Source organism: Cynocephalus volans, chromosome 12, assembly GCF_027409185.1.
Source record: "Cynocephalus volans isolate mCynVol1 chromosome 12, mCynVol1.pri, whole genome shotgun sequence".
NCBI lineage: Eukaryota > Metazoa > Chordata > Mammalia > Dermoptera > Cynocephalidae > Cynocephalus > Cynocephalus volans.
Genome location: NC_084471.1, coordinates 106,816,350 through 106,880,970, shown reverse-complemented (window position 1 = coordinate 106,880,970; position 64,621 = coordinate 106,816,350). Strand labels below are relative to the sequence as shown.

General features: G+C 41.1%; 1 protein-coding gene across 2 annotated transcripts; it reads right to left on the bottom strand.

Annotated features, from left to right (window-relative positions):
* Window positions 1–35,830: 35,830 nt before the first annotated feature.
* On the bottom strand, window positions 35,831–50,876 carry NECAP1 (NECAP endocytosis associated 1). Of its 2 annotated transcripts, XM_063075505.1 has the most exons (9): window positions 50,781–50,869; window positions 46,727–46,899; window positions 42,455–42,555; window positions 42,192–42,296; window positions 41,424–41,505; window positions 40,329–40,437; window positions 40,047–40,230; window positions 38,387–38,489; window positions 35,831–37,492 (listed from the first exon to the last, which is right to left on the bottom strand). In XM_063075505.1, exons 2-9 carry the CDS (start codon window positions 46,744–46,746, stop codon window positions 37,444–37,446), a joined length of 753 nt encoding a protein of 250 aa, XP_062931575.1. In that variant the 5' UTR covers window positions 46,747–46,899; window positions 50,781–50,869; the 3' UTR covers window positions 35,831–37,443. The 2 variants fall into 2 exon arrangements, with proteins under 2 accessions (XP_062931575.1, XP_062931574.1); XM_063075504.1 differs by lacking the exon at window positions 46,727–46,899 and having other exon boundaries at window positions 50,781–50,876.
* Window positions 50,877–64,621: the final 13,745 nt, after the last annotated feature.

Here is a 64,621-nt window from a genome sequence, read left to right as displayed (position 1 = left end):
GGTCCCCTAGCCACCGCTGAGACTCCCTTAGTCTATAACATGCCACACAAAGTTCCTGCTGTGGGTGGAAGCTCCCCTCACCCTGTAGGGCTCTGCCACCCCACACTGGGATATTCCACCACATGGACAGCTCACTTATCCCTCTTGGTCTTTGAAACCTACCCCAGGTCTACCCTCTGCAAGGATGCTCTCCTCACCATGCTTAGTCTCAGAGTCCCAACCCACACTGGGCTAACACCATGCACAGGCAACTATGGGTGCCTTCCTCACCTCTGCCAGATGCTGACATCCCACACCAGGCCCTCCACAAGGACTCTCTCCTCACCCACTTGGGGCTCTGACTCCCCATAGAAGGTGACCTGTGCATGGATTCCCTCATTGGCCTGCTTGTGCTCTGACTCCCTGCACCAGACCACCCCACCACCTTGGAATTTCCCAAGTAGTAGGAGTGTGTTTGTTATTCATGGTGAGCCTTGATATTTTACGCTAATGAGGACTGTCATGAGGGGCTCCCAGAAACTTTATGCTAACAGGATGATTCAAGATGGGGGCTGGCTGTGCCAGAAAAACCGACATATGATTAGACTGTTGGAACTATGAGCCATGAGATACCTGCTCAGGCAAGGAAGGGATGCTGGATATTGAGTTCAACTTCATGACCAATGATTCAATCAGTCATGCCTATGTAATGAGCCCCAATAAAAACTCTGAATATTGAAGCTCGGGTGAGTTTCCTGATTTGCAAAACTCTGTCTATTGTCACACATTAAGGTGCTGGGAAGGTGACACATCCACGGGGTCAATGCAAGTTTTACATTTGGGACCCTCCCCCCATGTGTCTCCCCCTTTGGCTGGCTCTGACTTTTATTCTCTTGCTGTTATAAAACTGTTATCATAAGTCACAAATTATAAAACCTGAGATAGTCACAGGAGCCCCCAAATTTGTGAGCAGTTGATTAGAAGTGAGAGGAGCCCTGGGAACCACTGAACTTGTGGCTGGTATCTGAAATAAGGGCAGTCTTGTGGAGGGTGTGCCCTTAACCAGTGAGATTTGACCTAACTCTGTTGGGTGGTGTCACAGCTCATTGTGATACCCCAACGTGGTTAATTTCATAAAAGCAAAATATCTGTTAGTTATTTATGATATTTTATAAAAAGATGGCAAGAGACCATTTTGTTCACTTTGGCAAATTACTTAAAAGACTTGGGAACCATTGGATATTATGCTTGTTTAAAAAAAAAGTGCTGCGGGCCGAGCCCGTGGCGCACTCGGTAGCGTGCTGCGCTGGCAGCGCGGTGACGCTCCCGCCGCGGGTTCGGATCCTATATAGGAATGGCCGGTGCACTCACTGGCTGAGTGCCGGTCACGAAAAAGACAAAAAAATAAATAAATAAATAAAAAAATAAATAAATAAAAAAAATAAATAAAAAAATAAAAAATAAATAAAAATAAAAATTAAAAAAAAGTGCTGCAATTTTGCTTACTTTTTTAGTGCTGTGAAATGTCTTCCAGTGGTACGCAAATGAGCAGATGGTAAAGTACATGAGCGCACACAAACACGCACATGCACACACACGTGCACACACACATACACACACGTGCGTGCGCACACGCACACACATGCATGCGCACGCACACGCACACGCATGCACGCGTGCACACGCGCGCACACACATACACACACGTGCGCACACGCGTGCACACACACATTTGCGCGCGCGCGCACACGTGCACACACACATACACGCGCACGCGCGCACACACATGCTCACGCACACGCACACGCACACACGTGCGCGCGCACACACATACACACACGTGCGCACACACACGCACACACGCGCGCGCATGCACACACACACAAAAAAACTAACCTGTGCTTTCAACGTAAAGATGATGTTTTAACAATAAATGAGAAGACGACTACATTATAAAAGAACTTGTACTATGGAGACAGCATTTGAAAAACTGTCCTTAGAAAGAAACGTTTTATCATGTTGTGATATTTTTTCATGTGGGAAAAATAATGAAGGGATGTGGCTTATCCACCTTTGAAATCTTCCAAATGTGGGATGTCAGTGGATTTTGAACTCATTTATGAATAAGTTTAAAGTGTAACACCCTCACAGTTTATAAGAACTGGATCAATATTAGGATGAAAGTATGTGCTAGTGACTTCAACAAAAAGAAATACGGAAATAACTGAAAAATGAGAGTCACAGCTTGTTAAGCACAGCTCATAACATTCTTCCTATTCTGAGCTGTGTAACGTTGTGAGGTAGGTTTTACAACCGACTGCAATTAAAAGAAACAAACCAAACTCAGAACTAGACAAATGTTTTATCGACTAATAAGTGACATTAAATTTGAAACTGTTTTAAAATGTTATTTACCAAAATAAATAAATTAATTAAATAAGATTTACACTGTCTTTACCACATTCTTTTTATTTCCCTTTGTGTGTCAAATCTCTGCTTTGCATCACATCATGGAGTCTTTCACTGGCCAAAGCCCAGAACCAGTGTGGAAGAGTGTGGTTCCAGGATGGTGTGGACACACGAGGGTTACTGCCGCAGTCAGTCCCTCTCACAGGATTAAGAGTAAATGCGGAGCACAGGTGAGGTACCCATTCTCACTGGGATTTCTCCCGGCTTGATACTCACAGATGTGTCCCGTGCTGAGATGGCAGTAGTGACAGGGAACACTGAGGTACCAAAAGCTAAACTTTCTGTTCCAGGAGAGCAAAGGAAGAGACTTAGAAATACTCCTTGACACATGGTACTGAGGACACCGAGATGGCCAAAGAGAGATGTCAGTGCACTGTGAGAGCCTCCTCAGTAAAAAAGAAATATGCAAAAAAAAAAGGGTGAGCTGCAATCACTGGACAGAGCCTACAGAGCACCGTCCGAGGGCCGTGACTTGCAGCAGGGACAAGGACAGCACGCACTACATCTACTAAGCACTCTTAAGAAGTAGAAGCTCACACACTATGACAGGCAAACAGGTGACATGGTATCAACAGCTTTCCCTATGACCAGCAACTGATGGAGAGGCCCTCGGACTGACACTTTAATTACTAGACTGCACAATCAACTGTTGCATAGGACTGGTGTTTATTGAAAGAAACTGAGAAAACATTGACCACCAAATTTTTTTTTCTTCTGACACCATGTTTCAAAAGAGAAATAAGTTGCTATCAGTTATTGGAAAAATAAAACCGTTCTATGTTTTTCTGTTGCTGGACTATGATGCTTCCATCACACTTACAGACAGAATAATAATCAGGACTCCTGAGGTTTCAGAACACAATCCATGTTGTACGATAATCACCTCACAGCAGTCCCTTGGCATCGCCTGTGAAGAACTTCCTAGCGCCGGTCGTCCCACAGGCCATCTTCACGCTACCCTTCCGAGTGCGGCGAGTCAGTCATCCTCCTTTATCGTACGACTCAGGGCGGCGAGTCCGTCATCCTCCTTTATCGTACGGCTCAGGGCGGCGAGTCAGTCATCCTCCTTTATCGTACGACTCAGGGCGGCGAGTCCGTCATCCTCCTTTATCGTACGGCTCAGGGCGGCGAGTCAGTCATCCTCCTTTATTGTATGACTCAGTTTGGGTTTCCTCCTCTTAAAAACAAATAACCTTGCTGTTAGAGCTATCAGCAGTGAAAAGGACTGAAACAATGGCTAACACGTCTGTGCCTGCTATGCCCTGGACGCTGTAATGAGTTTGTCGCTTTCATAATCTCACTTAACATTCAGAATAATCGTAAAAAGCATGCATTGCTAGTCTCCCTTTGACCAAGGAGGAAACTGAGAGTCTGAGAAGTTAACTAGTTGGCCAAGGTCACATATCCAGTAAAAATAGACTTGTAATTTTGACTCGGGTCTGCCTAATTTCAAAACCCAAATTGGTCTGTATTCCAAAAGGTTGACTTCCAAAGAGTGAGCTTCCCAAGCAGATTTTGGATACATGTCTTTCAAGGAGGTTATTGAAAAGAGTGTTTTCCTCAAATTTGTCATTAAATCTCTTTCAAATACAAGATTTTGTGATTACGTACAATCCATAAGAATATTTAAAATTTTGATCAAGAAAGGGATGGAGTTTATGTAGTGGCTGGTGACAAATGGAGAGGTGAGGGTCCCCAGTCCTATTGCTGAATGTTATTTTTACACAAATGTAATGAAATGCAGGTTGTGACAACCCAACCAAAGTTGAGACACTTTTCCTGCCCAGAAGATATCTCAGAAGCAGCCTCTTACAATCTCCCCTATGGATAATTCTAGATTGACTTTCAAACAAGTGTGAAGGGCATCCCTAGCAAAAAGTCAAACTAAGCTGGCTGTAGCTTCCATTTTGTAGATGGAAGTTACAATTGAACGCGTGTTTTCCATAAATTTAAAGACAAATGTTTAAAGAAATAGCATTAACTAATTGTGTCACCTTGAATTAATCGTCCTCACTAGTTCTTTCTCTTACTGGGTAAATGTCCCTCTCTTTTTTGGAACAAATACGTTTCAAAAAAAAAATGTTCTTGTCACATTTTTCTTTTTAAAGTAATAGTTGAGACTTTGGGTGAGGTGAAGATTTCTTATATACAACTCCATAAGCACAATCCACAAAAGGAAAAAGAAATGATAAATTGGACTTTATCAAAATTCAAAACTTTGCACTTCAAAAGACATAACTGACAAAATGAAAAAACATGGAATAGACTGGAAATAAATACTTGTAAATCAATATCTGATAAATGGCTTGTATTCAGTGCACATAAAAAACCTTAAAACTCAGAAATAAAAAGACACACAATTCAATTTTTAAATGGGCAAAATATGTGAGTAGACATTTCACCCAAGACGACATACAAATGACTAATAAGCACATGAAAAGATTCTCAACATAATTACTCATTTGGGGAATGCAAAGTAAAACCACAATGAAATATCACTTTATACTGGAATAACTAATAAAAAAGACAAACATAACAAATGTCGATGAGGATGGGAGAAGGGAATTCATCACACATTGTGGGGGGAAATGTGAAGCGGTTCAGCCACTTTGGAAAATAATTTGGTGGTTTCTTTAAAAAATTTAAACATGAATTTACCGTACAATCCAACAATTCCACTCCTACGTAGCTATTCAAGAGCAATGAAAATATATGTCCATACAAACACTCACAAATGTTTCATAGCAGCATTGTTTATAACCAAAAGTGAAAACAATCCAGATGTCTATGAACTGGTGAGTAGATAAACTAAATGTAGCACGTCCGTACAATGGGATATTAATCAGTCTTAAGAAGGAACAAAGCACTGATCCATGCTAAAGCACATAGGAACCTCCTATACCTAATGCTAAATGAAAGAAAAGCACTAAAGACCCCATATGTATGATTCCTTTTATATGAAATGTCCAGAAAAGAAAAAAGTATAGAGACAGAAAGTAGATTAGTGGTTACTTGAAGTTGGTGTGGAAAAAACAGATTAACAATAAGTGGTCATGAGGGACCTTAATGAAGGGATAGAAATGTTCTATAACTGAATTACGGTGATGGTTTTATGAATTAGTCCATTTTCTGTTGCTTACAACAACAGAATGTCTGAAACTGGGTAATTTACAAAGAAATAAAATCTATTTCTTACATTTTTGGAGGGTAGGAAGTCGAAGGTCTAGGGGGCACATCTGGTTAGGGCTTTCTTCTGGTGGGAGCTCTCTACAGCGTCCTGTGGTGACGCAGCAATCACATGGTGAGCATGGCTGGAGAGCTTTCATGTGCTCTGCTTATAAAGCCACCACTCCACATCCATGGTAACCCACTGTGATGGCTAATTTTAGATGTCAACTTCACTAGATTAAGGAATACCTAGAAACCTGGTAAAGCATTATTTTGGGCCATGTCTGTGAGGGTGTTTCCAGAGGAGACTAGCATGTGAGCCTGAGTGGACTAGGTGGGGAAGATCCACTCTCAATCTGCTGGGGGCTCAGAGAGAACAAAAGCAGAGAAAAAGGCAAATGTATCTCTCTATGTGCTGGAGCGGGGATACACTCTGTTCTCCTGTCTGAGGACATCAGAACTCCAGGATCTTTGGCCTTTAGGTTCCAGGATTTACACCAGTAGCACCCCGGGCCCTCAGGCCTTTGGCCTCAGGCTGAAAATTACACCACCACCTTCCCTGGTTCTGAGGATTTGGGACTCGGACTGAGCCATGCTGCCAGCATCCCAGGGTCTCCAGCTTGCAGACAGTCTTTTGTGGGATTTCTCAGCCTTCATAATTGCATGAGCCAATTCCCCTAATAAATTTCCTCTTATATATGTATATACATAGCCTATTGTTTCTGTCCCTCTGGAGAACCTTAATACACCCACTAAACCCATCAATTCATGAGTGAATTGATCCATTCATGAGGACAGATTGCTCGTGATCCAATCACCTCTCAAACGCCCCACCTTTCAAATACCAAAATCAGATTTCCCACCCTTTTAGTACTGTGACAATGGGAATTAAGTTTCCAACATACGAACTTTTGGGGGGACACATTTAACCCATAGCATTATACAACTTGGTAAATTTACTAAAAATTGTTGAATTATACATTTAAACAGGTAAATTTTATGATATATAAATTATGCTCCAATAAAGTTGTATTGGAAACCTTTTGTACAGCTATATAAATATGGTTAATGATATTGTATTGTATATTTGAAATGCGCTAAGAGGGTAGATGCTAAGTGTTCTTACCACACACACACACAGACGAACACACACACACACACACAGACGAACACACACACACACATTCACACACACGCACACACACACACACACACTGACGCGCACACACGCATGCACGCATGCACACAAACTCACACGCACGCACGTGCACACACGCATGCACACACGCGCGCACATGCACACTCACACACGGGCACACAGGTGCGCAAGCACACACTCGCACACACACGCACACTCACACACACACGTCACACACATGCACACTCACACACGTGCACAACCACACACAAAAACGCACACCCACACACACACACATGCACGCTCACACACACGCCCGCACGCACGCGCACACATGCACACTCACACACGCACATGCACACTCACACACACGCACACTCACACACGCACACACACATGAACATTTACGCACGCGCACACACATGCCCGCACATACACATATGCACACACACGCACACACATACACGCACACACACTCACACGTGCACATGCACACACTCACACACTCAGACACGCACGCACGCACTCACACATACTCATGCGCGCACACATGCACACGCATGCACACACTAACAAACTCAGACAAACGCGTGCACACGCACACACACTCACATACATGCACGCAAACGCATGCACAGACACGCACGCACACATTCACGCACACACACACACGCACACACGCACACACACTAACACTCAGAGACACACGCACACACACGCATGCGCGCACACACATGCACACGCGCACACACTAAAACACTCAGACACACACGCGCGCACACTCACGCTCACACACACGCACATGCACACACGTATGCGCACACACACAGACGTGCGTGCAGACGCGCACACACACAGGTGCACACGCACACGTGCACACGTGCACACACGTGTGCATGCATGCTCGTACACGCACGCATACACACAGAGACACATACACGTACACACTCACACGCGTGCACGCACGCACACCCACATACACTCGCACACCCATGCGCACGCACACACGCACGCACACATGCACACACAGATGCACACATACACACACGTGCGTACATGCACGCACACTCACAGACACACGTACACACTCACGCACGCGCACACACACGCACACACTCACATACAGACACATGCACACACTCGCTCACACACGCAAGCACTCACACACACATACAGACACACGCACACACTCACGCACACACACGTGCACGTGTGCACGCGTGCACACACACGTACGTGCATGCACCCGCACGCACACGCGTGTGTGCACGCAGACACGCACACACACTCCCACACATATGCACACACACATGCGTGCACACACAAACGCACACTCACACACGCACACACTCCCACACACGTGCACACACGAACCCACACTCCCACACACATGCACACACACGTACGCGTGCACGAGCGCCCGAGAGATAAAGCAAATGAGTAAAAGCAACAAAAAGACTAAGGCGTCTTCTCACTCTGCTCAGAATTCAATAAGCCCAACCACAGCTTATTTCTCTCACTAATTACAACTAAAAACTGGATAAAAAGGAACTACCTCAGAACTATGAAAAGTAAATAAAAGCAGGCATATTGTGAAAGTGAGTCAAAACTTGGAGAAATGTCTCATATGAGGATAAATTTCCCATTTTCTTGTCCTATTTTCTCTCCAAAGCTTGACCTAAGGGCAGGCCCAAGTCGTGGAAGTGCATGGCTGCATCATGGAAAACTAAATATACCCCATCTTTACAGGCAGAGGAACCAGGAAAAGGGAGCCCTGTGGACAGGGAAGATGTGGGAAACCTTAAGAAAGAGAAAGCTCCCTAATTCTATGGAGAAACCTCCACAAATCCGGGATATCCCCTGAATTATGTATGTATAAGACACACTCAAAGCAACACAGCAAAGGCTTTGAGAACTAAACTAATACTTAAACCCTGCCCAAATCTCAGACTAACCCACATGTGTGGGACAGACCCAAAGCACTGAAACCATCACCAAAGAAGGTGAGACAACATTTGTGGCCTCTGTGTAACTAAGTTGACCACTGCTTTTAAAAAAAGAAAAATAGCATTAACATTTCCTACAGGATTTTAATGTGACCCAAGCCTATAGAGTATAATATTAAAGTGTCCAGAATACAATCCAAAATTATTCAACATACACATCAAAATTCCAAAGACATTTTTCTCAGAAATGGAAAAAACTATCCAGACATTTATATGGAATAATAAAAGACCACGCATAGCCAAAGCAATGCTGAGCAAAAAAAATAAAGCTGGAGGCATAACACTACCTGACTTTAAGCTATAATACAAAGCTATAATAACCAAAACAGCATGGTACTGGCATAAAAACAGACACACTGACCAATGGAATAGAATAAAGAATCCAGAAATCAACCCACACACTTACTTCCATCTGATCTTTGACAAAAGCACCAAGCCTATTCACTGGGGAAGGGACTGCCTCTTCAGCAAATGGTGCTGGGATAACTGGATATCCATATGCAGGAGAATGAAACTAGATCCATACCTCTCACCGTATACTAAAATCAACTCAAAATGGATTAAGGATTTAAATATACACCCTGAAACAATAAAAATTCTTAAAGAAAACATAGGAGAAACACTTCAGGAAATAGGACTGGGCACAGACTTCATGAATATGACCCCAAAAGCACGGGCAACCAAAGGAAAAATAAACAAATGGGATTATATCAAACTAAAAAGCTTCTGCACAGCAAAAGAAACAATTAACAGAGTTAAAAGACAACCAACAGAGTGGGAGAAAATATTTGTAAAATATACTGCTGACAAAGGATTAATATCCAGAATATATAAGGAACTCAAACAACTTTACAAGAAGAAAACAAGCAACCCAATTAAAAAATGGGCAAAAGAGCTAAGAAGGCATTTCTCTAAGGAAGATATACAAATGGCCAACAGACATATGAAAAAATGCTCAACATCACTCAGCATCCGCGAAATGCAAATCAAAACCACACTGAGATACCATCTCACCCCAGTTAGGATGGCTAAAATCCAAAAGACCCTGAACGATAAATGCTGGCGAGGTTGCGGAGAAAAAGAAACTCTCATACATTGTTGGTGGGACTGCAAAATGGTGCAGCCTCTATGGAAAATGGTATGGAGGTTCCTCAAACAATTGCAGATAGATCTACCATACGACCCAGCTATCCCACTGTTGGGAATATACCCAGAGGAATGGAAATCATCAAGTCGAAGGTATACCTGTTCCCCAATGTTCATCGCAGCACTCTTTACAATAGCCAAGAGTTGGAACCAGCCCAAATGTCCATCATCAGATGAGTGGATACGGAAAATGTGGTACATCTACACAATGGAATACTACTCAGCTATAAAAACGAATGAAATACTGCCATTTGCAACAACATGGATGGACCTTGAGAGAATTATATTAAGTGAAACAAGAAAAGCACAGAAAGAGAAATACCACATGTTCTCACTTATTGGTGGGAGCTAAAAATAAATAAATAAATTCACACACAAAAAAAAAAACGTGGGGGGGGGGAAGAAGACATACCAACTACAATTCCTTGAAGCTGATATGACAAGTGAACAGAAAGGACATTGTTGGGTGGGAGGGGGGAGGGGGAGGAGGGAGAGAGGTTTCAGTAATGGGCCACAGTAATCAACCACATTGTATATCGACAAAATAAAATTAAAAATAAATCCAGATGATTTAAAAAAAATATGTTTTTCCTAGCTTGTGTGAAAAAAAAAAAAATACTCTGAAGACGATTGCTAGGTATTTCTTTCCTTTGGTGTATTTTTTCAGCCAAAGTATAAGACATTACTTAGATGACTAGCAATTAAGGAATTTAAAAATAAATAAATAAATAAATAAAAATAACTGCTCCGTGAAGCAAAGGAACACACTGGAAATAAATAGAAAGGGAACCGTTCTGAGAAAAGAAAAAGAACCTATATATATATATAAAATAAAATAAACACAAATTTTAGATCTGAAAAACCCTCTGAAGTTTTTTAAATTTATGAAATGGTCTTAGTAGCAGAATACAGATGACAATAAAGAGGACTCAATGAAATTAAAGGTGAAACACAATTAGGGCCGGGTCCATGACTGTGAAGAAGTCTAAACCTCCAGAAGAGTGCAAAGAGAGTGAAAAAAGTATAACCTTCTACTTAGAAAGCGTGAAGTATGGACGGCGGGGAGGTGGTTGGAGATGGCTGACTAGAGGCACCCAGCTCTCGCCTGTGACACAAAGAAAGCCCCAAACGACAAACAGATCATCACACGCTGAACAGTGTCTAGGAGAAAACTCGGGAATTCAGCCAGATAGTGAAGACGACCCCCTGAGGCTCAGAACCCGAGATGGCAGCATAGAAAGGCAGCACAGAGAGACAAGTGACGCACTCACCTAACGTGGGCTTGGAGCCAGGAGGGACGCCTTGCTGTGGGAAAAGATCAGCAAAAAGAGGCCCTGACAGCCCGCGCTCCTGGCCCGGCGACGTCTGCAGTGCAAGCTACGAGACAGCCGTGCAGCCTTTGCCATGGCCGGTCTGGGACTGCAGCCAGCAGCAGTGCTTTTCGCTCTGGGGCCCAACAGCTCCAGCATCTCCACAGCCCCGAGGCCCCCTCATCACACTGTGACTGTGGCACCAGAGTCCATCCGTGCCCTGAACCCCTGGGAACAGATGGTCCAGCAGAGGGTGGAGGAGACACCCCGAGACCAAGGGAGCCAGTGCTTGCACTTTTTGGAGCCTGGGAATTGACCAGTCGGGGACTTCTGCCACTGCCAGCAGCCCTGCTGTCCTAGGTGGAGCACCCATACATCTTTCCCGGGGGCACAGAGTCGTGCCACGGCTCAGGCAAACCCACCCAGAGCCACTTACTCCAATTGAGAAGCTGCAGAGCACCAGTACCCTCTCTTGGGGCACAGAGTCCTGTCTGTAGCTCCAGCAAACCTGCCCAGAGCCACCCACCCCAGCTGAAGAGCTACAGAGCACCCCGGCATCTCTATTGGGGGCACAGGGTCTGGCCCACAACCCCAGAAAATTTGCTCAGAGTGGCCCACTTAAGCTGATAAGCTGTAGAGCACCCCGGTGTCTCTCCTGGGGACACAGGAACCTGCCCAATAACCCAGCGATCTCACCTGGGGCGGCACACTCCAGCTGAGGAGCTGCACAGTAACCCAGTGTCTCTCTTGGGGGCAAAGTTTCCACTCAGGACCGCAGAGACTTCCCCAGGGTCACCCAGTTTAGCTGAGGACGTGCAGACCAACACTGAGTCTCTTCTGCAGCTTCAGGGTCCCGCCCACGACCCCAGCAACCTGGTCCAGAGTGGCTCACTGCAGCCGAGCCAGCTTTGGAGCACCCTGCACACCTCTCCCAGGATCACACAGTCCCATCTAGTGAACCCACCCACAGCCACCTACCCCAGATGAGGGTCCCACCCACGACCCCAGCAACCTTGCCCAGAGTGGCTCACTGCAGCCGAGCCAGCTTTGGAGCACCCTGCACACCTCTCCCAGGATCACATAGTGCCATCTAGTGAACCCACCCACAGCCACCTACCCCAGATGACGGTCCCGCCCACGACCCCAGCAACCTGGTCCAGAGTGACCCACTCCAACAGTGGAGCCACAGAGGGCCCCAGTGTCTCTCTTGGATGAACAGGGTCCCACTCATGACCGTACTGACCTTGCCAAGAGTGGCCTGCCCCAGCTGCGGAGCTGTGGAGCAACCCAGTGTCTCTCCTGAGGATGCAGGGTCCCACTCACGACCCCAGAAACCTCACCCAGGGTGGCCCACTCCAGCTGAGGAGCTGTAGAGTACCCCAGTGTCTCTCTCATGAATCCAATATTCTGGCAGCAGCTCCAGTGACCCTACCTAAGGTCACGAACTCTAGCTGAATTGCTGAAGAGTGTCCCAGCGTCCCCTGTAGGCACTGGGTCCCACTCAAAGCCCTAGTGAACCCATCCACAGTTGCCCACTTAAGCTGAGGAGCTGCTGAGTATCTCAGCACCTCTCTCAAAGTCCAAAGTCCTGGCCACAGCCCCAGCAATCCCACCCAGGGTCACCCATTTAAGCTGAAAAACTGCAGAGCACCCCAGTGCCTCCTTTGGGGGCACAGGATACTAGCTATGGGACCAGCAACCCTTCCCAGGGTTACCCACTCCACCTGAGTAGCTGCAGAGCATCCCAACATAGTGATGCTGCCATATTGTTATAATTATCCTATTTTATTAGTAGTAATTGTTAATTTCTTACTATACCTAACTTATTAATTAAACTTTATCACAGGTATGCCATGTTTAGGAAAAAACATAATATATATACGGTTTGGTACTATGCACAGTTTCAGGGTTTGGTACTATGCACAGTTTCAGGTGTCCAGTGGTACTGCTTTATGTTTTCCATCTGATCTATATAAAGTGTCTCTTTATTCCTGTTTGGTGGGTGTGGATTCAAGTTGTTTAAGTCAGAAAAGTCAATACATAAAATAACTGGCTGCAGGGTCCTTGCATACAGTAACTAACTGCTGGAAGCCTAAAAGAACCAAAAGTTCTGCCACGGCTCCATCCATTAGCTTCTTACTCAGTATTTCGTACACCCATTAGCCCTATGCTCTCAGATGACGAGCCTTGTTTAGAGCTGGCTCTAATACTCTTAAGCCCATACAGAGTAACTGGTATGTCACATGTAATTTGACTCCGAGTCATTTTAAGTAGCCAATCAGATGACAATTTACGTGTAACTTTTCTCACTCAACAGATCCAAGCAAAATCTTGTAGTTTTTAGTATTACTTAAACACTGAATAAAAAATATTTTCAAAAAAACACATTGATTCTTGATTTAAATAAAAATAGTGCTACAATAATATTGGGAGGTTGAGAATACGAAAGGTGGGGAATTACGATGGAGAACTAAATGTTTCTCTATCATGAAATACAGTCAATAACGTCTAAAGAGGATAACAAAAAAAGAAAAATATTATTTTAAAATATGGATGTAAATACAAGAAGAAAGAGCTTAGAGAGTTAAAATTAGTTGCCTTGGGGACTAAGGGATATGGAGAGATGATACAGAAGTTTCTATTTCCCACCATAAGTTTTTCAGAATTGTCTGATTTTTAAATTGTTCTAATTATTTTGATAAACTTTAAAAAGTAATGGTTAAAAAAAAAAAAAATGACCGAACAGATTAACAGTTTTTATTGAAAAAAAAGAGTGGTAGTGAGGGGCAGGTGGTGGGACCAAACTCCAGCAACTTCATGAGCAAATTCTACTACTTTTTTAAAAAGCAGATAATTCTCTTTTTTTTGTAAACTCCTCATTTTTTTTCTTTTTGGTGGCTGGTTGGTACCGAGATCCGAGCCCCCAACGGTGGGGTTACAAGGCTGTGCTCTAACCAACTGTGCATCCAGCCAGCAGTGTCAAGTCTTTAGAATAAGAAAATGATCGAAAAGTTCCCACATCATTAAGGTAATTCCTATAACCAAATCAGACAACTACAAATCACAACTTGAGGCCAATATCACAAAGGAACATAGGTTTTTTAAAATCCTAAATAAAATAGTATCAAATAGAATACGATTAGCAGAAACTGATATCGCAGCACAGCAAGTAATCACTGTCCTTTTTGGCATCTCACTCTTCCTGTATTTGGAGAACGCACCCACTTTATAAAACGGAGCTCTTCATCCACTACAGAAGGTGAAAATCCAGACATTTGCTTTCAGAAACTGGTACCATAGATTGTTAGAAATGCAAATTCTTGGGCCCCACCTCAGACCTCAGGAAATTTTGTTTTAACGAGCACTTCAGGTGATTCTGATGAATATCTATGGCATTTAATCCCCTCCAAAATAAAAGATAATTTACCATTTTTTAAAAAGGGGTGGATTCATAGGCCTCTTTGAATTCTGAAGGCAACAACATATTTCACATTTGGTTTTCAAACACACTTGCTAGATAACTGAAAATTTTCCAGGATTTTTCTGATATACAAAAAAAGCTGTCCAGGTGGTCAAGTTGTTACCAGACTCAGGTCTGGCTGCCCAGCTCCTTGAAAAGGAAAGAAAAAAAAAACTCAGAAGTCAAATGGTTGGTGTTAGAAAAGCAGAATTCAGCTGAAGGAGATGGTAGGCTATCCCTTCTCAATGATTTACATTTACTGAGGGGTTTTTAAAGGAAAGCTTGAGGGAATGGAATGTGGGAGGTAAAAAGCAGGAGAGCAGTTGGTGTGAGTTACGGGGTGGGGGGGTCCGTTTCTATGGGTCAGGTAAAAGGTCTTTTTTTTTTTAATGATCGGTAAGGGGATCTTAACCCTTGACTTGGTGTTGTCAGCACCATGCTCTCTCTCCCAAGTGAACCAACTGGCCGTCCCTATATAGGGATCTGAACCCGTGGCCTTGGTCTTATCAGCACCGCACTCTCCCAAGTGAGCCACGGGCCAGCCCCAAGGTACCAGGTCTTGCCAAGGCCTCATCTGGCTTCTGTTCTCATCTTCGTTGTTATCTCAGGACCCTGCAGGATTTTGATTTGCCCCGGTGTACTTGGCTAGCGCCCAAGGTCAGCTTCAGTTATTTGACCTTGATCATTCCTCAAAACTCTACAAGTCTCAAAGAAAGAACTGTTAGCTTTGCAAAGTACTAATTAGCATCTCGGCCTTGTTTTCCTACTTAGCAAGCAAGATAAGAAAGTCATCAGATGGGGAGCAAGAGTGGAGAGAAAAAAAGCTCCTTTTTAAAATCCTCCCCACCTCCATAGCCCAGGCAGCTTTAGGTCCCAATACGGTTTCAGCCCAGCTCACAGCAACAGAGTCTGCATTTAGCCCTAATAAGCCAGTGGTGCTTGAACCCCCTTTGGCAGAGGCATGCTGATTGGAGTTTAAGGCTGTCTAGCTCGGGCTAATGTCAGCATCCTGCCAACAACTCCAATTGTAAAGCTACTCGATCACACCAGTTGTCAGGCTCTTTTTACCTGCCCGTAATCCTGCCCTGACTATGCCAACTGTTGAGCTAGGGCTGGGTCTGGAGCTCACAGACCCCTCAAGCCCATTCTAGACTGGGTCACAAACCCTTCACATGCCAGGCTGGGTCACCAGACCCCTCACACACCAGGCTGGGTCACCAGACCCTCCACACGCAGGTCTATGAGCTAGGTAACTGGCAAACAGATCCTTGGAAGCTGCAGGTTGGAAAGGCATGGCCACTCCTGCTGTGGTAGTGGCACCCCAAGACAGTAAACGCCAGCCAAAGTGGTGGTGCTGCACAGGCGCAGGCACATTAACTCTACCCACACACAACCTATTCACAGCAAATGCTCGGCAAGATTCTGAACATCTGAGGTGCCCTGACCATTTTCCTGTATTTTCCCAACAAAGGCAAACCCCAGTAGTGTTACCAGACTCAGGTCTGGCTGCCCGCCCCTTTGAAAAGGAAAGGGAAAAAAAATTTAGAAGTCAAATTGTTGGTGTTACAGAAGCAGATGTATTCAGCTGAAGGAGATGGTAGGCTGTCCCATCTCAAAGATTTCCATTTACTGAGGGGTTTTTAAAGAAAGGGTTGAGGGAATGGAATGTGGGAGGTGAAAAGCAGGAGAGCAGTTGGTGTGAGTTATGAGGGGCCGTATCTATGGGTCAGGTACAAGGTCTTGCCAAGGCTTCATCTGGTTTCTGTTCTCATCTTCGCTGTTATCTCAGGACCCTGCAGGATTTTGATTTGCACCATGTACTTGGCTAGCGCCCAAGGTCAGCTTCCAGTCATTTGGCCTTGATCATTTCTCAAAACTCTACAAGTCTCAAAGAAAGAACTGTTAGCTTTGCAAAGTACTAATTAGCTTCTCGGCCTTGTTTTCCTACTTAGCGAGTGAGATAAGAAAGTCAGGGAAGCAAGAGTGGAGAGAAAAAACAGTCCTTTTTAAAATCCTCCCCACCTCTGCAGTCCAGGCAGCTTTAGGTCCCAACATGGCTTCAGTCCTGCCCACTCCAACAGTAGGAGAATCCAGAGGAAGCCTGTAGGATTTTTTAGAGCAGGTCATGCCTTATCAGTAAGTAACCATTCTATTCTTGAAATGCTACTGGGTCCTCACAGAATCAGAATACGCACACATGAACATGGGTCAGCAGGTAAAAATGCAACCTAAGTTAACCATCATGAACTGAGAGTCACCTAGTCATAGTGGGAAGTCATCAGACTCAGTAATGGCTCAGGGTTGGATGGAAATTTCCTACACACAAATGTGAGGCAACAAGGCCTCGGACAGGCAATAAGCACGGAGTTGGAATTGAGACCTCTACCTAATTCATAATCTTTGCAAAACTGTAAAATAAATGAAAGGGAGGTTAGAAAGAGTTCATCAATAATACCTGTCCCTGGGCTTCAGGTGAAAAAGGAAAAGTTAGTAGGAAAGTTCAAGGTGAATCCAGAATATCTTGTTCCATCAGAAATAAAGGAATCGCTCAAACCCTAAAGTGGGTATTGGCAAAACTTATTCAGTCTGTAAGGAAATTTAAATGAGGCTTTTAATTAGATTTGCAAATTGGGAAAGACTACCTCTCAGTGTGAGAAGTAAGTCTGCCCAACAAGCAGAAAAAGTGAGGACATTTTATTGGCTCAAATTCAGGAAATTCTAAGCATTAAAACAAATTCCAAACATGGAAGACAGAATGGATACCTGACTAGGACATATTCAGCAAATGGTTCTCAGCCTTTTACAGTATTTATGGCTACTCTAGACTACTTGACTCCAGGTAATTGCCATTGGTTTAAAATACAACAGGTTAACAACCATCCTGTTTTCCCAGGGCTTCTCTAAAGCATGTCGTCTCCACTTACCTAAGTAATGGGTGTCTTTGTGATAACAAAACTTCAGAGAAAAAAGTCTGTTTATCAAGCAGTAAATTCTAACGAAGTGTCAGCTTCTTGTGCTAGAGGAAGGTAAGTCAATCGAGGTAAAAAACGGAGTCACTGTGGTTCTTTTATTCTCCTTTCCTGACCTCTTCTCTTCTTCATCAGCATGTTAAAAGGGAACGTGAACTTGAAGGGTACTAGCCAGTTTTAGGGCAATTTGAGCATTGCATGGACTCCTCTTTTGTGGGCCTCATATTCCCACCTTTTCCTTCAACTCTTTATACTAAAACTAGCCTCAGGCAAGTGTAAACTGATAGCACCTTGCCTCAGCCAACCCACAATCTCTTGCTTTCTGGCCCTGGGCTCCTTTGACCCTACAGGTGGGGATGCCTTGTGTATAAGCAAGCCTGGAATGGTGCAGGTCTACACCCCTAGAGGAAACCCCTATCGAGTGAGGGAAGGCAGTGGGTGGGTAAATTACCCCCTCTTTCACTCATGGGAGAGACAATTTTAGGGCACACACTGCACAGCTCCTCAGAGTTCCAGAAGAATTGAGTCCCGTTGCCCACACCTTGTATTGCTTTTCCCTCCTTCCCCATTCCTCTTCCTTGGAATCTCTTCTCAAAATTAACTATGTGCACAGGGGTTCTGTTTTCTACAGAAAACACATCATAAGACAAGAAACAAAAACAGTGATGAGAAAACAACCAGAAAAGCCGGATAAAACACAGAAACCAATCACTTGAAGGCAGCGGGGGGCTGCTTAGGCGATGAGAACCCGGGTGGAGGGACGGAGGGGCAGCGAAGTTCAGGAGGGAGAAACCTGGAAGGCGAGCAGACCGAAGGCCGGGGCTGCTTCTGTTCGGAGGGCCTGTGCTAACTCTGACCGTGGGCAGAAGGCTGAGAATCTAGGCCTTGTTCCTGGGAATGTCTGCTGTTGGCGGACAGAGAAGCCATCAGAGCTTCCGGCAGAGCTTTAGAGAAATTGTTAGCACATTGCTGATTTCCCCCTAGAGTATTTTATAAATTCAAGGACATTGCAACCCAAGGCTAAAAAATCAAACAGAAACAAAATACCAAAGCAGAAAGCTTCTGAAAAGCTGAGTAGAGACTTTGGAAGTCTTGTGAAATAAAAGTTAGAAGTTGGTTGGTTAGAGCATGGTTTTGTAACACCAAGGTCAAGAGTTTGGTTCCCGGTACAGGCCAGCCGCAAAAAAAAAAAAAAAAAAAAAAGTTGTCACCACTGAGGAGTAGGAGTTGCAGACAGCAAACCAAAATCTCAGTTGAAAACCCTGAAGGGTCAAAGTACACTGAGCCTTATCAGGACTTTAAATGCAGCCTCAGCTTTGCTCCTAATTGGGTTAAGATAACCCACTCTCTATGCAGCCTCTACAATTTTGTACACCCAATGTCCAGGATTTAATTTTTAAAATGGCAAGACATGCTAAAAGATAAAACAGCATAATGAAGAACCGTGAGAAAGAGCAAACACTAAAAACAGATTATAGATGATCCAGATATTAGGGAGGTGACAAGAACTTTAAAATAATTATGCCCAATATGTTAAAAGCATATACATAGAGAGAAATCAAATGAAAATTCTAGAACTAAAAAACACAGTACCTAAAATTTAAAACTTATTAAACGGTGTGTAATATAAATGTAATTGGAGTCTAAGAAAGAGAGGAAAAAGAGAGTAGGACAGGATTAACATAAATTTCTAAAACCAATGGAAGGTGTCACTCTGCATAGAGAGCACTTCAAAAAGTTCATGGAAAAAAGCAATTAAAAAACGATGAGAATTTCTCCGTGAACTTTTTGAAGACCCCTCATATAAGCTCTACAAACTCCAAGCAGGATAAATACAGAAAAGAACACACCAAGGCCCATGAAAATAAAATTACTGAAAACCAAAGATGAAAAGAAAATCTTAGAAACATCCAGAGGAAGGAAACTTGTTGTCATCAAAGAAATGAAAAAGGCTGAACGCTGCATCTCAGCAAAAATGAAGAAAGCCAGGAGACAGCAGAATAACATCCGTAAAGTGCTGAAAGAAAATAACTCCAAACTAAGAAATATACTGAAAAAAAAAAAAAAAAAAACCTTCTATATTTAAGTAAAAGGAAAGATGGGATTTCAAAAAACCAAAAAATGAGGAAATATATCTCTGGCAAACTGCACTAAAAAGTAACAAAGAGTTCTTTTAGAAAGAGGAAATAGAGCTGGCTGCTTAGCTCAGTTGGTTAGAGCACAGCCTTGTGACACAGTGTCACAGTTTTGGATCCCTGGACAGGCCAGTTGCAAAAAAAAAAAAAAAGAAAGAAAAAGAAACAGAAAATAATTCCACAAGTAAATGTGGAATTACAGAAAGTAATAAATATCACTAGAAAAGCTAAATATGTGGGTAAATATAAATGAATATTATCTGAACAATTGACTGTGTAAATTAAGAACCGTAATACCCGGTGGGGATATAAAATATACGTAGAATTAAAATGGTGGGCATAGTAAAACGACTCCAAAGAAATATTCTACAACCCATAAGGAAAACACATACTAAACATAAACTCACAACTAAAAATTTAAAAAACACATGCCAATAAAAAAAAAATTGAACTCACAAAAGTGGAGAGTAGGAAGAGAACTACTAGTGGCCGGGAAGGGTTGGGGAAAGTGCAGAGAGGGAGAGGCTGGTTAACAGACACAAAACTACAGCTAGACAGGAAGAATAAATTCTAGCGTCCTACAGCACTGAGGGTGACTATAATTAACAATAATTTATTGTAGGGCCGGCCCGTGGCTCACTCGGGAGAGTACGGTGCTGAGAACACCAAGGCCTCGGGTTCGGATCCCATATACGGATGGCCGGTTCGCTCACTGGCTGAGCGTGGTGCTCATAACACCAAGTCAAGGGTTAAGATCCCCTTACCGGTCATCTTTTAAAAAAAAAAAAAAAAAAAAAAAAAAAACAATAATTTATTGTATATTTTCAAATAGCTACAAGAGAGGACTTTGAATGTTCCCAGCACAAAGACATAATAAACGTCTGAGGTGATGAATATGCTAATTACCCTGATTTGATCATTATACATTGTATACATGAATCAAACCATCACACTGTACCTTATAAATATATACAGTTTTTATGTGTCAATTAAAAAAATAAAATTTAATAAACACATACCAAAAGAACCTCTCCCTACTGACATTCCACAGATGCAAATGAGAGAAAATGGAAATTTATGAAAATGACAGCAAGATAAGTCAAGGTTTAAATGATTAAAGACAAAAAAAATCAAATCTATAAAAGAGTAAGACTTTATTTTAAAAGAACAGGCATATTTGAAAAAGAAGCATCCAACTTCTAGAAATAAAGTGTCGTCACCGAAATTAAAACTCACTGGCTAGATTAAACACCAGACGAGATTAGGCTGAATAGAAGAATTCATGAACTTGTAGGTATGCAACACATAAAAAACTAAAAATATAAAATAAAGTTTGCAAAAATAAAAGACATACTATATTCTAGATCAATGCTTCTCAAAAAGTAAAAGAATGTTAAGAGTTTGTTAAAACACAGATTCTCGCCACCTCCAGAGATTCTGATTCATTGGTCTAGGCTGGCCCTGAGCACTGACCTCATTAAGTCCAGGTAATGCCTTAATGCTATCACCCCACTGTCACATTTTGAGTGACTCTGCTAGATAAGAAGATTCAATACTTTAAAGATGTCAGTTCTTTCCCAAATAATCTGTAAATTCAATGCAATTCCAATTGTTATCACAACACGACAATTCTATAGACCTTGAAAATATTGATAGGATAGAAAAATCCTCAATGACAGGAAGGAAGGAAGGAAGGAAACAGTGAGGAGAATTCACCTTCATAGATGTCAGAATATATGATGAGGCTATGATATTTAAAATACGACGATATTGTTAAACACAAAAATAGATGAATAGAATGAAACAGAATAGAAAACAGTGCAGAAATAGATCAACGTGTACATGAGAATCTATGCTCATCAAAACGATGTTCAAGAAACAGTGTGGGAAATTTGGCGATTTGGCTGTTCTTTTGGAAAAAGCAGATACTGTTAGACCCTAATTTCACATAATACACAAAAATAAACTCTGGATGGATTAAAAGCTCATTATGTTTAGTACAAAATTATACAAGTATTCAATGAAACATATCTATAATTACGAAATGGAAAAGTGACCCTAAGCTTGATAAACACCAAGAATTCATATAGAATAAATTGACAAATTTGATCACATAAAAGTTAAAAGCTACTTTTTGACAAACAAGACCACAAAGTCAAAAGATAAGTGATGCCTTGGGACAAAATGTTTAACTGGAAAAAGATAATATCCAAAGTACATAAAAGTACCACGATCCAACAATTTTTAAAATAATGTGTTGGCAAAGTAAATAGAGTAAAACACACTGTCAGGATTTATATTGGATATAAATTAGACAAAAGAAAATGTACCAAAAATCCATCAGAATTTAAAATGCATCACTTTTACCCAGCAATTTCATTTTGGGGGAATCTATCCTTTAAAATTTTTATTTAAGTATGCATGTAAAAGATGTTCAGTGATTTATTTAGTATCAAAAATCTAGGAAATGTTGCTATTAATGAAGGCAATGGTTAAATAAATTATGGTCCATCCATACATTGAAGAACTATTCAGATATTAAAAAGAATAAACTAAACACAAGCATATACAAATGTGTGGACGTAGAAAGAACTTCAAAACATTATTAATTTTTAAAAAGTAAATAATTTACATATGGTATAATTTTTATTGTTCTAAAGGGTGTGTGCATAGGCAGATTATACACAGAAAATGCTCTGTCTAGAAGGATGCATGAAAGATTCCTGGCGGTGGTTGAGTTGGCAGAAGGGACTGAGGAAGAAAAAAGGGCAAGCGGGGGGGGGGACTTTCACACTCTGCTCTATATATTTCCATATCATTCGAATCTTTCAAAATGAAAATATATTAATGAATTGTTTCTGTAGTTAAAAATTTAAAAATTAGAGCTTTCTCCTTTAACAAAACAAACTCTAAATTCTGATTTGATGTGTTTGCCACAAATCACAATTCCCTTACTTCTAAATAGGAGAGAAATACCACGTGTCTTCACTCCTAAGTGGGAGCTAAAAAATAAATAAACAACAAAGAAACAACAACCACAGTAGTGTGTTAAACTTTCAGAAGGAGAGAACAGATCTGCGATTACTGGGTGTGGGAAGCGGGGGTGGGAGAAGCTGGGAATGGACACAAGGAATACGTGTTGCAATAATGAATACGCTGATAATCCCCATTTGATCATCACACATTGTACACAAATACTGAGAGTCAAATATGTATCATCAATTATGTTTCAATAAAGAAGTGAATAAAATAAATAATATACTATATATTCTGAAAGTGAAAAAAATTTTAATCAGAATTTATTATTATCTTAAATGAGACCTAGCAATTATCCGCCAATATAAGCTTTAACAGCACTCACTCTTCTGGAGTATTCAGTTTGTTCCTATGTTTCCTTTTTCGCTCATTTCCTTTCTATCATTATTAAGTCTTTATTATTTGCCAAACATTGTGTTAGGAGTTGGGCAGGAGGAGAAAAGGGACATGATTACTACTTTTAAAACTTAATGTCTAAGTGGAAAAGAAAAAGAAAGAAAACTTAAAGTCTAATAGAGAAGCTTGTAAATGACTGATTTCAGTGCAGTGGGAGAAGCACAATACCAGGCTTTACACTGTGCTGCGACAGCACCAGGGGAAAGAAGGGGTCGTTTCTGCTTGAGCTTATCGGGCAAGGTCCCATAGTCGATGAACAGGAACTTAGGAAAAAGGTATTCAAGGTGTTAAGACCACAGGGTACAAAGGCACCGAAGTATGAAGTAGCACAGCCTGTCATTAGATCAGCGTGGCTAGAATGTAAGATAAATATGAAGATTTCCATTTTCTAAAAATGAAGGTGCAGGGGTAGGCCACAATCAATTCATTGATCATTATCTTTGACGCTAGCATAGTGTCACTTTAGGTAGAAGTGGGTGAAGTTATTTCACCTCTCTATGCTTTTGTTTTCTCATCCGTAAATCATGAATAACCATACGATCTATCTCGGAGGGTTGGGTGAAGATTAAATGACATAATCCATATAAAGCACTTAGCTAGTGCCTAGAAAATGACCAGTGCTCAAAAAAATACAAGGTGAGGAGGCAGTTGGTTTTGGGTTTCTTAATTATATGAAAAGCTATATAGTGTAAAATCTATCAAAGGGGTTGAGCAGGGTGACAAAGACAGAACAATGACTGAAGTCCTCACGGTAGACTTAGCCTGGTCATGCAGGCTGCTTCTCTGAAGGGTGATGTGTCCCATCATCCCTTACTCTCCATTTCTTACCTATCAGGTGATTCCTGCTACTTCACACCCCAGGCTTGGGCACCTACCTCACTTCCAGCGCAATATAAAAGGAGCTCCATCATTTTGCCCTTTCACTCGCCATCTCATTATACATCCTGACAGCCGGGATTAGAACTGTTGCCCAAGCAGCAGTAGGAGTAGTAATAGCAGTAGTTGCAGCAAATATTTACATGGAGCTTATCATATACCATGCCCTGTGCTAAACACTTTAATTTTTTAACTTATTTTATTATCATAATAATCCTATGATGTAGGTACTGTTATCCTCATTTCATTTATGAGGAAACTGAGGCAAACAAAGTTTAAATAATCTGTTCAAGGTCAAAAAGCTGGTAAATGACACAGCAAAATTTTGTACCAGGGCAGTCTGTTTCTTCCCAAATCCGTATTTCTGACCACGACTCTTTACTGCCCATGAATCACCTATTATGGGTGGAGCTGGGAGGAGGGGGGATGCCATTAAAATTAAATATGCTAACTATTCTGATTAAGATCATTATACAATATATGCAGGTACTGAAATGACAAACTGTACCCCATAAATATGTAATAAAAAAATAAATTTAAAAATAAATTAATTAAATACATAAATAAAATTAAATTAAAATTGAAAAAATTTAATTAAATTAAGTATTAATATTTGAATTAATATTTGAATTGATATTTGAATGGGGATTATTTTATTAAAGTCTGAAGAAAGTATCATTCTGTACTTCATTTGCTGCCTGACCAAAGAGGTTTTTTTATATTTCCAACAAACTTTGGATCAGGTACAGGCTTAGACTGCATAGATGAAATGCCTCCAGTCTTCATTTATTTCTCTCTTTTCATTTTTTTGTTGTTTGTTTGTTTGTTGTTGGTTTTTTAAATTTATTTATCTATTTATTTATTACAAATATTCATGAGATACAAAGCTGATTGGCCCCCCTCCTGTCCATGATGTGGGAGCCAGATTCATACTGGGGGCATATCCATTACCACAAATTACTTTTGCACCCGTTGTCCCCTCTCAATTGTCCCCCAACCTCCTTCCCCTCCTCCTCTCCCCACAACTCCAATTTGTAGCCCTAGGAATGTCCCCTCCCTCTGTTGGATCATGGCACTACTGTGGTCTCTCTTTCTTTCCTTCTTTCTCTCTTAGCTCCCACATATGAGTGAGCTTTGCTTATTTCACTGGATGTAAGTTTCTCCAGGTTCATCCATGTTGTTGCAAATGGGAGTATTCCATTCTTTTTTATGGCAGAGTAGTATTCCATGGTGTATATATACCACAGTTTCCTTATCCAACCATCTATTGAGGGACATTTAGGTTGGTTCCATATCTTGGCTATTGTGAACAGAGTTGCAATAAACATGGCAGTGCAGGTATCTCTTCAACATGATGATTTCCATTCCTCTGGATATGTATCCCATAAGAGGGATTGCTGGATGATATGGAAGATCTATCTGTATCTGTTTGAGAAACCTCCAAATTGTTTTCCAAAGTGGTTGTACTAATTTACAGTCCCACCAACAGTGCATTAGTGTTCCCTTCTCTCCACACCCTTGCCAGCATTTGTTATTCATCATCTTTTTGATTATAGCCAGTCTAACTGAGTGAGGTGTTATCTCAATGTGTTTTTAATTGGCATTTTGCTGATGACTAGTGATGATGAGCATTTTTTCATGTATCTGTTGGCCATTTGTATGTTCCTTTGAAAATTGTCCTTTGCCCATTTTTTAATTGGGTCATTTATTTTTTTACTGTATAATTGCTTGAGTTCTATGTATATTCTGGGTATTGGTCCCTTGTTGGATGCATAGTTGGCAAAAATTTTCTCCCACTCTGTAGGCTGTCTTTTCACTCTGTTGATGGTTTCTTTTGCTGTGCAGAAACGTTTTAGTTTGATGTAGTCCCATTTGTTTATTTTTTCTTTTGCTGCTTGTGCTTTCAGACTCATGTTCATAAAGCCTGTGCCCAGACCTAACTGCTGAAGTCTTTCACCTATATTTTCCCTTAGTAATTTTACAGTTTTGGGTCTTATACCTAGGTCTTTAATACATTTTGAGTTGATTTTAGTGTATGGTGAGAGATGAATATCTAGTTTCATTCTTCTGCATATGGGTATCCAGTTTTCCCAGCACCACTTGTTGAAGAGGCAATCTTTTCCCCAATGTAGATTTTTGTTTCCTTTGTCTAATACCAGATGGCTATAAGCCTGAGGAGTGATTTCTGGGTTCTCAATTCTACTCCACTGGTCTGAATGTCTGTTTTTATAACAGTACCATGCTGTTTTGGTTACAACAGCTTTGTAGTATAATTTGAAGTCAGGCAGAGCTATGCCTCTGGCTTAGATTTTTTTGCTTAGGATTGCTTTGGTTATTCAGGCTCTTTTGTTTTTCCATATGAAAGGTAAGACTGTTTTTTCCATTTCTGTGAAGAATGTCATTGGTATTTTGATGAGGATTGCATTGAATCTGTAGATCACTTTGGGTAGTATAGACATTTTCACAATGTTAATTCTTCCAATCCAAGAGCATGGAATATCTTTTCATCTTTTTCTGTCTTCTTTAATTTCTTTCAGAAGTGGTTTGTAATTCTCATTGTAAAGGTCTTTCACCTCCTTGGTTAAATTGATCCCTAGGTATCATATTTTTTGGTGACAATTGTAAATGGGCTTACTTTCTTTATTTCTCTTTCTGTTAATTCATTATTTTAGTATATAAATGCTACTGATTTGGGGGCATTTATTTTGTATCCTGCAACATTGCTGAAGTTATTGACCAGCTCTAGGAGTTTTTTGATAGAGTCTTTTGGTTTTTCTATATATAATATCATGTCATCTGCAAATAGAAAAAGTTTGACTTCATCTTTTCCAATCTGGATTCCCTTCATTACTTTCTCTTGCCTGATTGCTCCGGCTAGTACCTCCAGTACTATGTTGAATAGAAGTGGTGAGAGTGGACGTCCTTGTCTTGTTCCTGTCTTTAAGGGGAAGGCCTTCAATTTTTCCCCATTCAGAATAATTCATCCCAGGGATTCAAGGATGGTGCAACATATGAAAGTCAATAAATGTGATACATCACATCAACAAGCTCAAGGACAAAGACCATACGATCATCTCAATAGAAGCTGAAAAAGCATTTGACAAAATTCAACATTCCTTCATGATAAAGACTCTCAACAAATTAGGTATAGAAGGAAAATATCTTAACACAATAAAAGCCATTTATGACAAGCCCACCGCCAGTATTATTTCTCTCTTTTTAAATGCTTCCTCCGTCTCCAGGAAATGAGTAGTATTTCCTACATCGTGCTACAGTTGCTAGAGGGAGCATGCCCTCTAGTGGGGACATGCTAAAATGCCACCAGATGCAGCGTCCACACAAAGGGCCTCAATGCCGTTTCTTTCCTATTCTAGGTGCAGTGAGTGGTAGAACAAACAAGAACAAAGAAAATATTGAAGATCAAACAAAATTAATCATAGTGGATCTTAATGCACTGTATTTTGTTTGAGGAGATAACATTATCATTGGATTGATGGGGCAGAACATGAGGTCACAATGGACAATTATTTTACTATTGGCTCAAATGCAGAAAATTCAAGTATACTAGGGCTTTTTGAAAAATATACGATCCCCATATCTTATATATTTCAAGAGAGGACTGAAAACTACAATCTTAGCAAAATTTTGGAAGAAATCCCAGACCATAAAATTACTGTGAAAACGATCACAAACCTATGCATCCTCAGGCTGAGGACCTGCAAGTAAATAAAATTCTCCGTATTTCCTTTCTCTCTCAAGAGAGTGTGTGATTGATGGGCAGCTCTTGAGGATGAGTCCTAAAGTCACAAACCATTTGTGTTTTCTTCATGTACAGTTAAGAGGCAATAAAAGAAATGCTTTTTTAAAAGGCTACAAAAATACTAAAACACGAGCAAAGTGTCATGTAATCTTAGCCAGTTACAATTAAAATGAGACAGTAAGCTACCAAATTTATCAGCAACAAGATGCCTAGTGCTCCTTCCCCAGGCCAAAGGGTCTATGTACCAAAGTAAAATTTGTCTTCATCACTGCTGACTGGAGCACAGAAGTGAGATTTTCTGCAGCTATGACAAAGCTTACAAGGAATACTTAAGCCATGTAGCTAGGAACAACCCAAATGAGAATGAGTAAAGGAAGAAAAGCACACACCCAACTTACTGATTTCTAGTCCTTCTTAGCAGAAATCACTGCTAATTTAACAAGTACTTACTGATCATCTACCGTCTAGAAAGGTATATGGGAGGTACCGCGAGCAGGTAAAAATGAAAATGTGTTCCTTACATTCAAAGAGCTTACAAACTCATAAGGAAGAGAATTTCAACAGGACCCAATCAAAATGAGGGAGATCATCTCTGGGCCTGGGAGGATGCGTGGATGTTTCATGGCGCTGTACTTGAGCCAGCCTTACACAGTCACGCAAGGAGCTGTTCTGGGTGAAGGGAACGTTAGCAGCATTCGATACTCATGTGACTAGTACTCTAGTTTGTTGGAGCACATTTTGAGTGAAAGGGAAAACTAAGATTTGAGGATGGAATATTTGGGACTTTACTATGTAAACAAAAATGAATCATTAAAGGCAATGAGTAGGAGAGTATATGACTAGAGCTTTGTTTCTAAAAGATTATTTTGCAAAAAAAAAAAAAAAGTGGGGGGGCCGAGCCCGTGGCGCACTCGGGAGAGTGCGGCGCTGGGAGCGCAGCGATGCTCCCGCCGCGGGTTCGGATCCTATATAGGAATGGCTGGTGCACTCACTGGCTGAGTGCCAGTCAGGAAAACGACAAAAAAAATAAAATAATTTTAAAAAATAAAAGATTATTTTGGTGGCAACATGGTGAGCTGAATTAGAACGAAGAAATCTAGAGGCAATCGGACCACCTAGAAGGTTATCAGAATGGAGGAATGAGGAGTCACACAGGCTCACACCGAGGAGACTGAGCTAGAACAGTCATTGTCCACACTTCTCTCCAAACAAACCATGAGGTTTAAGATGCACTTCCGTCAATAGCAGTACTGGAGTGAGCAGGACTGAAGCCATGTTGGGACTTAAAACTGCATGGGCTGTAGGCAAATTTTAAAAGGACACAGTTTTCTTCCTGGCATACATTTCTCTGAGTTCCCTCTTTTCCCATAGTTATTTGATGCTTTGAACCTTGGTTACGGGGCAAGATGACATTATTTACATGAACGTAAAGTCATTTTTCCAGCCAGCCTGAAGCTGCAGACTCGCACGTACTAGCCAGACCCCTAGATAACAGCAAAGATGGGAACAGAAACCAGACGGAGTCTGCACCCGAGACCTTGCACAAAGCCCTCCCTGCTCACGTCCCCTCCCTCCTGCTTTTGATTTTCCCTCGTTCCATTCCCTCAACCCCCTCTTTAAAAACCCTTCAGTAAACCTGAGTTCTTGAGATGGCTTTAGCCTGGCTGTTCCTCTTCAGGTTTACCACAGAGGTGGATTAGCCTTTATTACTGAATAAAAGCTCACTTCCATTGTCACCAACATTTAACTTTTGGGTTGTTTTTTGTCTGGGGGCAGGCAGCCAGACCTGTGAGTTTGATATCAAATTTGGGGGAGGTTCAGCCAGGAGCTGAGTGGCCCCTGTCACAGCAGTGCCTCAAAATTTCAGTAATGACAAGAAAGGAGGTAGCTCAGGAAGTCACCTAAGCCCTACTGTAGGAGGGAAGAACAGGGAGGTATATCAATCTCTGGAGAGAGCTGTATGCATTACCTAAAATACATTGTATGTATATATTTTTTTCCAGCTTTATTGAGGTATGATTGACAAATAAAATTGCATATATTTAGGGTGTACAATGTGATGTTTTAATATACATATACATTGTAAAATAATTACTACAATCAAGCTAATTAACATACCCAGCACCTCACATAATTTTCATTTGTGTGTGTGTGGTGAGAACTCTTGAGATCTACTCTCTTAGCAAATATTTAGTATACATTATTGTGAACTATAATCACCTTGCTGTACATTAGGTCTTCAGGACTTACTCATCTCACAGCTGAAGCTTTGTACCCTTTGACCATTATCTCTCCCTTTCCCCCACCTGCCAGCTCCTGTAACCACGATTCTACTCTCTGCTTCTGAGTTTCACATTTTTTGTAGATTCCACATAAGTGATATCATGCAGTATTTATCTGCGTCTGGCTTATTTCATTTAACATAATGTCCTCAATATGCATACATGTTATAGAAAATGGAAGCATTTCCTTCTTTCTTAAGGGTAAATAATATTCCATGGTATATATATACATTTTCTGTATCCATGCATCTGTCAACAGACATTAGGTTGTTTCCGTATATTGGGGCTATTGTGAATAGTGCTGCAATGAACATGGCAGTGCAGCTATCTCTTTGAGATAGTGATTTTATTTCCTTTGCATATACACCCAGAAGTGGGATTACTGGATTATATGGTCATTCTGTTTTTAATTTTTTGTGGAACCTCCATACCATTATCCATAATGGCTGTACCAATTTACTTTCCCATGGACAGTGTACAAGAGCTCCCTTTTCTCCATATCTTCACCAAAACTTGTTACCTTTTGACTTTTTAATAATAGCCATTCTAACAGATGTGAGATGACGTCTCAGTGTGGATTTGATTTGCATTTCCCTGATGCTTAGTGATGTTGAATACCCTTTCATATGCCCATTGGCCATTCGTATGTCTTTTCTGGAAAAATGTTTTGTTTGGTTGATATATGAAGATGATCAAAGTATTATTTTACAAATCACATGGTTTATTTCCATACAGAAATCCCTTTTCTTTTCCACAATGCTTAAAGAGGGGGAGATTAATGAGAACACATCTCACAGGGGACACATTTGATGGGCAAGTTGCATCAACCACATGGTAAGTAAATTCTAATTTTGTTTAAAGTCCAGTTATTAAAGTCTAGTTGCTCAATTAGGATGAAAGCAGGCTTCTATGCATATAAACTCTAATCAAAGTTTGAGGAACTTTCTAGGAGAGGTTCTTGGAAGAGACACTTTGACCAACAAAGCAGAGATCCACAATAATACATAAGGTCCCTTGAAGCAAGTGAGCAGAGCCGAGACCCCAGAGAACAGCTGGGGTGCTGGCAGAGAGGAGTCCTGCTGCAGCCTGAGCTCTCGGTCCGTCTCTGAAAATCTTGGGTGCATGTATGTTCTGGAATCCTGGAGTTGAGACAAGTAATTCATGTATCTGGTCTGATAAGGTGTGAAGAAACACTCTCGTGGAGAAGGGGATGACACTCCAGCCTCTTCTCACAGCAAAACATGTGTCCCTCACATGGCAAATCTATGTGTTTGGAATCATTTCAAAGCTACGTAACACAGGTCCTTTGCTCATTTTTAAATAAGGTTATTTGATTTTTTGCTATTGAGTTGTATAAGTTCCTTATATATTTTGGATATTAACCCCTTTTATCAGATGTATGGTTTGCAGATATTTTCTACCATTTTGTAGTTTGCCTTTCCATTTTGTTGTTTCCAACACTGTACAGAAGCTTTTCAGTTTGATGTAGTCCATTTGTTTATTTTTGCTTTTGTTGCCTGTGCTTTTGGTGTCAAATCCAAAAAAAATCATTGCCAAGACCAATGTCAAGGAGCTTTCCCCCTGTTTCCTCCTAGGAGTTTTATGGTTTCAGGTCTTACATTTAGGTCTTTAATCCATTTTGAATTAATTTTTGTGTATGGTGTGAGACAAGGGATCAATTTTATTTTTTTGCATGTGGATACCCAGTTTTCTCAACATCGTTTGCTAAGAGTTTATGACTTTCCCATTGTGTTTTCTTGGTGACTGTCACATATTAGTTAACCACGGATGTCTGGGTTTGTTTCCGGGCTCTCTGCCTTGTTCCATTGCTCTACGTCGGCATTTATGCCAGTACCATATTATTTGATGACTGAAGCTATGTATATAGTTTGAAATCAGGAAGTGTGATGCATCAAGCTTTGTTCTTCTTGCTCAAGATTGCTTTGGCTATTCAGGGTCTTGTTTCCATACAAATTTTAGAACAAAACTTTCTATTTCTGTGAAAAATGTCATTGGTATTTTGATAGGCATTGCATTGAATCTGTAGATCACTTTGGGTAGTATGGACATTTTAATAACAAAGTTGACTCTTGAAAAACATGGGCTTGAACTGCACAGGTACACTTATATGTGGATTTTTTTCAATAAACATATTGGAAAAAGTTTTTGGAGATTTGTGACAATTTCAAAAAATTCACAAACCACACAGCCTAGAAATATCAAAAAATTTAAGGAAAAGGTTCATCATGAACGCACAAAATATACATAGATGCTAGTCTATCATTAACTATACCACAAAATACACACAAATCTATTATAAAGTTTACACACACACAGACTAGACATCATTCACAGTCAAGAGAAATGTAAACTAATATAAAGATGCAGTATTAAATCATAACTGCATAAAAATAAGTACAGCACATAGTGTACTCTGGTAATAATTTCGTAGCCACCTCCTGTTGCTATTGCAGTGAGCTCAAGTGTTGCAAGTATCTGCTTAAAATGCCATGTGATGCTAATGATTTCCAAGTGAGCAGTGTGTCTCTCCAGTAAATTACATATTGCAGTAGAAAGTGATCTCTCATGGTTCTCCCATATTTTTTATCATGTTTGGTGCAAAACCTTGAATAACACTATGGAGCCCATATAAAGTGACACTAGTGTTGCTGGAAGCACTCCTGAAAAGCAGAGAAAAGTCATGACATTACAGGAAAAAGTTGAACTGCTTGATATGTACCATAGACTGAGGTCTGCAGCTGTGGCTGCCTGCCATTTCAAGATAAATGAATCCAAGAGGTCCAAATCAAGAGGGCAGAGTGACAGTCCCCAATGTCACTCTCTCCCACAATCCACTAATTTACAACTATTAAAAAAGCAACAACTGCCAAGCTGGGGTTGCTAGAGCTCAGGGGAAGAGGAGAGATCTGCGGAGTTCATGAAGGTGGGAGAAGTAATGATAAGAGAAAGAAGGGACTGCTCTGACCATTTCGAGCCCCTGCCATTTCAAGGCTGGTCTCACGCAAAGCAAAAGCTGGCAAAAGCCACAGCTGTGCCCTTAATATGAAGTTGCTCAGAGGTGGCAGGGGAGAAGAGGGCCGTGGTGGCCCCTAGGCTAGCAAGACCACTAACATGGTTCCTGTGGGCTTGCATAGGAGTGAGGGTCCACAGACAACTGAAGAAAGGAGACACTCAGAGGCCAATGAGTCATCACAAGGGACCAGCACATGGCCTGCCCCATGGGAAGTGTTTGGAGTACGGGCGGTGGGGGAGACTGACCACAGGGGGAACACTGGGGCACAGCATGGACAGCCGATCTGCCCTCCAGTCAGCACAGGCCCACTAAGTAGAGACTGGGCAGGAATATAGAACTGCAGGGGGTGCCGTTTGCTGAAAAGATTCAGACCCAGACCAGAGTTTTCACACAACCCAGGTATATAGAACCTCACAAGACATGGAAGTACTCAAAAGGTCAACAATTAAAACCTGAGCTGCACAAAAAGCCTTTCCTAGGGAATCAGCAGCAAAGCAGCAATTTAGTTCAACCACAGGATTCAAGTGCTGGTCCCCACAGGTAGTTCCCCCATTTTAGAAGTAAGCAAAGGACAACAAATTAGTTCCAGTGCAGAGTTTAAGTGGCGGGGGTAGCTAATAATCCAAGACAGAACTGAAAGAAAACACAAAAAACCCACAGAGCAGAGACAAAGTTCTGGTATTAACCAGTAAAGGTCTAACACCACCAAAGAACACCTATATTATCCAAAAGAGCCAGAAACCCCCAGCTCCAGAGCCTTGGTGAGGGGAGCCCAAGGGCCTCAGCCGCAACCCCCCAACATCCACATCTAGCCCCACAATGACCATGCCACCACTGGAAGCCCCCTGGGCCCCCTAGCCCGGGGGGCAAGGGCCTCAGCCCTGCCCTCCCCCATCATCTGCATCCAGCCTGGTGATGACTAACCCGCCACAGTAAGTCCCTCAGCCTTCTGAGTTGGGGGGGTCTGAGGACCCCAGCCACACTCCTCAGATGTCTGCATCTACCCTGGAGACAACCAAGCCACTGCTGGAAACCCCCCAGGTTCCCAATGCTGAGTGGGGGCAGTCCACATGCCTCGGCCATGCCCCTCCACCCCCTGCCCTCTGCAAGCAGGCCAGTGAAGGAGCTGGCTGTGGACCAGCCCCACCTACCCACCTCCACCTGCGCTTCAGTACCTCCCTCCCACCTGTCCCTCCCAGTGCTCTGCAACATGTTTGAATGTAAAACAACACTAATAATTAATAATTTTTTTAAAAAAAGATAAATGAATCTGAAGTAAAGACCATTGTAAAAAAGGAAATTCGTGAAACCATCACTCTGCAGCTAGGCCAGCAGGCATGACAATCCTGTAAACAGACAACTTAAACTTACGGTATCGATAAATACAGAACAGTAGTATAAATCAATTTTCTCTTCTTTATGATTTTCTTAATAGAATTTTCTTTTCTCTAGCTTACTATATTGTAAGAATACAGTATGTAATACATATAACATACAAAATATGTTTTAATCGACTGTTTATGTTACTGGTAAGTCTTCCAGTCAACAGTTGGCTATTAGTAGCTAAGTTTTGGGGGAATCAAGTTATATATGGATTTGTGACTGACAGGGGCGTCAACACCCCAAACCTTGCAATGTTCAAGGGTCAACTGTATCAATTCTTCTAATCCACGAACATGGGATATCTTTCCATTGATTTGTGTCTTCAATTTCTTTCATCAATGTTTTACAGTTTTTAGAACATAGGTCTTTCACCTCCTTGGTTAAATTTATTCCTAAACATTCTCTTTTTGATGCTAAAGTAAATAGAATGATTTTCTTGGTCTCTTTTTTTAGATAAGAATAAGATCTAGTGTTCTATAGCAATACAGGGAAACTGCAGGCAATGACAAATAGGTGACAAATGCTTGAAATGATGGCCACACTAAGCACCCTGATATGATCATTACACACTGTATGAATGTACCCAAATATCATATTATGCTCCATAAATATATATAATTATCATGAGTCAATTGAGGGGAAAAAAGAGAGTAGAATAGTGGTTACCAGAGGCAGAGAAAGAGGAGGGTGGGATGGGGAAAGGTTGGCAGACCAGTACAAAGTTATAAAATTATAGTTAGATTGGAAGAATAAGTTCTGGTGCTCCAGGGTGACTATAACTAATAATATTGTATTCTATATTTCAAGATAGTCAGAAAAGAGGATCTTGAGGGCCGGCCCATGGCTCACTTGGGAGAGTGTGGTGCTGACAACACCAAGTCAAGGGTTAAGATCCCCTTACCGGTCATCTTTAAAAAAAAAAAAAGAGGATCTTGAATGTTATAACCACAAAGAAATAAATGTTTAGGTGACAGACATGCTAACTATTCTAATTGTATCATACAATCATATACAATATTATGCTTGTACTGAAACAACAAGCTGTACCCTAAGAACATGTATAATTTTAAAAAAAATTTTTTTTTAATAAAACCATGAGCACAGAGGTCTAGTCTTACCTTCTTAAAAGTCCTATTTCTTAAAAAAGAATAATAGATATACTTTTATTACCTACTCACCCATTTATATTGAGTCAATTAAATAAAAAAGGTAATCAAATAAGCAAATTAAAAGATAAGAGACACCACCTTTTTTTCATATTTTTAATTACCATTATTGCACCAATACAGCATATGCTTTATATACATAATCTTAAACATTTTCAATTTTTCAGCAATTCAAATACATAATATATTATCATCTTGAGAATACAAAGAACACAACATGGAGGAAGACTGAGAAAATAAGTTCCCAGTAGTTAGTCACCAATGATTACACATACTTTCCTTTTAGTGTTTTCTATTGGAATCTTAAAATGTCCTACCATGGCTCTGCAAAAATAGAGCTGCCTGGAAGGGGAGACAATGAAAAAAAAAAAAAAAATGGACCCGAAGTTAGAAAGAGTTAAGAAGAAAATCCAGGAGAGAGAATACATTTTGAAACTAAATATAAGGACTCCCTTCAGCCAGAGTGTACACGTCCAAATAGGTGCTAAGGGAAGATGTTCTATCTTCCCATTCCATCCTCAAAACTGCCCACTAAAAAACAAAATAGATAGTACCCATTCATCCGAGAAAGGGCACTCTCTTCACAGCATTGTAAAAGGAATGACGGGACAGAGGGAAAGGAGAGTGGTGAAAGAGCAACTTGCTTTTTGGGCAAAACCTACACAAATAAAGCTGTGACTCTCCAACTCCCTTCACAAATGACAATATATGTAATAGCAACTTTCTACTGAAGAGCAAGATGGATTAAAAAAGAAATGTTTATGGAAAGGGGCCAGATACCCAAGCAGAAAGGCAACTTGGGTACTGAACAAGAGTTAAGTGCTTTCAACCTCTCTGCTCTGCAGATCAGGTTAAAAACTCTAAACTCTTCAACTTTAGGCCAAATAATGGGGCAAACACAAATTAATGTCATGCTTCAAATGCAGCAACTAGATGGAGCTGCAAGAAATTAAACACTTCTATAGAATATAACTTGGAAAGCACAGCCTCTTGAACCTCCTTCATCCCAGAGACACCCACTGGTCAAGACATTGCACTATTCAATAAGAGAATAGTGGAGGTGCCACCAATACAACCCTCTTAGCACAGGAAGAGACATGTAAACACACAAGAGGGTGATGGAGCTGCACTCAACACTGGATGTTCACTGAATAGGAAAAGCCTGAAGGAGGCTATACAGCAGAGACCCAGGCAACAGGTCTTTCTCCATACCTACCCCTATCAAAATTCTGAACTTGTAAACACTGAGGTCAGCCTATCCATTTTTAAAGTCTTGGGTTAGTGAAGAAGGAAGTTTCAAGGTTTTTGTCTCCCCTGAAATTGCTAAATGGGGCTTCACAAAGAGGCACACAAGAGTCAATGAGATGATTCTAAAATTAGCTAAAGAATTTAAAAGATGGAGAAAAGTTTCATAGACATTAGGGGTCATTCCCCCTCAAATAGACACTGGCCTTTTGAGCTCTGCATAGTCAGCCACAAACACGATAAGATCCACTGTTCACCTGCCTTGGTAGTGAGCAGGAGATAACAGATACTCTCTTGGCTGTGCAGCAAGTGACAACATGGGGAGTGACATAAACCAGCCTGAATATAATGGGGAAGCTACAAAAAAGATTGTCCAGTAATTTTGGTTCTGCAGAGGGAAGGGGTTCCTAACTTCCCTTACAGATTGGTGCCCTCAAGGTCATTTTTATTCTTCAAATCTGTCTTTAGTGTCCTGCCAATACTACTCAGAACTGGACCCAGTTGGATGGCTGTGGTGCCTGGTTTGGAACAGAGCTGCAAGACAGGAGAGCAGAGAGAAAGCCAAAGACATAATATTAGGATAAATACTTCATTCTTTATTTAATAGTTTCCAAGAAATTGCTGCTTTGAATTTCTTTTTTTTAATTTTTTCTGACTGGTAAGGGGATCGGAACCCTCAGCATGGTGTGGTCTGCACCATGCTCAACCAGTGAGCCAACCGGCCATCTCTATATAGGATCCGAACCCACAGCCACAGCGCTAGCAGCTCCACACTCTCCCAAGTGAGCCACGGGGCCAGCCCCTGCTTGGAATTTCTGAAACCACACTTCACAGAAATTCCACTTACCAAGGCCTGAAATATCCCACTCAAACCTCATTCTGCAGCTTTCTTGTCCCACCATCCCCAGCACTCCTGTACTTCCTTCTCTAGAACACCTATAAAAGACTCTATATAAGGGCCGACCCCATGGCTCACTCGGGAGAGTGCGGCGCTAGGAGCGCCGAGGCCGCAAGTTCAGATCCTACATAGGGATGGCCGGTGCGCTCACTGGCTGAGTGCAGTGTGGGCCTACGATCCCCTTACCAGAAACACACACACACACACACACACACACACACACACACACACACACACACACACACACACACACACACACACACACACACACCACACACACACACACCTCTCAGTGTGGGCCTACGATCCCCTTACCAGAAACACACACACACACACACACACACACACACACACACACACACACACACACACACACACACACACACACACACACACACACACACACCACACACACACACACCTCTAGATAACCTGAAAATCCCCTCCTTTCCCAGATAAAAGATTTCATTTGACTGTGCATATCTTCTACACCCTGATTAAGAGTATGCTGGCTTCACTATGCCCATTACCTGGATGCAGTGCTAAAGTCTCCCCACAAGTCATTGCTTGCAGAAATTGGGGCTGGTGCTGGTGTCGTGATAGGAGCAGGAGAATCCAAATCTAAAAGGATATCTGAACACAAGGTAGGAGAAGAAAAAAGAAAAGGGGAAACAATAAAAATCTTGGAAATGAAAATGTATGTTCACACAGAAACCTGCACACAGATGTCACACAGCAGCTTTATTTGTTAATAGCCAAAAACTGGAAACAACCCAGATGTCCTTCTGTGAGTGATGGTTAAACATGATGTGGTACATACATAGCATGAAATACTACTCAGCAATAAAAAGGAACAAACTATTGATAACACAACTTGGATGAATCTCAAGGAAATTATGCTGAGCAGAAAAAGCCAATCCCAAAAAGTTATATATTGTATGATTCCATTTATATAACATTCCTGACATGACAATATTATAGAGATAAAAAACAGATTAGTGACTGCCAAGGGGGATGGAAGGCAGGGAAGGAGAGGGGTATGATTACAAAAGGGTGACGTGAGAGATCCTTGTAGTGACAGAACTGTTCTGCAGCCTGACCATGATGATGGATCCACAAACCTGTACCTGATAAAACTGCATGGAACTAAATACACATACCACAAACAAAAACACATAAAACTTGTGAAATATGAATAAGATTGGAAGATGGCATCAATGTCAATTTCCCGGTTGTGTTATTTGACTATATTGTTACAAGGTGTTACCATCGACAGAAACTGGGTAAAACAAGATCTCTTTGTATTATTTCTTATAACTGCATGTGAATCTACAAGTACATCAAAATAAAAAGTTTAATTTTAAAAAGTCAAAAAATAAAATCTTAGGTACAATTCCCAATGCCTTCTGGCAATAGTTACCAAAAAAAGAAAGCTATAACACTTTCACCTCAAAAATTCAAAAAAGAGAAAGCTTACCCTTAATAATCAATTTGACAAAAGGTCAGCACTGTCCAATACATTAAGTTAAAACTCTCAGATTCTAATACCTGATTCTCTAATCTTAGGAAAATTCCTTCTTGAGTTCTGAAGTTCTCATTTTTCAAATAAGAAGGTATAACTCTATCTATTCTTGTTCCCCTCCAGACAGTAAGGGAGAATGTGCACAGACCGAGATGTCTTCTTTTCTCCCAACTGCTCTTGTGAAGAAACGGAAAGGATTAAGAAATAACACTTACTGGACAGCTGCTAAGTCCAAAGTATGCAGTAGGTGCTGTCACATCATTTAACCCTCACAATCCTGGGGCAGTTATACATCTCCATTTTGCAGATAAGGAAATTGAGACTCAAAGAACTTAAGTAATATTCACCAAGGACATTCAAACAAAGTAGCAGAGCCATAAATGAAATCTTGGTTCATCTGATTCACAAGCCTACTAGCATCCAACCAAGGAAGAATGAAAGAAACAGTCTAATAACCACATATTTTCTGCCAAAGAACTTACCAGATTCCATGACTCTCAGTTTACCAGAAAAGCACCGATCCCCTGCCAGAGGCTGCCAGAATCATCCTGTCAGTCAGTACCAAGAGCCATTTCATACCAAAAACATCTACTCTCTCTGTGGCAAACAGGTGTTTCCCAATTAAAACATAAGATATGATTTCTCAAAGTCAGAAGTACTAGATTTACCTGCATCACTGCCTCCATGGCTAGATTTTGGAATGGGTGGAGGTGTGACGTGATTGCTGATGGCAACTGAGGAGGACAGTGGTGGTACAGTGACTTTGCCTCCCGGCGGGGGTGGGAGTAAGCTCAGGCCCCCAGCCCCTGAAGTCCTGGGCTTAGAAGCACCTCCCTTCTTGGATGTAATGTTCTACAAAAGAAAAAAAAAAAGAGGGAGAGCGAGAGAAAGAGAGAGGTCACAGGCTTATAGAAGCACAGGAAAACACCATTTTTAAAAACCATACTCACCCCAATACTCAGCTTGATGGTCTGTCCTTCCTTGAAGCCCAGATCCAACTTGGGACGAGTATCCATTTCCTGAGATTCTTTGGAAATCTCAGATTCCTGCTTCACCCACCTTCAGGAAAATATTAAGTTATCTTAATTTGGGATTCCCTGAAAGCAGAGTCTGACACACAAATCTGGGTGTATTTAGTTTATGTGAAATGGGATTCTAGAAAGCAGAGTGAGATACCACAAAGAATAAAAAAAGGTACCAGCCAGCTGCCAAAGAGTAAGAAATCGGGCTGTCCAATTAGCTCAGTTGGTTAGAGCGTGGTCCTGATAATACCAAGGTCCAGGGTTTGATCCCTGTACCAGACAGCCACCAAAAAACAAAAAAACGGTAAAAAAGGAAAGGCAGAAAAGTCAAGAAAGAAGGCAACTGGCGTTCGATCCCAATGAGGACAGTCTGAGGAACCATAAAGAAAGTATATTAGACTTGTCTCGTCCAAGAGGAGGGCATTTAGCCACCAATTTCCATCCCCCATGGTTGAGGGCCACCCCTGAGGAAATGTTGCTCCTTAGTCCTTCCAGATTACACCCCTGTGCTGAGTGGCCTGCCACAACTTCAGACTCTGGAGGCAGAAAAGCAGAAGTTTGCCTGCCCTCGAGGCAAGTAGCTGCCGGTACATGAGGTGCTACCCACCACAGAGCATGGAAATCGGGTGGGCTGAAGAAATGTTGCGATAGGCACAAAATACATCAGCTACATAAGGTAACAACTGGCACATAACTCACCACATGCCTCACATACAGCCCTGCTGTTACTGTACACCTTCCTCTACTACCTAAAAGCAAGGGCAAATTCCCCAGAGGCATAAACAAAAGCATCATCTCAAACCATTGTGTAAGGGATCTAAAACACATTCCAGGCTACAAGGAAACATAGAATAGATACAAAGATAACGTAAGGAAACAAAAGTGAATAGAGAGATTTATATTCATAATGAACTAGTTTACAAAATAAAGAAATCAGGAGGTAAAAGAGACAGTGCCCATTCAACTGAGACACAGCATTCCCACGACCATTTAACCTGGTAACTAAGGACAAACTTCACTCACTTGAAGTGATCCTGCAACGAGACATTAAAGTCAAAGGCGTCTCCCCGGTCTGTGAAGCCAATGCCAATGAAGGCACTACGCCCTGCGAAAAAGAGAGGATACTCAGAATCGGAAGTGTCCCCACAACCGAGTCTGCCCAGTGAAAACACAGCAGCTGCCTCAACTAGACAAAGTGTGTAATTGTGAAACATTCTGTTACAGACTAGGAGTCAGCAAACTACATATGGCCCATGGGCCAAACCCTGTCCTAGCTTGTTTTGTAAATAAGTTTTATTGGAACATAGCCAATCAATTTGTTTATATATCTTCCGTGACTGCTTTCACACTACAACAGCAAAACTGAGTAGTTGCAACAGAGACCATTTGACCTACAAAACCTAAAATATTTACTCTCTGTCTTTGTTTGGCAACTTCTGTTGTAGACCAAGGAGAAAAAATTGAGAATTATTGCCCTACACATAGATAATTCAAGATAATCCCACCAAAAACCACCGCAAACAATAAATGGGAAAAATGCGTTAATTCTTTTGTTAGATATGCATTTTGATTTATTTAATTCTACCTCTGAATTACCACGTCTTGAACTTGTGTTTGTATCTATTACAAATAACATGTTAATCCTTCTCCTCCAGCAACTACAGTAACTCTGGGAAAAGGGGAAGAAAAAAACTAGTAAACTGAGGTAAGATAAATGTCAGGACACACTTTCACTGAAGTGCACTGACTATTTTCCTAACCTCTTTCCATTCAAAATCCCAGATCCCTTACCAGTACCATCCTGGATCCGGATTACAAAGTAGCGGCTGGAATCTGTTACTGTCTCCACAGCAATACCAGGATATTGTTCTACTGGTGCCTGAGCAAAGAGCTCTCCTAACAGATAAGAAAAAGAATCCTTTGAGGAAAGGAAGCAAAAATCTAGAACTCCAATTAACTAGTATTTTCACTCCAGCTCCCAACTTGAAGGTACTTATAAAAGCACACCAAACCAATATCCTTAATATGTCAGAAGGTCAAGTGGAACAGCTTACCTGATACCTTGTCCTCGAGTTTGATGTAGGCAATCTTCCCTTTTGAAGTGATTCGGAGGCGACCAGTCCAATCAGGCTGGTCTAATTTCCAGTCAGATGCCCTATGATAGGAAAATAGGAAGCCTCAGGCCTCAGGTGCTTGTCTTTAATAAACTAAAGCCTACTCAGAATCATTTGCTGTATTTCTATTTCCCTGTCCTGGATTGCCAATTCTTTCTACCTATAAAATAATCAGGAAGACTAACTGATGATCTCCTCTGTACAGATGCTTCATGTGAAATATAGTCCAACGCAAGTAAAAGACAATGTTACTGTTTGAGGATTTTGGAGTATAATAAGCATCAATAAAAACATGTAAAAGTACGAAGTAAAAGTAATTAAAAAAAAATAAAATTTCTCATAATGATGCTGTTTTCATACTGCAATGATATTCTATATAACACTGCTTTACTATCAGGTAATAACAAAGTCTACTAAATGAAATATCCTGGGTAAATCACTTCCCAAACTCTCTACACATATTACTATCTTTCATTGAATTCAACTAATATTTACAGAGTCACAGGCACTATTCTAGGTGCTTGGGATATAATAGCAAAGCATACAAAGATTCCTGCCCTCATGAGGCTTACATTCTAATAGAAGATAGACAATAAAAAAGAAACATAATAAATAACTTAATTAGAATCTCAGAAGGTGATAAGTTCTGATTTGTTAGCAGCTGGCCAGTACAGGGATCCAAACCTGTGACCTTTGTGTTATAACACCACGCTCTGACCAACTCAGCTAACCAGCCAGCCCCAGAAGATGATAAGTTCTCAGGTAAAAAGAAAATGTCAGGCAGATAAGGAAGATTGGGAGGGTAGTGGGAGTGTGAACAGGTTGTAGCATTCAAGAGGGTGGTCAGGGTAGGCCTCATTAAGAAGGTGGAATGTGAGCAAAAACGTGAAGCAAGTGAGAGGGTAACCCAGGCAGATGGTGGGGCGGGGACGGAGGGGAGCACTCTAGCACAGGGAGCAGCTAGTGCAAGGTGCTGAGGTGGGAGCATGCCTGGTATGTTTTGGAGGGCAGCAGGGAAGCCACTGTGGTTAGAACAGAGCAGGAGACAAGGTAGGAGAGGTAACAGAGTACCAGATCATGTAGGGCCTTTCAGGCCATTGTAAGAACTTTGGCTTTTACTCTGAGTGAAAGAGGAGCCATTACAAGTTTTATGCAGACATGTGATATGAGCTCCCTTACATTTTAAAAGGATTATTTTGTCTGATGTATGGAGAAGAGATGTTGAGGGCCAAAGCAGGAGGATTAGTTAAGAGACTATTACAGAAATCTGTAATAGAAGAAACAGTAGAGAAGTGGCTAGATTTTGGATATATTTAAGGTAAAGGTAGCAGGATTTTTTAATGCATTGGATGTGGGGTACAAGAGAAAAAGGAAAGTCAAGGATGACTCCAAGGTTTTTAGCCTGAGCAAAGGAGTTACCAATAATTGAGATGAGGAAGGCTACAAGTGGAACATGTCTGGGAAGAAAGATCAGGGGGTTCAGTTTTGGGTATGCTGAGTTTGAGATGTCTGTTAGATTTTCAAGAGAAGATATAGAGTAGGCAATTGAATAGATGAGATTGGAGTTCACGAAAGACATCTGAGCTGGAGATACAAATGTCCCTGAAAACATTGGAAAACAATGACTATTTATAAACTGTGTTATAAATGAACTTGAATGAAATCTAAGCTATTATTTATGACCAATTTTACAAAACATTGCATTTGTAATTTTCTTTGCTGGGAGTGTGGAAGAGGGAGAGTAAAGTAAAAATTATGAATAACTCATCCCTTAGGAACCCAGAGACTACTGCTTGCAGGCTAGAAGAATAACAATACGGTATATCTGAACGAGAATGAGTTTAATAAAGTGGTGAGCAAAAGGCTGAAAGGCAGAAAGTGAACTTTAAAATTAGCACAGGGTTTGAACAGGACCTGTTAGACAAATCCTTGTCATTCTTTTCCCTCTTAATGCCCTGTCCTCAAAGATCCTCAAGAACCAGAATCTAATCCAGATGAGAGCACTCTAAAGGTCTCCATCTGTCTTAGTCCATTTCTGTCGCTTGTAACAAAAATACTGGGAACAGGTGATTTATAAGGAAACAATATTTATTGCTTACAGTTTCTGAGGCTGGGAAGTCCAAAGCCCAGGAAACACATCTGGGGAAGGACTTGGGACTGGTAACAGTGACCCAGGGGTCTCACATGGCAGAAAATGGCAGAGCACAGACAGAGAAACTCTCACAGGCTCTCCTTTTAATGCCCTCAGAACTAGGCCCCTGACCACCATTATTAATCCATTCACTACAGCATGGTCCCACCATCTGATCACCTCTTCGAGGCCCCACCTTTTAATTACCATAATAGGATAAACTTCTAATATCTGAACTTTGGGGGACACAATTCAATCAATCCACAGCAATATCTATTAAATTTTTTGAAATGAGTTGTTATTTATTTATTATTCTAGTCATACCACAAACAGGAAAAAGCCTACTAGGTGCGTTTCTTTGCACAGGTTCTTTGTCTTATTTATCTTATGTATCTAGTGTCCAATATTTAACAAATTATCAGTAAGTGAATGGATATTCACGGCAACAGTTTCTCTCAGCCTTGGGCCTTAGTTCCTCTCCTCCCCAAAGATCTAGCCTAAAGAACTCTTGGTTTTGCTGGTCTTCTGACAATACCCTAAATTAGCAGTAAAACTTATATACAAATCATTATTATGATTCTCAGTGACATTCTACATGCATATTTTATTGAATGCTTACAGCAGCCATATGGAATAGGCACAAAAAGCCTATCATACCTCTTTCTCTCCCCCTCTAAATGAAGAAAAGAATAACTCAGTAAATAATAATGTCTAACTTCCAAGTCTAGTATTCTTTTCATTACATTAAAACACACTATAGAGTTTAATATAGATTTAGCTAGGAGAGGAGGGTAGTGATGAATTTTTTAAAAAACAGTTTTATAGGTTGGAAAACCATTTTTTACTCATTTATAAGTTTCTCATCAACCTACATTTTCCTTCTTAGTCCAAAAGACTGCTCATTGAAAGTCTGAGAAGTACAGTTTATACCAGGTGAATCAAAACCATTTATTCCCTTTGATTTTTTTTTTTTTTTTTTTTTTTTTGTCCTTTGATCTTATTAGTCACTCAAAGGAAGGATTCCTCCTGCTAGCTAAAAAGCCCAGTTTGTCCTCTAATGGCAGCCTAGGGAATAAATTACACTCATAATGTAAAACGGGTTCAGGTAAACAAGAAAGATTATGCAGACAAAAAGTCAGAAAAGTAACATTTATCAAGTATCTATTCTGTGCCAGGTATTATGACTCTTCTTGTGAAAATTAAGTGAGAGGATCTTGCAAGGTAAGTATTGTTGTATCCATTTTTAAAGATGAAGAAACTAAAGTTCAAAAGAGTTAAGTGATTTGCCAAAGATAACCCAGCAAATAAATGAAGAGTCACAATTCAAACTTAGCTCTGCTCTCTTCACTCACTATACTGAAAGAGTAGCTGATGATAAAATTCCTCTTTGAGGATAAGAAATGTCAGTAATAAGCATAGAAAACACAGAAGGATACTGGAGAAAAGAGGAAAATTAAGAAATTGCTTTGATGGCTCAGTGCAGTTAACTGATACAAAGACAAAAGCTGTGGATAAACTAGGAAGTGAAAGTAGAGAACGCAGATGAATAAGAGAGGGGAGGTGTTTAAAACAGCTTGAAGTGAAAAAAAAAAGAATACACGGGTACTTCAAAAAGTTCATGGAAAAGCAGAATTTTTTAAAAAATGAATATTTCCATGGACTTTTTGAAGTACCCTCATAGAACCCCACTTCAAAGTGTATCATATCGTTAGGAAGTCTTAATTCCTAAAGTTAGAAGTCATAAGCTATTTTACCTTATTTAACAGTTCAGTCAATGTTAACTTATGTGATTAGGTTTATCTGTGTAATTTACGAATTTCTTCTCTCACTCAACATTTACACAGTGCCAGACACTGTGCTAGACCCCGGAAATACAAAATTTAAGAAGACCTTGAGTTGTTCATAGTCTAGTCTGGAGAAAGAGGAGATGAAACAATCTATTAAAGTAGAGAATGAAGAGCACTGTAATGAAGACAAGCATAGGATACTACAGAAGCACATAAAGAGCACACCTAAGCCAGAATGCAAGGGCCAGGCAGGGCTTCCCAAAGAAGGTGATGTCTAAGGTGAGTCATACTTACACAGTACCTGTGACTGCCATCAAAAGGCATGTTGATTCCTATTCATGGTCAATTTGGGGTCTGATCGAAAGCTTCTAGGAAGTAGAACTACCTCTTTGCCAAAAGGCAGACCACACAGGATCCAGTGCACAGGTCAGCAAGCACAAAGATATTGATGCAGGATGAATGAACCTCTGGTAAGGAAGCAAAATAATGGACATAAGGACAGGATCACTTTTCAGCCAAGGTAATGATAAATGCCAGAGGGAAACCACGATGATGTGGATCAGAGAGAAGAATAAGAACAGCATCTTAAATTTATAACTACTTTAGTGTTTCCTACTGTTGTGGGTTGAATGCCCCCCCCCCAAACTTACTGAAGCTTGAATTATGTCCCCCAAAGCTCTAGATATTAGAAATGTAGCCCCCATTGTAACAGTGTTAAGAGGGTGGGAAATCCTATTATAATAATTAAAAGGTGGGGCCTTGATGAGATTGTAGGACCATGCCATAATGAATGGATTAATAACATGCTCAAGGGAGTGGTTCTGAGTGCTTTAAAAGAAGAGCACTCTCTCTCTGCTCCACCATTTTCTGCCATGCGAGATTCCTGCATTGTTGTAAAGCCACTACCAAAGTAGACCTTCACCAGATGTGTTCCCTGAACTTTGGACTTCCCAGCCTCAGAAACTGTAAGCAATAAATTTTCTTTTCTTACAAATCACCCAATTCCAACTATTTTGTAATGAGCAATAGAAACAGACTAATAAAGAAAATTGGTACCAGATAAGTGTGGAGTTGCTTATAACAAATACTTGAAAATGTGGAACTGGCTTTGGAACAGGGTGTTGAGGAGAGGCTGGAGGAATTTGAAGGAGCAGGCTAAAAAAAACCTAGCTGCTGGTGGGAGTTTAGAAGACAAGAAAACCAGGGAAAGTTTGGAACTTCTTAGAGATTGGTTAAGTGATGGTGAGCAGAATGCTGATAGAAATATGGACAGTAAAAGCCATTCTGAGAAGATCTCAGATGTAAATGAGAAGGAGCTTTTAGGAAACTGGGGCAAAGATCACCCCTGCTATGAACTGGCAAGGAACTTGGCTGCATTGTGTCCATGCCCTAGGACTTTGTGGAAGTTGGAACTTAAGAGTTGTGAACCAGAGTATTCGGTGGAAGAAATTTCAAAGCAGCAAAATATTCAGGAAGCTGAATGGCTACTTATAACAGCTTATGCTGATTTACAGTGGCAAAGGCATGACAGAAAGCCAGAATTTATAACTAAAAGGAAAGCACAGTGTAATGATTTGGAAAATGTGCAGGCTATCCATGTGGTAAAGAAGCAGAGAGCATTTTTAGGAGAAAAATTCAATGGTGTATGACCACTGGCTAAGGAAATTAGTGTAGAAGAAAGGGATTCACAAGAGAAGAGAAAAAAGACCTTGAAGGCATTTCAGATACCTTGGAGGCTTCACTTTCCATTACAGGCCCAGAGACCTAGGGAGACAGAAAAGTCTTGGGGAACAAGCCCAAGGCACTCTCCTCGGCTTACTGCCCAGGGCCACCTCAGGATGCTGCTCCCCATACCAGCACCCCAGTTGATTTGGCTGCTGCAGGTGTGCCTAAATTGTCCCCAGGTATGGCTGCACCCACAGTTTTAGAATATATAAGCCAGACAGACACCTTAGCAAAGTCCAATTTCTTTTTTTTTTTTTCTTTTTTGTGACCCGTAAGGGGATTGTAACCCTTGGCTTGGTGTCGTCCGCACCGCGCTCAGCCAGTGTGCACACGGGCCATCCCTATATAGGATCCGAACCCGCGGCCTCGGCGCTACCAGCGCCGCACTCTCCTTAGTGAGCCACGGGGTCTGCCCGCAAAGTCCAATTTCAACGGATGTATGGAAAAGCCTGGGAGTCCAGAAAGAGATCTGTTTCAGGGGCAGACTCACCACATAGAGCCTTCACTAGAGCAATACTGAGTGGAAACACAGGGTCAGAGTTGCAGCAGAGAAAACCCACCAACACAATGCCTTCTGGAGCCCTGAGAGCAGAATCGCCATGGAGACCCCAGAATTATGGAGCTACCAGGGTACAACACCAGCCTGTGAGAGCTAAAGCATTGCTTGAAACCATAAAAGCCACAGAAGCAGAGTTGCCTGAGGACTCAGAGGTCCAATAACTGCACCAGCATGCAGGGAACGTGGCCTCAAGATACATGATTCACCAGCCTTAAGATTTAATTCCTGCCCTGCTGGGTTTCAGACTTAAGGCCTGTTTCTCCATTCTTTTGGCCTATTTCTCCCTTTTTGTTTTTTTTTTGTTTTGTTTTGTTTTTTAAAGATGACCGGTAAGGGGATCTTAACCCTTGACTTGGTGTTGTCAGCACCACGCTCAGCCAGTGAGCGAACCGGCCATCTGTATGTGGGATCCGAACCCGGGGCCTTGGTGTTATCAACACCGCACTCTACCGAGTGAGCCACGGGCCGGCCCCTATTTCTCCCTTTTTGAACAGGAATGTGTACCCTGTGTTTGTCCCACCATTGTACCCTGGCAATAGATAACTTGTTTTGTTTTCACAGATGGGACTTTGGACCTTTGAGTTGAAACAAGTTAAGACTTCGAGGTCTTTGAATGTATTTGTATGGGAAAAGGACATGAGTTTTGGGGGGCCAGGGGCAGAATGCTATGGATTGAATGCCCTCCAAAACTCGTTGAACCTTAAGTTGTGTCCCCCAAATTTCCAGGTATTGGAAACTTGGCCCCCACTATGACTGCTGGGAGAGTGGGAAATCCTATTACGGTAATTGAAAGGTGTGGCCTTGAAGAGGTGATTAGATTGTAGGACCATGCCATAGTGAATGGATTGATAATGGTGGTCAGGGGTGTGCCTCTGAGGGCTTTAAAGGGAAAGCACGTGAGAGTCTCTTTCTCTGCTCCACAGTTCTGCCATGTGAGACCCCTGCTTTAATGCTGAGGAAGATCCTCACCAGATGTGTTCCCTGGACTTTGGACTTAGCCTCTGAAATGGCAAGCTGTAAATTTCATTTTCTTATAAATTACTCAGTTCCAGGTATTTTGTTATAGGCAAAAGAAATGGACTAATACACCTACATTCTTTCACATCCATTATATGATTTCATTTTATCCTCCAAAAATCGCTGTGAGGTACATAAGAGCAAACGTTATAATCATTAACTTTTTTTTTTCTATTTATCATTAACTTTTTTTTTCTGTTTTACAGATGAGAAAACTGAGGGCTGGAGAAGTTAAGCGATTTGCCCCCAAATTACAGTGCTATTAAATAGCCAGGGCTCATACTCATATTTTTTTAACACATAACCCAGTGAATTCTCTTCCAACTACATAACATTCTACAGCATCCTCAGACCCTCACAGTCATTGGATTACAAGGTGGAGCAAGGCATTAACAGAGAACTGCTGTGTTAACTCTGGAGGGAAAAGCTATAGAAGAGGTTAAGAGGGGAGGGAGGGAAGGAAGACAGAAAATATTACATATTCATAAAAAATACATAATGAAAAGGAACAAAACAGACAACTATTGGAAAACCTGTCAAAACAACTGAAAGAAAAACCGAGTGGTAGATGATGATATTTGGTGACAACAGTACAAAAGATACATTAGATCACCCAGAGAGTGGCCAGCAATGCAGTGATTACCCACAAGCATGCACGGGGTATTGGAAATGCATGTGAGAGAGGAAGAGGATGACAAGCTGAAGGACGTAGGAAAGAGCGAACGGAGAGGGCTGGTGTTGGAGCAGGCACGGCTGGATGTGGATGACGGGGAGCAGATGGATGTCCCAGAGGGATACGGGGGAAGAGGGATAGGCTGATGCAGGATGGTAATTAGATTTAAAAAAAATTTTTTAAACGGCGGAAACAAGGACGGTAACAGTCCAGGTGGCAGTAGAGCAGGATGACCGGGAGATGACAACCCAGGTGGGGAAACTAACAAGGTGACAAACCCAGAGGTGACAGTGGCGGGGACGGGCAGCGTGCCAAGGAGGAAACTGTCATCCCTGACGGGGTACGCGTGTGCGGCAGTGCCACGAGAGTAGTACCTGTAACCGCGGTTGGAGGCCCGGGGCGGGATCCGGTAGACGCTGACGTCCGGCTTCACACACAGCACAGACTCGTACTCCGACTCGGCCGCCATCTTGGCTCCGCTCTCCGCGCCACCGGGGGCGGGGATAAGGCCGGGGGCGGGACGTGGGGGAGGGAAGTGGCGATGCGTGACAACTTCCGCTGCGCCGCTTCCGCGCGAGTTCGGCTTCGTTCTTGACGTTAACCTCTTCGGGGCGCGGGTAGGGGAGCCATATTGAAACCTGGAAACGATGAAGCTGCACGGCCCACCATCTTGGGTAGTGGCAAAGATGCCCTCCCAGTGCGTGACTCAAGTTGTGGAAATCTCTGCCCTGGAGGGGTGCTGAGGAAGTGCCATAGATTTTTTTCCAAGAGCCGCTTCTTACCATTAGTTGCCTGGCAGAAAGAGGTATCCGCCCATCAGGAATCCCAAATTGGGGACCTACAGGAAGTGTATAATCCAGTCGTGGACACTGCTGCTTTAACCCTCCGGAGTCTAAACCTTAAAAATGCCCAGACTGATATATTGCCTGACAGCACCTCTTTATCTCGGATTTTACAGAACGGTACCTGTTGAAATATTTTGCCTCACTTTCAGCGTCTATTCGATCATCTTTTTGGAACTGTGTCCCTGTTAAATAAACTCAATGGCCTCAACCCAATTCCTGACAAATTCAGGAAGCGTTATGAACTGTCTAATGGAGGATATTTGCTCCCAGGTCTATTATGATGTTAAACCGTAGAGAACTCCCTCCATAAATACGTAAACTTACCTCAACACTGTAACTTGAAATTGATTTAATCAGCGCAGGCAGCAAGTGGCAACACGGAGATAGCAGCCCTGGCCTGTCTGGCTGGAACAGCAGCAGCCTTCATCACTTCGTTATAGTGACTGAGTGAAAACCTGCCTTTAATTTACCTACCTTGGACAGTGACATCTTAAAATTCAAAGTGAATGATGACATCTATCCCTGGCAAGAATGTGGAGAGTTACTGCTGACAAGAATGTAAATTGGTGCACCATTTCTGAAAGGAAATTTAGCAGAAATAATCAAAATATTGATTGTACGGAACCTTCAATTTAGCAATTCCACTAATAAGTATTTTAAAGAGATCCTTATATGCACACACGAAAAATGTACAATGTTTATTACAGCGTTGTTTGTAACAATGAAAAATATGGAAACAACATGAACGTCTGTTAATAGGAAATTGTTAATGGCATATCCGTTACTGTGGAATACTTTGTACTACTAGTTAGAGGTAAAGATATTCAAGGGTACTTTAGAAGGTTTGCAGAAAGATTCTTTTGGTTCTATTTCCCCACGAACTTTTTGAAGTACCCTCATATATGTATAGTAATTTGAGGACATAGAAATACAAGGTTTAAGAAAACAGCCAACTACGAAAAATACAAATAGCATTATCAATTGTGTCAAAACACTAAAATTTTACATGTGTGTATGTCAGTGCACGGCTGAGGGGGGAAAGAAACTTATTTTCTACTCTCTATACTTCTCCACTTTTTAAGATTTTATAAAGAGGATATATGTAAAAAGAGAAAGTGTATGAGTATACTGAGTATATGTAAAAAGGGAAATAAAGACAGGAAAGTGGCCTATTACTTGTTCTCTGTTTCTGTCCTTATGATCTCATCTGAAGTTTCAGTCATGTAGCACATGTCACATTGTACCCTTTTTTTCCTATTCTGTGTCGACATCACTGAAAACCATTTATTAAGGACTGATTTCTGGTTTAACTCACTGGCTTACACTCTTCCTGTCCTCCCAAATCTTGCCATCTTTTAAAGACTTCAAAATCCACACAGTTAAGTATTCTTTCTTAAAAGAGGTTATTTCTTATAGAAATCTAACCCACCTTACTTCATTGTCCTTCACAGGACTTTCTCATCACCCCAAATAATTCCTTTTCTGCAATCTTGGAGTCTAACATCTAGCTCATCACAGCACTCATCCTATCTTCTCTCAGCACTACACTCCCGTTACACTTTGTGGTTCATCGTGTTCTGCAAACACATTCGCCTTCTTTATTCCTCCCCTCTTCATTTCAACTGCTCTCTTGCCAGCATCTTCAGACTCCCTTTCCTCTTTGTCTTTCCATCGCAGCCAACCCAAAGGATTCCTGTCACGTATATTGAAAACATTCATTTCCATTATTCCCCAAGAGCAAATCACACAATTATAAAGATCAGTGTCCCTAAAAGTTTGTGGTTTTGAGTGTCAGCTTTGCCCTTATCACCCATATTTGCCATTGCTAGTTTTTATGGCTTTTCCAAACATTGCTGGTCTTTTCAAACCTTCGGCTCTAAGCCTTTCCCTCTTCTTTCTTGACAGGTAAGCCATCTTACTATTTACCTAAGAAAATAAAGTTTGTGTGAACTCTCAGCTTAATAACCCCTATTCACAGTCCTATCTGCATCTTCACCTATACTTCCTTCTATCCACTTGTGTGTGCCCTGGATTCTTTATTCCCCAACCTCCTCAGAAACCTGACTTCAACACTTATCTTTCCTTTCTTTCCTGTTTCTTAAAACTCCCATTTCCCATTTACCGCTTTCCCTCAGCATATAAGCATATTCAAATTTTTTCCATCTTTTAAAAAAAAAAAAGACTTACTTAGCCATCTCCTTGCTTCATAAAAATTTAAATTTCCCATGTATTGCTGTCTCTTAGTACAAATTTAAAGTTCTCTTGCCTATACATCTTTTCTTTTAATATAAATTTAAAGTTCTCCACCCTTTACAGCCAATTGCCTATTAAAAGCAGTTCATACAGTTTCAACTTGCTCATCTTTTTAATTCTTAACTCACTACACTCTTAACTTCTTCTCCTACCACCCCATAATACTGACAACCACTGTCAGTAAGGTCACCAGTAACCCTCAAGTTAGCAAATCTAGTAGGACCATTTTATTTATCAATTTAATTGGTGTGATAAATGCATCTTGTTTTTGTTCCCTCCTTCCTATTCTCACTACCCTAATTCAGGCTCTTACCGTCCAGCTCCTGGACTTGCACTCCTTGCCACTCACTCCACATTTACTCGTGTCTTCATCCAATCTATCATATGTAAAAGCCGTCGTCAAAGCACCGCCTGCTCAAAATTCTTCAACAATCTGCCAGTATTAGGAAGATAAGATGCAAACTTTGCAAGGTAAATAATTCCCTTCATTATCTAGTCCTGGCTTATCATAGAGATAAAGCACTGGCCTTGTCCGGGTTTATCTCTATGACTTCCAACCTTTCACTTAAAATTTCAGTAATCTTCAACAATTTCTGGTTCCCTCAATTGTACACATTAAACCTTTTGCCTGAAATGCTCTCCCTGCCCATCAATTTGGCAAACTGATACTTTCACATATCAGTTCAAATAATAACTCCTCTGTGACTTTGTCAGGTAGTTTAGATGATTTTTCTTTAATGCCTCTACACTTGTCTCTGTTATATCTACCTTTTTGTGGTACCACATGTGCTACTATGATTCAAATATCTCCTGCTAAAACATAAACTCCACAAAGGTAGGAATTCTGCTTTTTCAGCTTTGTGTTCCCAACACCTAGCAACACCCTTCACATAGTAGGCATCCAATAATATTTGTTGGATAATACACAATTTCAATTTGAGTCTAACCAGTTAGTTCATTAATTTGGCTATTTTCCAGAATTCCCCAATTTTAGGACCATATACACTTTGAAAGAAAATTCAGAGAGGATAGAAGGGTATAAAATGACCAGTAAAAGCCCACATTTTTATATTATGAAAAACTGTATGCCAACGAATTCAGTAACTTAAATGAAGTGGGCCTTGACAGACACAATTTACCAAAAATAATTCAAGGCAATCTAGAAAAACTGAATAGTTCTATATTTATTAAAGAAATTGAATTCACAACTAAAAACCTTCATTGTAGATCAAACATTTTAGGAAGGAATAATATAAATCCTATACAATCTCTAAGAAAATAGAAGAGGAAAGAACACTTCCTCATCTGCTACAGAGTGATAACAGCTAAAGCTTACATCATTGAGCAGAGTCCTGTGTGGAAAACATTTCAAAAGATAAAACTGAGTAGTGATTCAGTTAACCCCAATTAGAGTGCCAATTATAAACGGAAGAATATTAAAATAATTAGATCTGTTCAATTATAATGTTCAAATATAAAGTTACTTTAAAGGTGTTTATGTTAATTTAAAATAATATGTATACAATTAAAAGTGATTTTTAAGGGGAAAAAAAAAAGAACACTTCCCACCTAATTTTTTTTTAATTTATTTTATTTATTGAATCAAAATCGATTATACATATTTTGGGAGTTGAACATTTAGACATGTTGATTAAATCAATATTGCTAGCATATATATTGTTACAAATCGTAATTATTCTTTATGCCCTTTGTCCAACCTCTCCTCTTCCCCCCTTTCCTCCCCCTCCCTGCTCTAATTACCCCAGATTTCTTCTCTCCTTCTGAAAAAATAATGGTTACTCTGTTAACTTGTTGCCTAGATGATCTGTCCAATGCTGAGAGATGTGATCAGGTCCCCCAATATTATCATAGAGCAGATGCTTCTTCTGTCACTCTGAAATGGGTTTTGTGGAAAGAGGCATCTTCTTCTTTTCTTTGTCTCTGCTGGTGACCCTTCCTGTGTAAATGCACTCCAGTGGTTGGCAGACCATCTGCATGGTGGCTGTGGCGTCTAGCCACTTTTGCAGCAGCCATGGTTATTGTGGTGGCTGTGGTGGGCCACCCACGTGGAGGTGCTGTTTTTGGCATGCTCCTTGGCACTGGCAGTATGCCTGAATGTGGGGTGTGTTTGGTCCCCTTCTCCATGCCTCTGGTCCCTGGGCAGGTCCCAATTCGCTGGCACCATGTGCCTGGTTGTGGGAGAGGGGTCCAGTCCCCTTCTCCATGTCCCGGGTCCCTGGGTGGGCCCCAAGGTACTGGCCCAGTGTGCCTGATTGTGGGAGGAGGGTCCAGTCCCCTTCTCCATACCTCGGGTACCCAGGTGGGCCCCGAGGTGCTGGTGTTTTGTGCCTGGTGTGGAAGGAGGGTCCAGTCCCCTTCTGCATGCCTCTGGGCCAGGCAGGTTCCGAGGTGCTGGCATGCTGTCACTGGTTGTGGGAGAGAGGTCCAGTCCCCTTCTCTTTGCCTCAGGTCCCTGGGTTGGCCCCAAGGTACTGGTATGGTGTGCCTTGTTGTGGGAGGAGGTTCTGATCCCCTTGTCCATGCCTCGGGTGGCTGGGTGGGACCCAAGGTGCTGGCGTGGTATGCCTGGCTGTGGGAGAGAGGTCCTGTCCCCTTCTCTGTGCCTCAGGTCCCTGGGCAGGCGCTGCGGCACTGGTGCAGTGTGCCTGGTTGTGGGAGAGAGGACCATTCCCCTTCTCCTTGCCCCGGGTCCCTGGGTTGGCTCCGAGTTGCTGGCATGTTGTGCCTGGTTGTGGGAGAGCAGTCCAGTCCCCGAATCCATACCCCACATTCCTGGGTGAGCCCCAAGGCACTGGCGTGGTGTGCCTGGTTGTGGGAGGGGTCAGTCCCCTTCTCCAGGCCTCGGGTCCGTGGACAGGCCCCGAAGCTCTGGCGCGGTGTGCCTGGTTGTGGGAGAGAGGACCATTCCCCTTCTCTTTGCCCCAGGTCCCAGGGTGGGCTCTGAGGTGCTGGCATGTTGTGCCTGGTTGTGGGAGAGAGGTCCAGTCCCCTTCTCCATGCTCTGGGTCCCTGGGTGGGCTCCAGGGTGCTGGCATATTGTGCCTGGTTGTGGGAGGGTGGTCTGGTCCCCAACTCCATACCCCAGGTCCCTAGGTGAGTCCCAAGGCACTGGCTCAGTGTGCCTGGTTGTGGGAGAGAGGTCCATTCCCCTTCTCCTTGCCTCGGGTCCCCAGGCAGGCCCCAAGGTGCTGGTGTGGTGTGCCTGGTTGTGGGAGGGGGGGTCCAGTTCCCTTCTCCATGCTTCAGGTCCCCCGGCTGGCCCCGAGGCACTGGTGCAGTTTGCCTGGAAGTGGGAGTGGGGTCCAGTCCCCAGATCCAAACCTCCAGTTCCCAGGCAGGCCCCAAGGTGCTGGTGGTGTGCCTGCCCTGGAACTAATTTATTGTCCTTTGCTTCCAACATGGGGGAACTTCCTGTGGGAACCAGTACTTGAGCTGTGTGGTTGTTTAAATTGCTACTTTGCTGCTGTTTCCCTAGGGAAGGCTTTTTGTGCAGCTCAGGGTTTAATGGTTGACCTTATAGGTACTTCCAGCTCTCCAGAGACCCGGTGGATCTGTGTTTCATAAAATCTCTAATCTGGGCCTGAGTTTTTTCATCAAACTGCACCTCATGTAATTCTGCATTCCTGACCAGTCTCTTATGAGTGGTCCTGCACTGATAGGGGGTCAGATCAGCTGTCCTTGCTGTGCCCCAGCATTCTCCTGGTGGCCCATCTGCCCCGCTGCCCATGCTCCAAACACTTCCCATGGGACAGGCCATGCTCCCGGTCCCTAGTGATGACTCACTGGCCTCTGAGTGGCTCCTTTTTATCAGTTGTTGTGGCTCCTCACTCCTATGTGGGTCCACAGGAACCCTGTTGGTGGTACTACTGTCCTGGGGGCCACCAAGGCCCTCTTCTCCTCTGCCACCTCCAAGCAACTCCATCCAAAGGACACAGGCATTTGCCAGCTCCTGCTCTGTGCACTCAGCAGCTCCAGCCTTAAAGCAGCCAGGCATGAAGGCACAAAACAGTTGGAGCAGTTTTTTCTTTCTCTCATCGTGGTTTCTCCCGCCTTCATGAACTCCATAGGTCTCTCCTCCTCTTCCCCTGAGCTCCAGCGGCCCCAGCTTGGCTGATGTTACATTTTTAAAGTTGTAAATTGGTTGATTTGTGGGAGAGAGTGACGCTGTGGACCATCTATTCCACCATCTTGATTGGATATTCCCACCTAATTTTTATGAGACAGTCATATATTACCTGGATACCAAACCAGACAAAGACGTTATAAGAAAACTGTATACCAACATCCCTCATGAGCAAAAATTCTTAACAAAATTCAACAAATTAGATCCAAAAATAAGTAACAAAAATGTTACACACCAAGACCAACTGGGGTTTACCCCAAGAATGTAAGGTTGGTTTAATATCCAAAAATCAATAAATGTAATACACCATATTAACAGAATAAATAAAAAGCATAATCATCCCAATAGATGCAGAAAAGAGTACACTGTCTGACTCACTCTCACCCACAATATCCTCTCTAGCTTAACTGATCACATTGTCTTAATTTTCCAAATGTACCATTTTTATTCATGCTGAAATATTTGCACAGGCTGAAATGTCCTTCAAGTTCATTCCTTGACCGAGGTCCAGGGTTTGATTTTTGTACTGGCCAGCTGTTAAAAACAAATTTTTAAAAAATCAAATTCTCTAAATAAAACTAGTAACTGCCTCCTCTGTGCTCCCATAACATCTTTTATACCTGTTTTATTTCTTATCACATTTCTTATCACAATCAACTGTTTATTGGCACATCTATTTTCCAAGGGCAAAAAATACGTTTGTAGCTTTCCAGCATCTAGCATTGTTTCTAGAATACAGTAAAAACTCTGCACATGTTTTTGTTAAATGAGTGACTTTCAGCTGGCCTTAGCAGGGATCATTTGTTCTTTCACCATCAAGGTAATTTTAAAAGTCTTGGCTGGAATTCACCTCTGCCCACCACTGGGGGGTAGTAGCTACAGAATTCGGAGGTTCCAGGCTGCAGAACAGATTAATAATGTGATAAAAATCAAGCTAATTTTCTCATATATATATATGTGACTTTCCAAGTATGAGTGATTTAACCAAGTTCAACAAAAGCACTTTTGTTGAAAACTATGGAAGCCTCACCCACCTCAAATTTGAGTTTTTCAGAAATAATTTAAACATGAAAATAACTCATGGTTTTCTTGACCTATCCCCACCAGTAACATATTTCCCAGCTCTTTCTTCTTTACCCACACACAAAGTTGTTTATCATGGGTTTTCAAATTCTGACCTATCTGCTCAGGATGCTGTTATCAATGGTATTTGCTATAGCAAAATTTTCATAAATTCTGAAGTCACTACATATGCAGTGATAATAAAAATTGTAATGAGATTTGAATCATAGTTACAGATTTTTCTTAGCTAGAATAAACCTTAGTGACCTGGTAGCTTAAATCATGTATTTTACATGTAAAAGACTTGAATGCTGGACATATTAAGTCAGTTGTCCAAAAACACGGTTTGTGATGCAGTCAGAATTAAAACCACACAACTCACGAGCAGCGCCCAAGGTACTGGTTCAAAAATAGCACACATATGCAGTTTTGCACAGTGCTAAAAATCTATGTTTTTCATTTGATGTAAATCATAAAGATATCTTCACAAGTATGCAAAGATATATGGAATATTTATTGCAGTATTTTTATAATATAAAATTGAAATAATCAAAATGTCCACCAATCTGGAATTGATAAAATTTATTATGGTGGCGTCTATCATTAAGTATTATTTGCCTGTTAAAAATTGAGATAGGTCTATATGTGCTGATACGAACGGTAAATTAATAAGTGAAAACTGTAGGGTGCAGAAGAAAAAGTATAACATTAGGTCATTTGTATAAAAATGAATATAAAATATTTAGGCTCAATAAGCATAAAATAATTGTGGAACTATAGCCAAAACATGTAACAGGGGCTGTTACTTCTGAGAAATGGAAAGGGGAAAGGAAAAGAAACTCTTTTTCATTTTATACTCTACTTTATGTCACTCTTATAATAATAAGTGTGTTACTCTTATAATAACAAGAGTGTATTGCTCTTACAATAGTAGGAGTAACATAAAGTAACTTATAAGTCAAAAACCATTTATATAAAATTTTAAAACATGGCAATAAAACTACACATTTCTTATGGAAGCATACATATATAATAGAATATAAAATAATGTAGTAGAAGAAAAGTGGTTCCTTTTAGGGAAGGAGATGAAAGACTTGGGAAAAGGATATGCCAGGAGTTTCTACTGTTTTAATGTTTTATATCTTTAAAAAATATCCAAAGTAAATATAGCAAAATATTAACTCATTGATAAAGCTGATTAGTTACGACTTGATAAAGCTAATGTTAAATACATTATTTTATGTACTTATTTGTCTGTTTTTAAAATTTCATAATAATAAGATGGGGAATGGGAGTTCGAGGAGTAAAAACAAAAAAGTAAATAATGAAGGAATAATCTGATAAATCAGTAAGTGATATAAGCGAGTTGCAGAATTATATGTATTGTTTAAAATGAGTATGTGCAATGTTCAAAAACACACAACTCACACATATACTCACATGTACACAGAAAAATTTTGAAAAGGATACACTCCTAGCATTTTATAGCAGTCACTTCCTGGGAAATAGACTTGGTAGGAGGGGAACTAGAGGAAGAATTTTAACTCCTTTACTATATACATGCTTGCATTCGATTTTTACAATGAGCATATACTAATTTTGTAATTCAAAGAAGTGAACATTTTTAAAAGTTGAAAACATGGTTTTACCACGATTTCATAATGTTTTAATTAAATAGTTAATAAGGTCAGCCATTGGCCTAAATCTAGCCATCCCTACTCCTTGCTTCCCACCGTCGTGCTGTAGCTGCTGTGTCAGGTTAAACTGGCTCGGCTTGTTAAATCTGACAATCTCTAACAAACAAACTCTAATGAGTTCTAACTGATTTATTTACTGCTGTATCCCCAACGCCTAGAACAGTGCCTGGCACACAGTAGGGGTTCGATCAATATTTGTAGTTTGAATGATAATGACCTAGAGACCTAGAGAAAGAGAGAGAGAGAGAGAGAGAGAGAGAGATTTAGAGTCCTAGAACTACAGAACTTAGAATCAAAGCCATTTGGGCATTTGTGGAGAAAATGCTATCCAGTCCTACAGCCCTGAAAAGCAAAAGGCATGTCTCACTTGGAGACGCTCACTGGAAGTTCCCAGTGATAACTCTTGAGTTAGGATTCTGTTTCCTGATGGCTTCAGGAAAACATCCTTTTCCTCCTAAGTGTTCCAAGATACACCAGCTACAGAACATGGGTAATGATCTGGCCCCAGGGAGGTTGCAGCCGTGACTCATCCTTTGAGAATCTCCACTCCATAATGAGGAAGGGAGGCATGTGGCAGGTGCTGGATATCATTAGAAGAAGGGCAGGGCTCTAAAGCTAGGGATACCTGCTTTTCCCCTCAATTCCACCATGCCCTGCTACACTATCACATGCAAATCCAGCAGAGGGACTTTCTACATCTAGAGTCTGCAGATGATTCAGTAAGGAAATACTTGATTTCCAGAATAATGCCTTTATTCAGTGAAGAGACTGAAAGAACATTCTCATACCCCAGGTTGTCAAAAGTTTTAAAAATCCGTCAATAACCAGTGCTGGCAAGGATGTGGGGCAATGGGAATTGGTGGGCCTCTGGCTGTACCAAGTTGAACGCACTCATACCTTATTACCCAGGAGTTCCTCCACTTAGTAGAGCAACTCCTGAAAATATATACACTAGGAAAAATGCACAAGAATTTTATTGCAGCTTTGTTTATCATTTATATCAGCAAGATATTGGAAATAGCTCAAATGTCCATTATTAGAACAGAGAAATTGTGGCATATTCATATAGTGGAATAAGTATAAATAGAGAACATGAATGAACTACTTGTTACTCATGTCAACATGGATGACAAAAACACAATGTTGAGTGTGGGGAAAAAACAACTTAAGAGAAGAAATGAAATTGTCCCATTTGCGCAGTGTTCAAAAACTGACAAATCTTTTCCTGATACTTGGGAATTATATGGGAGAAAACCCCAGATATTGTATAGTTTAGGAAACAGACGTAGGTGGTCAGGCCACTTTAAAAATATGAGAGGGCCGGGTGATTAGCTCAGTTGGTTGGAACGTGGTTTTGTTAACACCAAGGTCCAGGGTTCAATTTCTGTACCAGCCAGCTGCCAAAAAAATTAAAAAACAAAATGTAAAAATAAAAATGTAAGAAAACGATAAACGCAAAATTCCCAACTGTGAATACTTGGGGTTGGGGTTGCAGGAGGGCAATTAGGGTGGGTACAGAAGGTGCTTGGCAGATACTAGTAGCATTCTAATTCTGAAGCTGAGTGGTGAGCTCATGGGTGGTAATTTTATTGTCATTCAAAGCAAACATATTCATTATATACACTCTTTCAAATGTATGATATACAACTGAATAAAATTTTTAAAGGGATATGGTGAAGCAACTAAGTTATTGGGTATTGATTTCAACTATAAACATTTCGTATAATAACAATAATAATTGCGTTACCTAAATATTTACACACTGCCTTTAAGATTATAAAATGCTCTTATATATACCATCTCATTTATTTTTCACAGCATTCTTGCCTAGTAGATAGTGCTATTCCTATTTTTATAAAAAATATGCTGAGGTACAGAAAGGCCATTGACTTGCTCATTAAATATTTAAGAGTCAGGAAAGGAAAAACCTGAATTTCTGATACCAAGGCAACAGCTGCCTATAACTTATACAAATATTTAAATGTTTGCATGTATTATTAGTATTCCTGTGCCTACGTGAATTATAGTAATGGCTGACATTTATTAAGTCCTAAGTACTGTTCTACATACTTATGTGCATTATGTCACTAATTCACACATGAGATAGGTACTATTATTATCGTGCCCATTTTACAGATAAACTGATGCAGTGTGATTAAGTCCACAGTCATAAATGGCAGATAGAGATCTAATTATTTCCAAACCCAGGTCCTTAACCAATATACAATTCTGTACCAATAATTTGTAACTTTTTCCCTCAATCTCTTCATCTATAAAATGGACATGATATACAAGAGTTATAACAATTACAGTAAATCTTCATTATTCATGGATTCCACATTTGTGAATTCATACACACACTAAAATTTATCTGTAACCCACAAATCAATATTTGCAGGCTTTTGAAGTCATGCTTGGACATACAAAAAGTGGCAAAAAAAATGTGAGTCATCAGATACACAGGAACCCGGCTGAGGTCAAACAAGGTGACACTCTGCTTTCGTGTTTCAGCTCTCATACTATAAATGTGTCCTTTTCACAGTCTATTTAGTGCCATGTTTTTTGCATTTTTGCAGGGGTTTTTTGGTAATTTCATCATGTAAAATGGCCCCCAAGCATAGGGCTGAAGCGCTGTCTGGTATTTCTCAGCATTAAGAAGGCTTTGATGTGCCTCACAGAGAAAGTGTGGGTGTTAGGTAAACCTCATTTAGGAATGAGTTATGAAGCTGTTGTTAGAAAGGTCAATGTTAATGAATCTACAACATACATTAAATAATGTGTCTTTAAACAGAAACACACATAAAACAAGGTTATCTATTGGTTGATGAAAATATCGTGACCAGAGGCTCACAGGAACCTAGCCTTGTATTTTCCCTAGAAGCAATAATTCCATATTGGCTAATTCAATGTTCCCAATGACTTTATAGAACATAACACTGGCTAACATTTACCAAGTGCTTACATGCTGACACTAATTAACTCTTAATAATCCTATAGAATGGGTAGCAAATATTTGCTGAATCAGTACATTGTCCAGCCAGGAAACCTGAAACCATGGTAACTATTTCAAAAAGGGTATTTAATATGAGGACTTGGTTACAGAAGTGTTGGAAGGACCAAAGGAATAAAAAGGGAGAAGACGGTGTTTTCTGTGTATCAATAACTTCAGGAGGCTGCTTCCCTAGAATTGGAAGAGAAAAATGAAAGAGTATGTTACCTGGAATGGGCAAGAATGCACTTGTCTGTGAGGCTGGGGACTACTGTCGCCACTGAACAGGCCACCTGCTGCTGCTGCTTCTGCTGAAACCAGTGATCCTGCCAGAGCCCACAGCGGCCAGCAGCGGCCACGTGCCATCGCCATTGCATGGCCACACCAGAGTTGTCTGCTGCTGCAGGAGCCAGAAGCTCAATGATTCCCCTTCCTCTCTTTTTGATTCTATTGTAATAATTTTAATGTTTACCTCGTTTGCTCGTTTTTGCTCTTTTACTTTTCATATAGATGCACAATCTCTGTGAGCAAACTAAGTCATAGAATCCAATGCACTGATCCTCCTTTCTCTTCACTTTTCAATCGCACGTGAACATGTCCTTATGGCAGAGCCTATCCAGAACTCCCCTGGAGAGAAGATCCAGGAAATGTAGTACCCAGGTTTCTAGCCGAGAGGTAATAAGGAAGGGTGGGGATGGGCTTGTGACAGATGAGATCTGACACAATCCCTGTTTTGCAGGTGAGGAGATGAAAACATAGAGTTTGGATAATTTCTGTACAGTCACACGATTAGTAAGTTGCAGAGCTGGACTTCAAACCCAGGTTTTTTACCTGCCTTCTTTTTACTCCAACCAAACCATTCACTCAGGTTGGGCTCACCTCCACCTGAATATGTGCTCATGTTTTTCCCTTGAACACCCTCTCAGCTTCTCTCTCCCTGCCCTGCTCAACAGAGAGAATTACAGATCGTTAGATACAAAAGAAACCTTAAAGCTTATCCAATCCAACCTTTTAATTTTACTGCTAAGAAAACAACAACAACAAAAATTTCTAGGTCGAGCATCTAGCCCAAGGTCAAGTAATTATTACTAAAACTGGAAGTCAAATCCATGTCTCCAAATTCCTAGTCTCGTGCTCTTTTCACTTCAAGAATCTTTTCTTCTGTGAAATTTTCCAGCTAATTCTAAACATCATCGGTTTCGCCCTCTGTTAGCATTTGTGTGTC

Bases quoted from the DNA above. Each gene is read 5' to 3' on its own strand.
- NECAP1 (XM_063075504.1), bottom strand. From the start codon at position 50,875: ATGGCGGCCGAGTCGGAGTACGAGTCTGTGCTGTGTGTGAAGCCGGAC. The intron at 40,438-41,423 runs GTGAGTGAAGTT...ATTTTCCTGAAG, and splicing joins TCGTTGCAGGATCACTTCAA to GTGGGTGAAGCAGGAATCTG. The intron at 38,490-40,046 runs GTAAATCTAGTA...CCTTGTGTTCAG, and splicing joins CCATGGAGGCAGTGATGCAG to ATATCCTTTTAGATTTGGAT.